The 72,089-nt window shown below is 46.1% G+C and overlaps 3 protein-coding genes across 3 annotated transcripts in view; all 3 read right to left on the reverse strand.

The window, feature by feature from the left end:
- Positions 1 to 6,200: 6,200 nt before the first annotated feature.
- LOC142184832 (cytochrome P450 2G1-like) lies at positions 6,201 to 14,914 on the reverse strand. Its single transcript, XM_075259931.1, has 9 exons — positions 14,747 to 14,914; positions 13,459 to 13,621; positions 12,231 to 12,371; positions 11,398 to 11,558; positions 10,382 to 10,558; positions 9,991 to 10,132; positions 8,613 to 8,800; positions 7,950 to 8,091; positions 6,201 to 6,382 (listed from the first exon to the last, which is right to left on the reverse strand). The coding sequence occupies exons 1-9, from the start codon at positions 14,912 to 14,914 to the stop codon at positions 6,201 to 6,203; spliced, it is 1,464 nt and encodes a 487-aa protein (XP_075116032.1).
- Positions 14,915 to 25,532: 10,618 nt separating this feature from the next.
- Positions 25,533 to 49,736, reverse strand: EGLN2 (egl-9 family hypoxia inducible factor 2). Its single transcript, XM_075260638.1, has 6 exons — positions 49,409 to 49,736; positions 48,131 to 49,287; positions 33,847 to 33,966; positions 29,636 to 29,772; positions 29,476 to 29,543; positions 25,533 to 26,363 (listed from the first exon to the last, which is right to left on the reverse strand). The coding sequence occupies exons 2-6, from the start codon at positions 49,109 to 49,111 to the stop codon at positions 26,311 to 26,313; spliced, it is 1,359 nt and encodes a 452-aa protein (XP_075116739.1). The 5' UTR covers positions 49,112 to 49,287; positions 49,409 to 49,736; the 3' UTR covers positions 25,533 to 26,310.
- Positions 49,737 to 64,667: 14,931 nt separating this feature from the next.
- RAB4B (RAB4B, member RAS oncogene family) overlaps positions 64,668 to 72,089 on the reverse strand; it is a 15,861-nt gene continuing 8,439 nt past the window's right edge. The window contains exons 5-8 of the mRNA XM_075260450.1: positions 68,814 to 68,968; positions 68,303 to 68,398; positions 66,543 to 66,666; positions 64,668 to 66,137 (exon numbers count right to left, since the gene is read on the reverse strand). Of these exons, the coding sequence (XP_075116551.1) occupies positions 66,551 to 66,666; positions 68,303 to 68,398; positions 68,814 to 68,968 (367 nt within the window). The 3' untranslated portion in view covers positions 64,668 to 66,137; positions 66,543 to 66,550. The remainder of the gene's footprint in view (positions 66,138 to 66,542; positions 66,667 to 68,302; positions 68,399 to 68,813; positions 68,969 to 72,089) is intronic.

The following is a 72,089-nucleotide window of genomic DNA, read 5'->3' on the forward strand; positions in this document are numbered from 1 at the left end:
TTCGGAAAAGATCGGATTCCGATCGGTGATCGAGAAAATTTCGTAATTCCGAACACAATCTTTTTAGGCGGGATCGAAATCGGTGATTATTTCCCACAATGCTTCGCTACTGGCCAAGCATTGTGGGAAAAGCTAAGAATGTTAGCCTTCACACTGAATATACACTCCGCTCATTCTGAGCGGAGTGTATACTCAGTGTGAAGGCTCTGCTGCGGTTCCATAGGAATGGATGGAAGCAGCTGGCACACAGCCTTAACCCCCTGTGCGCTGGCTGCGTCCATTCATTCTAATGGGAGACTAGCTAACATCTCTAGTAGCTACTTACCTGCAGAGAGGGCTTGTCCGGTGCCTGGTGTTCTCGGTCTTCTTCGCCTCGCTGCCCCCGCCTCCCAGGTTAGTGTTAAAGAGCTAGAAAGAAGGAGGGGCTTGTGGCTTAGGAGAGTGACGTCTCCCCTCCCAGTATCCGCCCACACTCTCCTAACCCGCCCACACTCTCCTAATCTGGGAAGCGGGGGCAGCGAGGCGAAGAAGAACGAGAACACCAGGAACCAGACCAGCCATCTCTGCAGGTAAGTGGACACCAGGGGGGACTAAGTAGCCAGAGGATTAAAAAAAAAATCACTACACAGCGTGGATTCTAACAATTAAAGGGTTCAATTGTTAGATTCCATGCTGTATAGTGAATAGGATTGTTTTTAAAATCCGATCTCCGGTTAGTAAAAAAAATCCCATTGACTTGCATTGGGATCAGATTTGGGATCGAGATCAGGTTCGAATGAAAAATGATCGGAAATCGGATTTCAAAATCAATCCTGAAAAGTCAAGATCGGCTCAACCCTAGTCCTGTCCTGTAGGGATTTCTTTGCAGCAGTCACCTCATTGTCAGCATAGGCGGGTTTACAAAGACAAGTAGCAACTATATACAGAAACATGGGTATAACATTCACAGGAGGTGATGTCACATCTTATCTATCCCCCACCCCCACACAGATCACAGAGCAATCCTACATACCTGTCTCTTAAACTTCAATTAACTCACTATTCAGACTATTGTCTTTGGTTTATATGACTGCTGTAAAGAAGATCTATAACTAGCTGTAAACAGCTCAGATAAGAAAAAATAAAAACAAAATTTTGTAATATCTATAATGAGAATAAATATTTTTATTTTATAAAAATAAAAAAAATTAAAAGCATCTGGTTAAAGGGATTTTACCATTAAAATACTTTTTTTTTCTCGATCACACGTAGGAACAGACTTAAGAAAGGCTATTCGTCTCCTACCTTTAGATGTCTTCTCTGCGCCGCCGTTCAGTAGAAATCCCAGTATGCAAATGAGTTCTCTCGCAGCACTGGGGGCGGTCCCCAGCGCTCAAACTCATTCCCAATGCTGTGAGAGAACTCTTAAGCGCCGCCTCCATCTTCTTTTCAGGAACCCGCCTCTCTGCACATCTTCTCCTGGAGCTGGGTTTCGATCTTCAATGCCTCGGGCAGTTCAGACTGCGCATGCCTGTGGCCACAATAAAAAAATGGCCGCTTAGGCTTGCTGTGTATCTACAGGTGTTATGGTCTGGGGATCCTTGACCACGGACTGGCCCCTGACTGATAACTTCTCAGTACAGTACAGGAAAAACACACCAAAAGAAAACAAAATCGGAAGTATGAGCAGTTTGGACTTCTAGTGTGGATCCTCCTACACCCTGCCTCGCACAACTAGAAGTAGCCGTGGGCCCGACTAACTTGCCTGAATGGGCACGAGCACAGCTGGAGAAGTAGCTATCCTACCAAGGGAAATAGAGCCCCTGTCTAGCTTCACGTTTACGAAGGAGAGGCAGATACAGAACAAGCCCCCCACGGATGTCCAGACGCGGACTAACGGTGAACATGAGAACACAAAAGCATAGGAAGAGAATAAACATGAAACACAGAATCACTGAACTAAGCAAGGGATAGGAAAAAACAGAACTTAGGATCACACACAAAAAAACCCTACCAAAATTCCAAACTTCCAAACAGAAAAATACCTAGGGCTCGCTGCGCCCGGAACACTATGTCAGGATACAAGCTCAATACTTAACGAACCAGTCCTGTGTGAACAGGAGCAAGAAACCGGATGGGCTAGGATGCAGATGGTAGCAGCTTCAGACAACAGACCATTACTGGAGACAGGAACAGACGTTTAAGACCGGCATCAGGTAGCATGTGCAACAGCCTTATATAGTAAAGAGAAGGCCTAGCCCATGGCCTGTAAAGTATTCAGCACTGTAGAGAACTTAACCCCTTCAGAGGCCAAGACACACCAGGCACTGATCCACCAGGCCACTCACCACGTGATCCACGCCCGAGTGCCAGAGCAGAAACAGCATGTCTGGTGTGAACATTCCCCTGCCGTGCATCAGGTGATTCACGCGCTGAATGCCGTCCGGACACTCTGCGCCTGAACCTAACAGGCCGAGACTGCTGAGACCGGGTCATAACAACAGGGCTGGGGTGATATGCTGGTTTTGGTGACAGTAACCTATCTATCTGCAGGGCTGGGGTGATATGCTGGTTTTGGTGACACTAACCTATCTATCTACAGGGCTGGGGTGATATGCTGGTTCTGGTGACACTAACCTATCTATCTGCAGGGCTGGGGTGATATGCTGGTTCTGGTGACACTAACCTACCTATCTGCAGGGCTGGAGTGATATGCTGGTTCTGGTGACACTAATCTATCTATCTGCAGGACTGGGGTGATATGCTGGTTCTGGTGACACTAACGTATCTATCTGCAGGGCTGGGGTGATATGCTGGTTCTGGTGACAATAATCTATCTATCTGCAGGGCTGGGGTGATATGCTGGTTCTGGTAACAGTAACCTATCTATCTGCAGGGCTGGGGTGATATGCTGGGTCTGGTGACAGTAACCTATCTATCTGCAGGTCTGGGGTGATATGCTGGTTCTGGTGACACTAACCTACCTATCTGCAGGTCTGGGGTGATATACTGGTTGGTTCTGGTGACAGTAACCTATCTATCTGCAGGGCTGGAGTGATATGCTGGTTCTGGTGACAGTAACCTATCTATCTGCAGGGCTGGGGTGATATGCTGGTTCTGGTGACTGTAACCTATCTATCTGCAGGTCTGGGGTGATATACTGGTTCTGGTGACGGTAACCTATCTATCTGCAGGTCTGGGGTGATATACTGGTTCTGGTGACTGTAACCTATCTATCTGCAGGGCTGGGGTAATGTGCTGGTTCTGGTGACAGTAACCTATCTATCTGCTGGTCTGGGGTGATATACTGGTTCTGGTGACAGTAACCTATCTATCTGCAGGGCTGGGGTGATATGCTGGTTCTGGTGACACTAACCTATCTATCTGCAGGGCTGGGATGATATGCTGGTTCTGGTGACAGTAACCTATCTATCTGCAGGGCTGGGGTGATATGCTGGTTCTGGTGACAGTAACCTATCTATCTGCAGGACTGGGGTGATATGCTGGTTCTGGTGACAGTAACCTATCTATCTGCAGGGCTGGGGTGATATGCTGGGTCTGGTGACAGTAACCTATCTATCTGCAGGGCTGGGGTGATATGCTGGTTCTGGTGACAGTAACCTATCTATCTGCAGGGCTGGGGTGATATGCTGGGTCTGGTGACAGTAACCTATCTATCTGCAGGGCTGGGGTGATATGCTGGTTCTGGTGACTGTAACCTATCTATCTGCAGGGCTGGGATGATATGCTGGTTCTGGTGACAGTAACCTATCTATCTGCAGGACTGGGGTGATATGCTGGGTCTGGTGACAGTAACCTATCTATCTGCAGGGCTGGGGTGATATTTTGGGACACACTCCCTTTAAGTTCGATACATTTTGTCTTTCTGTAGCTCATTCTGTCTTATCTTTCTGTTATCTGTTGTGCACTTGAGTATGAATGTCTTATTCACTCTCTTGCATGACAGAATCTTTATTAGCCCTCGTTACATCTAAGGATATAAACGTCTTCAAACATCTTAAACTCACCAAACATATTTATGGTGTAGATTTATCTTCTCCTCAAACATCTGATTGTTCAGAGACTCCACCCCCGGACGTCTCCGTCTACTTAGATATTATCACCTGAGGTATGTAAAGAAAGACGTGACATATAGATATCGAAGGAATGAGGAATAGTAAAGAGTTTATAGGATGGAATTCACATTCATCTCACAGAGGATTTTATATCTGTATTTTACATAACGACTACTACAATAAGTCACATGAAGTGCGAGGAGTCTCCTTGGAGAGTCACAGATACAATATGGCAGTGATACAATGTCAGACTGGCCACCAAAGTAACAGAGGATCCTCCAGGGCCCAACTTGTAACATAATAACCAAGAAGAAGACACTGGAGTTTGCAGGGTGCTGTGGTCCTGGGGGTTGTTGGAGGTCACACTTTGGGTTTACTCCAACTTGGATAAAGATTCAGTATGTAACTATATAAATATACTGGCCAACGCAGAGCGGCTCATCGGGGTCTCCCCATCCCCCATCTACATGTACTCAGAGACTCTCGATAATCCAGATTTCATGTTTTCTGCACATCACAAGGAGTTTTTGGAGGCTTCTAACTTGAGTTTCGGCTTTCAGCAAGAAATCAAAAAAACGTGCAGTGACCAGCGGGTTATTCCTTATGATCTATAGACGTACGTGCTGTATAACAATAATCCGCCCCTTATAGAGAGGTAGATTAGTGCTCCACGATGGTAACCATTTTTTGTAATATACTTTATTAACCTATCTAACTTCCTTTTTAATCCCTTCCCACCACTAGCATTTTTTGAATTTTGTTTTCGGCTCCCCACCAAAATATATACACACACACATATAAATATACAGTATATACAGATACTGTATATTATCAACAAAATGCTAAAGATTCAGGAAGCCTCTCCTATCTTTGTTTTATATCCTTCATTTGGTGTAAGGTAGACCCCAGGAGCTGATATACACAAAGCTGTTACCCCACTGACTGAGCCACAAGCTCCATTAGCATCAATGGCATTTTTTTGTCTATTCCCAGTTTCACCTGTCTCTCTCCATATTCTATTTATTCCCTTGCGTGTATTTCATCATACAATGCACAGGTACATCCAGCTTTCTATATGTTCCAATACAGTATATAGGAAATACAGTATATAGGGAAAGAAATGTGAGAGAGAAGAGTGAAAGAGGTGAGAGAGAAAAACTGCTAGCAAAGCTAATAGAGTTCACTGGCTCAGTCAGGGAGGTGACAGGTTTGTTCGTCAGGTGCTGAGTTCATGTCCTGCCTTATGGTGGATAGAGGAATCTGTTCAGTATGTGTGTACTGTGTGTGTATAGGGAAGACAATACGTTTGTAGGGACCGTGTTGGGGGTTCAATCCCAATCTTACAAATTAAATTGTAAGTTGGTGGAGGGATCTCTGGGAATCTTCCACATTAGTATTCACTTGTCAAGAGCCAACTTATTGACTACAATATTTTACTTAGTCATCCACTTCTTGGCTTCTGAATGGATGGACAAGTATTTTGTATTCTTCTCACTGTCCTGTCACTCACGTGATGCAGTTTTACAATTTTCTTGGCCCAGAGACCGCTATCAGTGAGCTGGATGAGGCAGATTCTCTTTTCTTGGGGAAGCTTCTTCATGACTGATCCTTGATACGCTCCAGTGACCTTTCACTTGGAAATCCTCCTAATAACACTCTGAGCTATTGGGGAATGTGAGGACAGAATGTCAGTTGTAGGATACAAGAAGAAGATTCTACCACCACCAAGAGCAAAACAGTGAGAGGAATCCGCAGAACTGATCATATGCTAAATAGTTACATGAGAGGAATCCGCAGAACTGATCATATGCTAAGCTACAGAGGAGTCAGAGGTCAGAGGTGGGAAATTTTAGGACACAAGGGGTTGAAGACAGGCAGCAGAAAGGTTCCCAAGGGTTTCTAAATTTTTATGAGCTATACAATCTAAACAGAGAAGGTTACATATACCTGCTACAGTGTATACAACTTATTACAAGTTATACACAGAGCACATTATAGCCGTAACGTATGTACATATGTAGCAGAACTGATGTTGTCCAGCGCTGTGATATAATGGTGGTCATACACGGCGCAGTCCCTTCATCGTGTGATATCAAGTTATGGGATATAAACTGTGATGAGACATGTTGCCTCAATAGATCGGCTTTATCGAGGTACAAACGACAGGTTAAAGCTAATGGGGGCGTTGAGGAATCCCATCAATTTTGGAGCAACATCGTTCTCGGTGAATTCAGTCTGAGACGTCAGCTTAAAGTTTTGTAGGATGTTGGTGAAAAAAATAAAAAGTTCCATCCGGGCCAAACTCTCTCCTGGACAGATTCTCTTTCCTGGAAAGAATGGAGAGATTTTAGAAAAGATATTACTTTACTTATATATCGCCATCATATGATGCAGCGCTGTACAGACATTGTCACCAGTCACTGTCCAATATATTGTTACTTCTATTACAGGCTGCACAGAGAACCGGAAAACCTTCTTAATATGGCGGTGCCCATAGACCACAAGGAAAACGGCTGAACAAGGCGCTGGGGGCTGCAATCAGTGCCGTATAATACAGCAAAGGACCGTCAGTTCAAGACACCATGTTTAAGTATCCAACATCCACCATATTATTACAGCAGATGTTGGGAAGGGATTAAACACCGCAGGTCCACATGGCCACCGTCCTGGAAGGAGACACATTCTGGCTCTCACAAATGAATGAACTTTAGTGTGAAAATCAAAATAAACCAATAAAAATGGATTCACCAGTGGGGAACCACAGTGGTCAGTATTGGAGGGGTCACTTAAAGGGGTCTCCTATGTACATAATCACATCTATATTTGTAGAGAATTAAAAGTTCAACATTTTTTGCATATATAAGTAGTTAAAAATTCTGCAGCGTTTTAAAGATTTTGTCTATCCATCTTAGTGGTGACGTCTGTTGTCTTGATCGGTTGCCAATGGATACGACCACGAATACAGATATTTTCTATGGTCTGGGAGTTGTCAGGAGACAGCTATGATTTTCTTATTGTAGCAGGGTCATAAGACAGGGACACTACATGTATGAGAAGATAATCCGATCACAATAAGGACATCATGGCTGGTTATCAGGAGGACACTACATGTATGAGAAGATAACCCGACCACAATAAGGACATCATGGCTGGTTATCAGGAGGACACTACATGTATGAGAAGATAACCCGACCACAATAAGGACATCACGGCTGGTTATCAGGAGGACACTACATGTATGAGAAGATAACCTGACCACAATAAGGACATCATGGCTGGTTATAAGGAGAGGACACTACATGTATGAGAAGATAACCTGACCACAATAAGGACATCATGGCTGGTTATCAGGAGGACACTACATGTATGAGAAGATAACCCGACCACAATAAGGATATCATGGCTGGTTATAAGGAGAGGACACTACATGTATGAGAAGATAACCTGACCACAATAAGGACATCATGGCTGGTTATCAGGAGGACACTACATGTATGAGAAGTTAACCCGGCCACAATAAGGACATCATGGCTGGTTATCAGGAGGACACTACATGTATGAGAAGATAACCCGACCACAATAAGGACATCACGGCTGGTTATCAGGAGGACACTACATGTATGAGAAGATAACCTGACCACAATAAGGACATCATGGCTGGTTATAAGGAGAGGACACTACATGTATGAGAAGATAACCTGACCACAATAAGGACATCATGGCTGGTTATCAGGAGGACACTACATGTATGAGAAGATAACCCGACCACAATAAGGATATCATGGCTGGTTATAAGGAGAGGACACTACATGTATGAGAAGATAACCTGACCACAATAAGGACATCATGGCTGGTTATCAGGAGGACACTACATGTATGAGTATGGACAAATACCTGCTGAAAAAGCCATCAGGGCTTCGTTCTTCATAAAGTGGCCGCTCTCATCCAAGAAGTGGTTTGGATTAAACTCCCAGGAAGAAGAAAATTGTTTGGGGTCTCGATGAACGGTGGAGAGTAAAGGGTAAACTTGTGTGCCCTAAGAAGACAAAACAGACCTGTCAATATTACTGTGATCCTCCATATTGGGTTTGAAGTTAAGATGCTTTGCTTGCTTTTCTTAGTCTGTGAGGGCTAATTCTGGATATTCTGTATTATTACCACCATGTGAGGCTCTTCTTCTACATACAATGAAAAAAAAACATGGAAATAAAGATCATAACTCCAGAATTTGTGAACCTTGGAAACATGGCAACATTGGATGAGGATGAAGATATTATTTGTTATTACTGGTAGGAAGGTCCTTTGCTGGGACACGGACTGCCTACAGTGGAAGTATCACATAGGGTTGTCTTCTCCTTGACCTTTGGGGCCATGCTGTAATAAGGTCTCATTATTTTCGGTTGAATGTTTTTGCTGTTTCGTAGCTAAGCTTTTCCTCACTTGTGTCAAAGATTCACTTTTTTTTTAACTAAACCATCCATGTAAAATACCTGGCCGAGGCAGATTGGCTCGTTACCTACACCGCCCCCATGTTAGGCCCAGCTCCCTTATACCTACCTTCGGAATCTGATAACCTCTAAACTGGACATCTCTTGTCACCATACGTGGGACACCCAAAGGAGCAATGTCACAGAATCTCTGGACCTCATGGATAACCGCCTGCGTATAATGCATTTGCATCCTGTCCTCAAAATCTGGGGCCCGATCTCGCCCAATCACTTTATCAATCTCCTCATGGAGCTTCGCTGTAATTAAAGGGACATATATTATAACCAAATCAATCTGTCACATTTGTCGCTGCTAATATTCCTCTTGCACGCGCAGGCAATCACAGCAGTACTGCGCATGCACTGAGAATACGAGCGGCATGATCATATACACTGTGATATATAGACATGGTATGGCCCTGTCAATCTGAGGAAGGGGGCAATAGTAGGACAGCACAGGACAGTGGGGGCAATGACATGACCATTAGACAGATCCTTAGAATAGAACGTCAATATTTGATCAGCAGGTTAAAGAGGCTTCAGGAGTGGACAGGTCGTAAGCATGGAGGACACAGGGATGTGGAAGAATTGTGGGAGTAGAGAGGGAAGGGTGGACATAGCAGAGCTGTGTGTATAAGGAATGTGGATGTAGCAAAGCTGTGTGTGGAAAGGACACATTCTAAATGTATTGAAGAATTGAATCAATGTAACAGAACAACTTGGACCTGTTAACAACTTGGATATGGATGACCTGGTCTTAAAGAGGACCTTTCACCACCTCAACCAATTCAGGCTCTTTACATCATTTAATAGGCTTTGCTCCTTCATTTTGGGTACAGTTGAATTTTTTCTCAAGCTCCCTCCCTTCCTGAGCAATCAGTGCTCTCGGTTTTGGTGCCTCATATCCTGTTTAAACTCTGCACTTTAAAGTGGGTGGTGTCAGGCAGGAGCTGGCAATGGGGTGGGATTCTGAGTTCTGACAGTCTTCCGTTATTATTGGAGCCCTGAATTGTGGCCATCTGACAGTATAGAGACAATACACCAAAACTAGCTGCACTGATTGAATAGGAATGTTGGGAGCTACAGAAAATAAATTCCCCCAAAAAATTGCAAGTGTATCTTGTCCCAATCTCTAGCAGATACCTGTGTGTAATAGGGTAAAGACAAATCATCATTCTTATCACTTTTGCATTCAGGTGGCAGAAATTTATACTCCGTTTCCCTTTAAGGCCAGGGCCGCTGCTACTTTTTGCAAAAATACCAATTGAAATTAACTATTTAGTGACCGGTGCAGCCATAAGAGTGCAGACAACTCTGTGCATGCATGTGACTTGCAGTCGTAGCCTAGTAGTTAAAGCCAATTAGTAGCGCTACAAAGAGTTGCAGTGTAGGCCTGGCCCAAGCATCCATGAATGTGCCACCTCAGGCTCCATGTATTACATTGTCACCTTGTATTTCGGGATATTTCAGTAAGATAAGCAGCCCATGTCTCAAGCTTGTGCTCATAATTTCTGTCCCCGATATGAACAAGTCGCGAGAGGTCACCAGGAGATTTTTTAAAATGAATTCAGTGTTGGGATTATTCTTCTCCTGTGGAGACATTATTGAGAAATCCTGATATAATAAAGGGCAGAAAAGATAAGATCTGCTATCCTCTAATACAGCGATCCCCCAAAACGTGAGCCACAAATCCTTTGATAACGCGTGAAGATTGGCGGGGGTCACGAGCGATCAGTGGTAGCGAGGCTGTACAGTAAATTCTCATCGAAAAGCGCCTCGCACCTTCAGAAAGTTTGGGACCCCGTGCTCTAATGCAGACACCGTGTAGGGTCTTATTACCTGGTCCATTTTGATGAGGAAGCTGTCAATGAAACATCTGGGTGAGTTGGGGTCCAGGGTCTCCCGATTGGCCTTCACCCTCTCGTGTATAAAGTCGATCATTTCCTCTGAAAGTCGGTTTATCCTCTGGAAAGGTCCAGGAATGTAGTTTATAAATGTCGGGAGAAAGGTCAGAAGCTGGAGAGGTGCAAAAAACACAAAAATAAAATTGGAAGAGATTCCTAAATCCTTGTCAAGTAGATTTGAGGAATGTTTTGTATAGGCTTCACCTGATCCACAATAACTCACTTTCTAATACACTTACATGTCAGCGTTCACATTGGTCTCCAATTTCACGGACAACAGGTCCACTGTGTCAATTTACCAGTTTGGCTTTGGGCTACTCCTGAGTGTGACGTCACCATTTAACCCCTAAACAGGGATCTGGTCTTCACTGCAGGGAACCACCAGTTCCCTCCTCTAGGGGTAGGTGTCCTGGTGTAGGTGACAGCTGACTTGGCTAGACATATAATATATAACTAATGGGACAGGCAAGAGAGTAGTCAGAGTACGGGCTGAGGTCAGGACTAGCAAAGTAAGGGCAGGGTCAGTGATCCAGGGAAGAGGTCAGGACAGGCAGCACAAGTTCAGAGGTCAGGAACAAGCTGGGGTCAGACACAGGTAATCAGCAAATACAGGAAACAGAATGCTATACACACACCTTTGAAGGAAATGGTCAACTAGGAACCTGAATTGCTCAGGCATCTTTCTGTAATTGAGGATGGAGAAGAATGAGACATGCACACTCTATGTGTGGCCAGAACAGGAGATGTAGAGAAAGCTGGGACATTATGAGGCCTATAAGTTAGCAACGGCCATGACTGGTGGGGAAAGTGGGAAGCCATCAGCCCGGACCGCAGACGTTATATCTACCAGGTCCACCACAAGCAGCAAGGCATTTTTATTTCTTATCTTGTCTGTAGTCCATTCCTAGATGATTTCAGCACACTGTAAATAACATTACTCGAAATAGTTACCTGTCCCCAGGTAGAACTAGCAAAATGTAAACTTTCTTCCAGATTTGCAAGCAGTCTGGTAAACCTCTCATCTTCATACTCAAAACGTTCTCCAAATATTATGGAACAGAGAACATTAGAAAAAGCGTCCATGAGCTTCTTGGCCGGATCTACGGGGAGGCCTGGGATGGAAGGAGACAATTCATTGTACAACGCACATCACTGTTTAGCTGTAAGCCCCTCCTGATATATTCTGGGATAGTATGGTGGATATAGGGTGTTAGACATGGCGCCAGCCCAAAGGCTGAGAGTGGCCGTTTAGAGGGGGTCTCTAGGAAAATAGTATTAATGATCAACTCTTAGGATAGGTCATGAGTGTTAAATTAACAGGGGTTCAACATCTGGAACCCCTGCCGATCAGCGGCCACTATATGGAGAACAGAGCTAGAAGCAGATAGTTCTGTCCGGTGTGTAGTGGTTATGTTGGGTTACCGCAGCTCTGCTCCTACAATAACTATCTGAGAAGGGCTGATCGGTGGAGGTCCCTGGCTTTGGAACTTGAAATTATAGCGCTGCTCACTCGCTGTACTTCTAGAGGCGCTGGGTTTGGGTACTAAAGCCGTGTCCCATTCAAGTCTATGCAGTCCCCATACATGCCACTACTAATAGTAGCACAGTGACTGGCGTGTAGACAATGCCAGGACCTGAAGGATTCCAAGAAACAGCTGATCTGCTGAGGTCCTGACAGTCAGACCCCCGCCGATCTACATTTGATGGTCTATCTCAAAGACAGGCCATCAATGTTATAAAGTTGGATAACCTTGTGCTTTAGACCATCCTGCACCGTGTCTTACCTTTAAGCTTTCTAAATTCATCCACAACACATTGGGCTTCTTTTTGGATTTTCCATTCCGTGTTTTTCTTTCCAAATCCGAAGCTCTTCAGAGTGAAGGCTCGCAAGATTTTCCATCGTTCACCATTACTCAGGATAAATCCTACAAATATTAAGTAAAACTCCGTCTTACTCGATAGATTGCCGTTGGTGGATCCCATTGGTTGCAGAGAGAAGACTCTGCATGATATTGGCAGAGCAGAAACGTAACAAGATTCTTACGAGTATCAATGTTTCCCAATCAAAATCATGTTTGACAATAAGACATTGGGATGGATTTAGTTATGGAACGTTATGGGGAATATTAGTAATAGCTGAAGATGGATAAAAAGGGAGGAAAAGGGACAAATTCCGCAGGGTCTCCACAAGTAATGGTCCATGAACGAGTCAGACCTATGCAAAATTTTAGGTTTATCTCATACAAATTCATCTGTCTGTTTAAGGAGGCAGCGAAGGTGTGTAACCATAGAACTCACCTTCTTGGCATCCTCCAGCGCTCCATCATCATTGGGCCAACAATGGTCTCCTGTTTGACAACAAAGCCTGTAAACAGGACCTTAGTACCAGAGGCCTCCTGATTCTGCCGATAGGATCACAGAAGTGGGGAGAAGCGGTGGCATTCACTTACTGATCCCCATTCCTACCTCCAGGCTCCTCCACTTCCCCTTCAGCCTTCAAGGAGGCCCTGTGCACCAAATATTATGTTATGACACAATGTGCTAATATCTGGGGGCCTGGAGGCTGAAGAGGAAGTGGAGAAGGATGGGGGCAGGAACGGGCATCGTTGGATTAAACCGGCTGGTAATGGCCTATAAAAAAGCAGCAGAGGGCCAGTACGGCTCCCTGAAGGTGCGGGGCTCGCTGGGGGATTGCTTGTAGAGATATGAGCAGGCTATTGCTAAAGTGGCTCATCCTTGACTGGGGTAAGTTTTGGGGAGTCTGTGGTGAGACGTATGTCTGGGTAGGACAAGTGCCCAGTGTTTAGCAGAAGTACGGCTGACCTGAGGCCTGGTTGGTTTGGTCCTTTGGTTCAGTGCAGTGAACTGACTTATAGAAGGGTCATCTGAAAAAGACCCCCGGGACAGAGTTGGGGGTAGTAGAAGGCTACACAGGTTTAAAGTACAAAAAATTGTGTTTGAGGGTTTAATAGCGAGTTGCCATTTTGACAGATAACTAGACATCTCCCTTACCGTAGCCCTGGGTAAATCTCTCCAGCACAGGGATGGGGCCTCTGGCACCAAATTCTTCCCCTCGACTCACAAGGGCTTCCTTAACTACTTCATATCCACAGAGAAAAACCACCGGGCTCGAGCCAAAGTAAAGGGTAAATACCGGCCCATACTGACCCCAAAGCTGAAAAACAGATCAGAATCATTAAGTTACGATTTTCCTTCAATATAAAACATTTTACCATCGGCTCTAGGAAGTTATTTGTAATATCTATACTGCGCTCCAGTAAAGATGGTAAAACCGATGAATCTGTAAAATAAGATTCAAGAAGATTCTCATATCGAGAGCAAAACTTTTATAAAATAAAATTAAAAAGGTGCCATAAAATCCTGAGTGACAACCTCCCTCCCTCCTCCAGGACCTTAATAATGGGCCGTGGCCGGGTCTCCCAGCAGGACAATGACCCAATACATACAGCCAAGGCCACAAACGAGCGGCCCATTAAGGTTATGGAGAGGCCCAGCCAGTGTCCAGACCTCAATCCCATAGACAACTTATGGAGGAGCTGAAGGTCTGAGTTGCCAAGTGACAACCTCAAAATCTTGAGTGTGGATGCGGCGTTCCCATTCATGATTGCACCACGGACCCCCCCCCCCCTCATACAGACTTGGTAAGCAGTGAGTGGAGGTATCTGGGGTGTGAGACCCCAATTCCTGACACATTGCAGATATTTAGCCACGGCCACACAGACACAGGTGTAGAAACCAATCCAATATATATATTGGATTCTCTTTGTTTTGCTTCTTACTAGAACCTACTAACTCTGTGTAATAGATTCCTTTGATAAAGGTCCTTAGTAAATCTGATGTAACATTAGCCAAGCCGTCCTTATTGCTTAAGAAGTTACTCCAAGACTTGTTGTACAGGATGAAATTGCAAAATTGCTGTTAATTAATGTTGTGAAATTAGAGTCTCTAGTGAGTAGGGAGGGATCGGTCACATCAGGATCTGCGTGAGTTTATATTATTACAGTGGTGGGGGCGACCTATAGAGGTGATAGATACATTAGATATTAGAGGGATCTCCCCCGCGGGCAAGGTCTGCAAGTCATGACAAAGGATCCACTGAGTTACAAAGGGTTAATCTGCGCCCCAATAGCTGGAAAGTGTCTCGGCAAAATCTACGGCCGCATTAAAACCAATGAATATCTGATCACATTTTATGTCAATCTTCTAATTAATCGCAGTTCTATAAACCCTAAATACAATTTATCCCCCCCCCCCCCTTATCATAGAATACGTAACTGACCTTAATAAAAGACGTCACGAGCTTCCCTCTATGGAGGTGCCACAAGGACCCAATCACAGGCAGGGGTGTAGGACCAGGGGGCAGGTCACGTCTTCTGGAGATTGTGCCCCAAGTCGAGTAGATAAAGATGCAGATCAGGATCAGAAGCGCAAACCACGTCGTGTCCATGGTGTGAACACAGACATACAATGTACAGAGGGATGTAAATGACAGGGTGGAGAGAAAGCAAAGGACCAGAGCTCAGGCTGCGCCCTGTTTACAGAGGCAGTGATTATATATAGATATACACACACTATATAGATTATATATTACTCATCCATCTGCCTACTGCCAAATGTGACAAGAGGAACAGCAGATCCCAGGACAGCAGCGAAATAAAAGCTTCTCTAATGACAAACGGCTTTAAAGGGTTAAAATCATTGCAGTAATTAATGTATAATAGATGGTAGTGATTGTAACAGGTTATACGTTGTCACCGCCAGAATCTCAGTATGTTCTATTTAATACTTACTGACCAGGACAACTTTTTTAGCTAAATCTTATTTTGGGGTGAAGTATTAGCGGCTCACTGGCCAACTGGAAATAATAGAGCTCATCAAAACAAAGAGTTCATCAAATGAAGATCCTGACAGACAGCAGGCTACTGTCATGCCAACCACCAGTGCAAGTTCTAACACTAAAAATGTGTGTGAAAACAGCAACACTACTTCTGTGCTGGTCTTGCCAGTAGCTGAGGGTTGTGGTACCTTCTAAGAGTAAAGATGGATTTTTTCATTACTTTTCTCATTCACCTGAATTACAGCAGGACATGACATCTGACAGCAGTGAAACACAAATGGTGAGTCAGGGTTTTGTCTGTTTCTCCTCCTACTCTGTAATGTGACAGACACACATCCCATTCCCTAGTAGTCATGTGGCATCTGCTGAGAGATATTCCTCCTAGTCCAAGTCATCCTCTTCTGGATGAGTTGGATAAGAACAGACAGTGGTTTTGGAAGTTGAGGAGGCCGAGATGGAAGATATAACTGTTGTGGTGGAGGTGAGATAATGGTATTTGTGCTGTTAGAGGCACTAGGGTGAAATCTGGAGGTGGGAATTGTGAAGGTATAGAGGAATCCCATAGCTATTATGAGCCAAAAAAAAAAAAGTGGCAAATTGGTCAGGGTGACAGCGACATCAGAAGAAGATGCCTGGGGTAGGTCTAAGCCAAGCTTGGGTGGTGGAGGTGCCTGTGGTTCTGGCAGACACATTTCCACTGCTTCTAGTGTCATCTTCTTTATGGAAATTTTTTTTGCATATTACCAAATGTCCAATCCACAGCAGGATGCGAGATCTACAAGCAGAAAATTCGTCATGCCACACGAGTAGAAACCAGATCTCTCCGTACTCACATAAGCATCACCAGCCCATATGGTAACATGGAATTGGCAGTGACAGCAACTCAGCGCTGATCAGTGACGTAACTAGTAATGGCAGGTCCCCGTGGCGAACTTTTGACATGTCCCCCCTCCCGACCGACACCGATGCCGAAGACCTCGACTGACCCCCTCCTCCGCATTTCTGCGCGCTCTATTGTGCCCCTAGTGGCCCCTGCACACAGTATTATGTCCCTTAGTGGCCCTTGCACACAGTATTATGTCCCTTAGTGGCCCTTGCACACAGTATTATGTCCTTTAGTGGCCCCTGAACACAGTATTATGTCCCTTAGTGGCCCCTGAACACAGTATTATGTCCCTTAGTGGCCCCTGAACACAGTATTATGTCCCTTAGTGGCCCCTGCACACAGTATTATGTCCCTTAGTGGCCCCTGCACACAGTATTATGTCCCATAGTAGCCCCTGCACATAGTATTGTGGCCCCTAAACACAGTATTATGTCCCTTAGTGGCCCCTGAACACAGTATTATGTCCCTTAGTGGCCCCTGCACACAGTATTATGTCCCTTAGTGGCCCCTGCACACAGTATTATGTCCCTTAGTGGCCCCTGCACACAGTATTATGTCCCATAGTAGCCCCTGCACACAGTATTATGCCCCATAGTGGCCCCTGCACACAGTATTATCCCCCATAGTAGCCCCTGCACACAGTATTATGTCCCTTAGTGGCCCCTGCACACAGTATTATGTCCCATAGTAGCCCCTGCACACAGTATTATGTCCCTTAGTGGCCCCTGCACACAGTATTATCCCCCATAGTGGCCCCTGCACACAGTATTATGTCCCTTAGTGGCTCCTGTGCATAGTATTGTGGCCCCTGAACACAGTATTATGTCCCTTAGTGGCCCCTGCACACAGTATTATCCCCCATAGTGGCCCCTGCACACAGTATTATGTCCCATAGTGGCCCCTGCGCACAGTATTATGCCCCATAGTGGCCCCTGCATACAGTATTATGTCCCATAGTGGCCCCTGAACATAGTATTGTGGCCCCTGAACACAGTATTATGTCCCTTAGTGGCCCCTGAACACAGTATTATGTCCCTTAGTGGCCCCTGCACACAGTATTATGTCCCTTAGTGGCCCCTGCACACAGTATTATGTCCCTTAGTGGCCCCTGCACACAGTATTATGTCCCATAGTAGCCCCTGCACACTGTATTATGCCCCATAGTGGCCCCTGCACACAGTATTATCCCCCATAGTGGCCCCTGCACACAGTATTATGTCCCTTAGTGGCCCCTGCACACAGTATTATGTCCCTTAGTGGCCCCTGCACACAGTATTATGTCCCTTAGTGGCCCCTGCGCATAGTATTGTGGCCCCTGCACACAGTATTATGTCCCTTAGTGGCCCCTGCACACAGTATTATACCCCATAGTGGCCCCTGCGCACAGTATTATGCCCCATAGTGGCCCCTGCACACAGTATTATGTCCCATAGTGGCCCCTGCACATAGTATTATGTCCCATAGAGGCCCCTGCGCACAGTATTATGCCCCATAGTGGCCCCTGCGCACAGTATTATCCCCCATAGTGGCCTCTGCACACATTATTAGGCCCCATAGTGGCCCCTGCACACAGTATTATGTCCCATTTTGGACACACTTTTTCAGACCCCAGAGTATAATAATCGGAGACCCAAGGGGAATAAAAACATTTAAAAAAAACACTGTTACTTACTTGTCCCCTGTCTCTGCCGCAGTCCTCCGTTGTCGTCCTTCTTCAATGACATCGGCTGTCATATGACCCGGGACGCAGGCCGGGTTCATGTGATATCAGAGATGTCAGACAACTAGGCCTGAGGCCTGCCCGGATCGTGGAGAGGTAAGTAACAGTGTTTTTTATGTTTCTTACCTCTCTCCCGGGCCTCGAATCATTATACTTGATTGTCTGCAAAGACCCCCCGAGTATAATGATAGTCTTTGTGGGGCCTGCAGTGTCACTTACCGATCCCGGCCCAGCCAGGATCGGTAAGTAAATAGGGCCCCTTACCGGCTGGAATAACTCCAGCCGGTAACGGCCTATTAAGAAAAAAGAAGAAAAAAACGCAGCGATAGCGGCTGTCACCAGGCCCCCTAATGTCCTGGGCCCTGTGCCGCTACCACTGCTACCATGGTAGTTACACCCCTGGCGCTGATGTAACATTAGCCAAGAAGTCATTCACCTAATTTCCTTCTTCTGGATATAAAACTTTATTAAGAAGCAACTTCAAGATTTATTGTACAAGATGAAATTCCAAAATTACATCTGTGAAATGAGTAGGGAGCGATCAGTCGCCATCAGGATCCGTGCAGTCACTGTGGGGATGAAGTAGGTATATATTACTACAGTGGTTGGGGTGACCTATAGAGGCGATGGATACAGTACGTGTATAGATACATTAGATATTAGAGGGATCTCCCCCGCAGGCAAGGTCTCCAAGTCAAGAAAAAGAAACTACTGGGTTACAAAGGGTTAATCTGTAGATTTAATAAATATTTCAGCTCAAGAATAATAAAATATAATCAAATATGCATTGTAGATCATCTTTACTGGAATCTCTGCATTGGGCTTATTCAGACATTCAGATTTTTAACAGATTGATGTAATTTTATAATTCTACTAGCATCTGCCCACGACTTCGTCCGCGGGTTGGCAGTGGCGCTGAGCCGCGTAGAGGCAACCCGTCTCCTGTGCTCCCCCTGCCTCGCGTGGCCGGACCCCCCTTTGTATCCCCCAAAGTGGGGCCTGAGCACCATCCTCCCGTGCGCTACCCAGGGTCACAAAAGCTTTGTCCGCGGGCCAACCATGACCGTACCCGCACCCTACAGTCTCTCGGGGCTCCCCAGGGCCCCACACACCTTGCCCGCGGCACAATGTTTCACTCACCTTACCCACACCCTACTGTGTCCCGGTGTACTTATTCCGCTGGCAGAGCCGATGGATGTGTTGCCCCTTGCAGAATGCCGCTGTGCAGCCGCATCTGGAGGTTGCACACTCGCTGCTGCTGTCGATAGAGTCATCTGGCCACGCAGAGCAGGTGGCCGGAGCCGCGAGTAGCCACCATGTTGGCCGGGTCACACAGCGGAAACCGGCCCGCCCACATACTGCCTTGGATGTATCGGGCTGCGCCGCTTCTCCACAGGTCCGCCCAGAGCCTGCCGCGCACCAATGGGAGCGCTGCTGACAGACCTGTGATGACGTCATCTCAGGTCCCACAGCGGAGCCGGAGTATCGTTTTGCCGGTCCCAGTGGGGCTGTCGGGGGAGTGCGCGTCTTGTGAAGTGGCCTATGTTTCTTCCGGCTAAATATCTAGGTATGTGCGAAATCTCAGCCAAATCCATTCAGCAGTTTGGCTGTGATAGTGGAACAAACATCCGAACATCCAAACACATAAACTTTCACCTTTATAATATTAGTAGGATTCAGACATCAATATTTTTGGGTCTATGGAAAATAACAGAGATAAGTTCCATGGTGGTCCATTTACAGACCAATCACCCCCCCCCCCCCCCCCCCATTCATTATAGTTAATGGGTCCCTGAAAATATCAGACAGTAAGAGTTTCCGTGTTCTGTCCGTTCTTCTCAAATCCACAACAATACCAAGGATTGGAATTTAGCTTCAAAATGGTTCATGTCAGTGAATAACGGAACAGTTTTGGATTGGACAAATCCATCAATTGACGGGACCGTGGGCTGTCCGGGGACATCAGACCAACAAGGACCCCCATAGCAGGGGATGGATCGAGTTATGGAATTTACTACTTTATGGCCTTTTGATCATCTCACAAACCCCTTTAGGCCCCACATTGTTTGGAACCAAACCCAGAAGTGGCCACAGAAATAATAGGAAATCAAAAAACTGCAGTAAAATCTTCAACAAAAATGTGGATTTCTTCAATGTGGGACCCCGGCTGTAGCTGAAGAGAATTCAGAGTATAATACATACCAGTGCACATGCAGGATTAGAACAAACTCCGTGCATGCACAGTAATAATCGTATGCGCGCCGATATAGGCAGAGGTTTTTATGGGGCTGACAGTCCTGCCGTGTCTTTACTCCTCAGACATGACTTCATATATTGCACAGGTATCCACCAATGATTCATTACAGGTCTTATATTTCATACACTGATACAGATATTTGGTCTCTGTTTAGGAATCTATATTGTGAAGATCATGAATGTTAGAATAAGGATCGTGCGCATTACTTGTATGTAAGAAGATGGCGGATTATTGTATCTAACTGATATTTGGCACTTTTTATGTAACTTTTGCTCGGACAATTTGCTGAATCTCGTTACATCCTGGAATAAATCTCAGCCCTTGGGTTTGTAGTGACCGAAGGAGCTCGGACCCATCTCGGATTATTATTTCAGTTTCGGAGAGAAGTCACTCTGTTCTCTACGTTAGATTTTTTGGGGTCTCCATCAAATTTTCAAAAAGGTGAAGGTCTAAGGTGAAGGTTTCTCCTTCTGGATCTCTCTAGTTCTCAGTTTCATAATTACCATGAGTTCATTACATGCAGTTTTAATTGTTTGACTTATATTCACTATCCTCAGTCTCTCTTCACATTTATATGGTATAAAAGGAATTAGATTATTATCTTCTTACGGGTGAATATAAAGATTCTGGATAAGTGCAGATATTTTCCTAACAATCATTCCCAGTTTCAGCTCATCATGTGCAATACCTAAAGATGACCAGAAGGTGGCGGGATATCCAAATGTCTGATGTTTTCTGATGGTTATTCCCAGTTTGTGTCCATTATGGGAACAATAACTCAAAGTGACCAGCAGGTGGTGCTATAATACTAACCTGTAAGAATTACAAATCCTACTAATATTATACTGTAAATGTGAAAGTGTGTGTTTGGATGTTTGTTCCTCAATCACGCAAAAATGGCTGCATGGATTCTGCTCAGATTTAGCACATACCTTGGAACTTGGAATGAAACATAGGCTACGTATTCTGCCGGTACATGCCTGCACATCACGACTGCTAGCCCCGAATATGCCGTACCGCAAGGCTAACAGAGCCGTGATGACGTCATCCACTCTGCTTCAGCCACTTTCAATTGGGGCACAGGATTGTGTGGGTGGTGATACCGGAGTGTTCGGAGCGTCTGGACCACGTGCCTGTGGTGTGGGGCTGCGAGAACTGGTTCGCCTGCGCCTGCTGTGTGCACACGCCAAGGGACTGCAGTGTTCGGTCAGAGCGTGGGGGGTGCCACGGACGAAGTCGCGGGAAATGGGGTGATATGCTGGTTCTGGTGACACTAACCTATCTATCTGCAGGGCTGGGGTGATATGCCGGTTCTGGTGACAGTAACCTATCTATATGCAGGGCTGGGGTATTATCCTGGTTATGGTGACACTAACCTATCTATCTGCAGGACTGGGGTGATATGCCGGTTCTGGTGACAGTAACCTATCTATCTGCAGGACTGGGGTGATATGCTGGTTCTGGTGACACTAACCTATCTATCTGCAGGGCTGGGGTGATATGCCGGTTCTGGTGACAGTAACCTATCTATCTGCAGGGCTGGGGTGATATGCTGGGTCTGGTGACAGTAACCTATCTATCTGCAGGGCTGGGGTGATATGCTGGTTCTGGTGACAGTAACCTATCTATATGCAGGGCTGGGGTGATATGCTGGTTCTGGTGAGAGTAACCTATCTATCTGCAGGGCTGGGGTGATATGCTGGTTCTGGTGTCAGTAACCTATCTATCTGAAGGGCTGGGGTGATATGCTGGGTCTGGTGACAGTAACCTATCTATCTGCAGGGCTGGGGTGATATGCTGGGTCTGGTGACAGTAACCTATCTATCTGCAGGACTGGGGTGATATGCTGTTTCTGGTGACAGTAACCTATCTATCTGCAGGGCTGGGGTGATATGCTGGTTCTGGTGACAGTAACCTATCTATCTGCAGGACTGGGGTGATATGCTGGTTCTGGTGACAGTAACCTATCTATTTGCAGGGCTGGGGTGATATGCTGGTTCTGATGACACTAACCTATCTATCTGCAGGGCTGGGTGATATGCTGGTTCTGGTGATACTAACCTATCTATCTGCAGGGCTGGGGTGATATGCTGGTTCTGGTGACAGTAACCTATCTATTTGCAGGGCTGGGGTGATATGCTGGTTCTGATGACACTAACCTATCTATCTGCAGGGCTGGGGTGATATGCTGGGTCTGGTGACAGTAACCTATCTATCTGCAGGGCTGGGGTGATATGCTGGTTCTGGTGACACTAACCTATCTATCTGCAGGACTGGGGTGATATGCTGGTTCTGGTGACACTAACCTATCTATCTGCAGGGCTGGGGGGATATGCTAGTTCTGGTGACAGTAACCTATCTATCTGCAGTACTGGGGTGATATACTGGTTCTGGTGACAGTAACCTATCTATCTGCAGTACTGGGGTGATATGCTGGTTCTGGTGACAGTAACCTATCTATCTGCAGGACTGTGGTGATATGCTGGGTCTGGTGACAGTAACCTATCTATCTGCAGGGCTGGGGTGATATGCTGGTTCTGGTGACACTAACCTATCTATCTGCAGGACTGTGGTGATATGCTGGGTCTGGTGACAGTAACCTATCTATCTGCAGGGCTGGGGTGATATGCTGGGTCTGGTGACACTAACCTATCTATCTGCAGGGCTGGGGTGATATGCTGGTTCTGGTGACAGTAACCTATCTATCTGCAGGGCTGTGGTGATATGCTGGGTCTGGTGACAGTAACCTATCTATCTGCAGGGCTGGGGTGATATGCTGGGTCTGGTGACACTAACCTATCTATCTGCAGGACTGAGGTGATATGCTGGTTCTGGTGACAGTAACCTATCTATCTGCAGGGCTGGGGTGATATGCTGGTTCTGGTGACAGTAACCTATCTATCTGCAGGGCTGGGGTGATATGCTGGTTCTGGTGACACTAACCTATCTATCTGCAGGGGTGGGGTGATATGCTGGCTCTGGTGACAGTAACCTATCTATCTGCAGAGCTGGGGTGATATGCTGGTTCTGGTGACAGTAACCTATCTATCTGCAGGGTTGGGGTGATATGCTGGTTCCGGTGACACTAACCTATCTATCTGCAGGGTTGGGGTGATATGCTGGTTCTGGTGACTGGCTCTCTTTAAAGGGGTGTCTTGTTTATACACTCCATTTTCTATATACACACTTGGTAGATTCGGAGTTCTTACAGGAGGATCACACATTTAGGACGATTATCTCGGAGTCAGATCAGAGGACATCACTCACTATAGAGGATCGGCCATCTCTGCACCTTACATGGACAGCCCATTGATTTCTATAGAACCTGTGTAATGCTTTGTATAACCTGTGATGGCGCTGCACGGAAATTGAACACTTTCAGTGAGGTTTTCCTTTAGATTCCTGCTTATTGCCGCTGTCAGTTCCGTCACAGGACTATTAATGATCTACTTCTGGTCCGTGGTGATGGTCCGTGGTTAAATGATGTGATGTAACATAATTAGGATTTTCTGATGTTGGGGGGCAGAGGATCTCCCTTATTTTATCGATATTTGCACCATTCGCTGGCTTGTCTTTATTCCCAGATCTTGCCACTAGGTTGCTGGACAATCAGGCATTGATCTGTAAGGAGTTTCCTTCCATAAGGTGGTGCTAGAGTAAGTTTTGCAGCAAGAAGGTCTTATTTGCATGTTCTTTTCCAAGAACCCTGAGTGTTTGGTCTTTATCCCGTCTGATTCGCTCCAAATGTATCAGCTAAATGGACAAGTCTACAGTTGTGCCCCAATTTGTGCCACAGACTCCCCCACAGAATCCCTCCTTAACTATTTGCTGACCAGCTGACACTGGTTGGCATTAGAAGGTTAATGTTCTCCTTTCTGGAAGGTGTTGTCCTATAAATCTCACTCCAGTGCACAAGAGGACGGGGAAGAGATTTACACAGACTGACATCAAAGGGAATCAGAAAGGGGGAATGTAATGGCCTTAGTGTGGTGAGGGGACTGATGGGCACTCCGGGCTTATTGGCCCTAATGGCCGCTACCCCTATTTCCTGCTGAAATTTCCCAGTGGCAAATCTGCTCCGAACCCTGTGAATTTCATAGCGGTTCTGTTGAATCTCCAAACGCTGATCGTATCTAGGAATGTTACAGGAGTTTTCTGAAGAAGATCACAAATCAGTACATATGGATGTCATAGAGGGAGGAACCCAATCAGCCCCCCCCCCCCTTCATGGTCTAGCACCTTCATCCTCTAGACCAGGAAACCGGTGAGATGACAAACAGGGCTCTTCCATATTCAGCAGAACATCTTTCAGACGACCACTCATTAGATGTGGCCTTCTATGGGGTGGTCTCCTCAGAGATATTGGCCAGTATGGCGAAGCTGAAAATTCGGCACAGAAAATGTGGTGTGGGTGCGGCAGTGGTTTCCTGAAACAGGAAGTCATGTGGATGAAGACCAACCATGTAATACATTGAAACCTCTCCAAATGACTACTGCTTTGGGAAGACCACTCCGTACCCTGACCATATTTTCTGTGACAAATTTTTAGTTTCACCATATAGGCCATCATCTTTGAGAAGACCACCTTCTTACCGAGAACCAATCTCACCAGACTGACCATCTTCTTTGAGAAGACCACCTCCTTACCTAGACCACATCTCAAAAAAACCAGGCCATGTTCTTTGAGAAGACCACCTCCTTACCTAGACCAGATCTCACCAGACTGACCATCTTCTGTGAGACCAACTCTTTACCAAGACCCAATATCACCAGATTTACCATCTTCTTTGAGAAGACTACCTCCTTACCTAGACCCAATCTCACCAGACTGACCATCTTCTTTGAGAAGACCACCTGCTTACCTAGACCAGATCTCACCAGACTGACCATCTTCTGTGAGACCAACTCTTTACCAAGACCCAATATCACCAGATTTACCATCTTCTTTGAGAAGACTACCTCCTTACCTAGACCCAATCTCACCAGACTGACCATCTTCTTTGAGAAGACCACCTGCTTACCGAGATCAGATCTCACCAGACCGACCATCTTCTTTGAGAGACCACCTCCTTACCCAGACCAGATCCCACCAGGTATTATATTCCTCCAGCGGTGACAGCTGAACATGGAGATTTATTATCTCATAGTCTTTCTTCTGTGCCTTGGAGAGCAGTCTATTGTTCTCTGTTATCAGCCAGGGCAGGGTCTCACTTCCAGAGGTCACCACACATCCCTGCCCCCTAATCCCTACTGTACCCCCCCCCCTGTATCTGTAGACCTAGATATGGGGGTCAGTCTAGTGATGGCCGCCGGACAGCAGGTACAGGCTATGCGTGTTACATACATATATCGGGCACACGACATGTCATGAGGTAATTTTTTTATTGCAGATCTTACAATATAAATCAGTTTTTCTTTCTTTCATACAAACATCTGATCTCGCCTCCATCGGTCAGAGGCGGACATGAAAAAAAAATTATTAGAAAAAAAAAAATGTGAATTTTCTGAACATTAACTCTTTAAGTGACAGAACGTATAGCAGCAGGGAGCAGGATCCTCCCTCACCGTCCTATGGAGGGCGCCATCTCCAGCCCTTTGATCCCTCCCTGCTCCCTATCATCATTTTATACTGTTTTGTTTGTCCCTTATGACCACATCTGTTGTCCTCACCCTCAGGGGCCGTCTATACCTACGTCACAAGATGTCTCTGACATCTATGGTTTACCATCCCCCTCTCCCTGAGCTTATCCCCTCTCAGCATCTTGCCCCATCCCCCCTTCCATCGCCGTCATTATGACGTCATAACATGTCAGGCCCCGGCTAGACCGCCTGGGCCCTCAGCTATGTGCAAGGTCTGATCGAACATTCAACAAGCGTCTGACCACGTGCAATGGTCTGCAGATGTCATTCTGGTGTCGTGCTCTGCTGGTCATGTGACCCATCTGCAGGGTTTAGATTCACATTTCAGGAAAGAGGTTGATCGTGTGATCCCAATGCAGACCAAGAGGAGGTGAAATCACCAAAACCTCTGCCCAGGGGTAGGAAAGTTCCCGTTCTGCTTGGCGTCTGGAGTCCGACCCATGCCAGGATGATAGCAGCTTCGAGGCTCCTACACAACGACCGCTAGGAGGTTCCGGACCCCGTCACACCGATCCAGGGTGGGATACTGGAACATGGATTCCCTTCTGTCCACTGGCTGAGGGGACAAGAAACGGACAAGACAAATGTTAGTACAATCAAAACCCCATCTATGGCTGAACCAGTCACATCACATCAGGACAGAAATCTGATAGAAATCTACATTATATTGGGAACTTTAAGGCCGATACGTAACGTGTAATATTTTCTTTATTCATCTACATTTAGGTAAAACCAAAAACATCTAACAGTCACCGATGTATTACCAGCTTTGGCCACTAGGTGGTACCAGGTGCGGCGGCCGACAGAGCAGAGACTAAAGCCCAATACTAAACGTGACCCCGGGACGTCAGAAATATACCGGGGAGTTGTAGTAAGTCCTAGCCCAGACAATACTTCCCCCCGCACACACACACACACACACACCATCCATATACATACACACACCATCCACATACACACACACCAACCATATACACACACACCATCCATTTACACACACACACACACACACCATCCATATACACACACACACACCATCCACATACACACACACACACACCATCCACATACACACACACACACCATCCACATACACACACACACACACACACCATCCACATACACACACACACACACCATCCACACACACACACACCATCCACACACACACACACACACCATCCACATACACCATCCACACACACACACACACACACCATCCACATACACACACACACACCATCCACATACACACACACACACACCATCCACATACACACACACACACACCATCCACATACACACACACACACCATCCACATACACACACACACCATCCACATACACACACACACCATCCACATACACACACACACACACCATCCACATACACACACACACACCATCCACACACACACCATCCACATACACACACACCATCCACATACACACACACCATCCACATACGCACACACCATCCACATACACACACACACCATCCACACACACACACACACACCATCCACACACACACACACACACACACACACACCATCCACATACATACACACACACACACCATCCACATACACACACACACACCATCCACATACACACACACACACACACACCATCCACATACACACACACACACACACACCATCCACATACACACACACACACACACACCATCCACATACACACACACACACACACACACACACACCATCCACATACACACACACACACACACACCATCCACATACACACACACACACACCATCCACATACACACACACACACACCATCCACATACACACACACACACACCATCCACATACACACACACACACCATCCACATACACACACACACCATCCACATACACACACACACCATCCACATACACACACACACACCATCCACATACACACACACACACCATCCACACACACACCATCCACATACACACACACCATCCACATACACACACACCATCCACATACACACACACCATCCACATACACACACACACCATCCACATACACACACACACCATCCACACACACACACACACCATCCACACACACACACACACCATCCACATACACACACACCATCCACATACACACACACCATCCACATACACACACACCATCCACATACACACACACACACCATCCACATACACACACACACACCATCCACATACACACACACACACCATCCACATACACACACACACCATCCACATACATACATACACACACAGGCCCACTATTTGCCACTGTATTAGGCCACGTTGACATGCAGCATTTTTCGGTGCGGTGTCATAAGACACACAAGGAGACATCTTGAGTCGTCTCATTACAAGCTCCTCTGTGTGACAGATTCCGGCCACATTGCTCTCACCGATGACAACTAACATTCCTCCCCGCGGCAGCCGTGACGTTCGCCCTCCCCCCGTCTGTACATTCAGCTGTCACTTTCCATGTGCTCAGTTTTACCATCACACGCCAAGAGGCCAAGACCAGGGACAGTCCGGAGCGAGCGACAACCATGAGAGGAGTCATTACCATGAGCAACCAATCATGGCTCACCCATCACCATGACAGCAGACTACACAGGGGGTGTTTGTAGTCTGTAACCATGGAGATACAGAAGAGGTTGCTGTGTGGGAGCTGCGTACACATATACTAATATTCTGTATTTCTGAAGCTTCTTTCACCCCAGTGCTAAAATAACATTTTCTTTCAAAAATAGTGACCTGTTGTCCAGGGGCTGTGCCCGGTATTACAGCGAGGCCTCTACAATGTGAATGGGGCTGGGCTGTAATACCACACACAACCTGTAGGTGGCACCTGGAGGGAAGGGGGACTAAAAAAAGATTGAGATCCCCTTTCCATAGATCACAAAAAAAAATTACCAAAACCAAATATAAGCCCCTTAGGCATCGCAACGTCCCACAACGCCCGAACTAGAAAAATCTAAAAATAGAAGGCAAAATATCGGAGGGGAAAATCTAAATAAGAGAATTTCCATTTTAGCTCCCTAATAAAAATTAATAAAAAGTGATCAAAACTTCGGATATTTCCCAAGAGACCCCGCACACAGACAGACCCCGCACACGGACCCTGCACACAGACAGACCCCGCACACGGACCCTGCACACAGACAGACCCCGCACACGGACCCTGCACACAGACAGAACCTGCACACGGACCCTGCACACAGACAGACCCTGCACACAGACAGACCCTGCACACAGACAGACCCTGCACACAGACAGACCCTGCACACAGACAGACCCTGCACACAGACTCATGGAGGTCTATGGGAGAGTTTTCTATACATGCTCTGTGCAGGGAGAGGGAGCAGCTAAGCTGTGACATCATCTATTTTTGGTAGTGATGTAATGATGGGTCAGTGGTGTTACCTATAGAGGTGTTATCTTCTATTGTAATGCTATGTATGATGTAAATGAGGTGACTGCTGTAAAAAGAATCCCTAGAGAATTGGCAAGTCTCAATCTCTTCTTAGGCTTAGTGGTCAGAGTGATTATTTTTATAGATAGGTAGAGGCATGCAAAATGAAAAATAGAATCATGAAAAATTATTTTACATAAAAACGTGGTTTATAAAATAATATGTATTCATCGGCCCCTCTCACCTAGTCTGTATTTGTCTTTGGCCTCTGATCGTTCCTTTGCGTCAAAATACCAGACGGTGATAGCATACCTGCGTATGGAGAGAAGAGCGGAGTAATGTTAGGCCGGAATAAGGCACTGCTGCCAGGACTTGTAACAATACATGGAGGCGGGGACACTTACCGCGTGGCGTAGGCCGGTTTTACTTCATGAGGATTGCGGCGATCAGACCAGAATATCAATAACCGGTCAAATAACGGCTCAATGTTAGCTACAACGGAACGGCCTTCTGGGAAGATTTGTAGAAGCCCCCCATGGACCTAGGTATAGAGAAGAGGAGAATATCATGGGTAAGTACTGAGTATGTCAGGGGGTATTGTATAAGGATAACAGGCAAGTACTGAGTATGTCAGGGAGGTATTGTATAGGGATAATAGGTAAGTACTGAGTACGTCAGGGGGGTACTGTATAGGGATATTAGATAAGTAGTGAGTATATTACATGAGTAGAAATTCTCCATTACAAGGCCTATAAATGAGATTTGCACAAATATCTTATTCAGAACCTGATAGAATAATACAGAGATAAGCGGCAATATGCGGGGGGCTGCTTATCTCTATCTACTGTAGATTGTAGGAAGTTTCTTTTCCTGTGCCAATCACAGACTGACAGGTTACGATCCCTCGCTTGTCATAAAAAGAGGTTGTGCAGCAGCTGATGTGTGAATATCCCTGCTCAGCTCCATGACCTGCGTACAGTAAATATTCTTGTCATAAAGGGCGACGTATAATATTCTTATAATTTACAGTAAGCGGGCAGGGGGCTTATTGTGATCTCCAACCTAGGACTCGCACATTACCATGACAACAGAGGCTGTGACTACTGTCCATGGTATACGTTATGGGTCCTTTAAGATAGGCCGAGGCCTAGCCATAGTGAGAGCCTACAAAATAAGTCACCGGCAACGTACACGTACTGTATGGGGGCCAATGTGTGATCACTGGTTTTAGGGATGGTGGGTGTGGCTTGTGGTGGGCGGGGCTCCCACAATATTCAATTTTTAGGGAGTAAAGGACCCGATCCTCTCTAGTCTGCCGCCATGAGAAGGACGTCAGGAAGTGACTTATTTTGGAGGAAATTTATTAAGTCTGGGGTTACCGACAGAATAATTAGGAGACTCCGACCATTTCTGTGTGCCAGAATGAAAACCTGAACCTGGTGTTGGTATCTTGTGTAACCTGCACCAGTTTTATGACGCAAGTTGCAGTAAATCTGTTGGGCCGAGTCGCCCTTCGCCCACCTTGGTCTCCGCCAACCCTTCATCCGTTTTCATACAATGGCCTGTCTGCCAAAGATACGCCACAAGTCTCCGGATTTATACCTGATATGTGGGGTAAATTCCCTCCAATGTGCGGTGTTGGTTGCCTGAAACGGCAAGGGGGCGGGGCTGTGGAGGATCAAAGATGGCAGACTAGAATAATCCAAACAGGACGCCACCGTATTCTGGCCAGGACAAACATATTTGCTAGGACTTTCTTTAAACAATTGGGACCTTCTAAGCGAAATTCGAACCCCCTACAGATGGCCTATTGTCTCAGTGCGTCCCGTATACGTATAGGATACAGCCACATGTACCGACAACCACGTGCGGCCAATGAGGATAAACACTGGGGTTTGTCCCACTTGTGCGGTCAATGTCCACCATGGATGACTGGAGATTTGGCACCATCACCTCAGAAGAAAACTTGTTCACCCCATCGCCTGCGGAAAACAGTCCAAAATGGACAGACCCCACACACAGACAGACCCTGCACATGGACCCCGTACATGGACCCCACACACAGACAGACCCTGCACACGGACGCCACACATGGACAGACCCCGCACACGGACCCTGCACAATTGTGCAAATTTTGGTTCGGATTTTTTCCTGCCAAAACGGAAAATACAATCAGTAATAAAAACCGCAGCAACGTATTCTCCCGGAGATCTGCAGATAATCCAGAACCAAACGCTCAACAACTTCACTTGTCCATTACAGATTTTCTTTCAAGAAGTTTTTTGGATTAACATTTTTGCAGATTTTAAAAGGCTCTAAAATTCTGCGCAGAAAATATCGTCATCGTGTGGAGGAGATTTACTGAATTCTCATCTCTTTGCCTTGGACTGTATTCACATGCAGATTTTACCGCCATAAATCTGCAGCGATTTTGTATCCTCTTATTAAAAAGAAAAAAAAAAAACTTAAAATTTTTAGAAATTAGCAAAATGAGCGCCTTTCCCATTCAGATGTTATGTCAGTCCAGGTAGCTGCAACGGGGCTAAGGGACAGCAGTAGGGAATCTCGCCCTGCACTACTCCCACTAGCTATCCCGGTCCCTGCCTCACGGGTGTGGGTCGGCTGTACTCAGGCTAAGCCTGACCCCGACAGCTCCTCTCTCACTGATTCCGTAGGCCTAGAGGGAAGGGGGAGAAGGAATGCCCTATAAGACCTCTAGGGACTGGAGACTAAAGGGGGTCACCCCTAACGAACAAGTGAAGCTGCTACTGACAGGGACTGACAAGGGTGTGCGCTGACTAACAACACAAGCAGCACACAGGAAAAATGTGGGAAAGGATTCCCCCAAACCAATATGGGAAGGAACCTTACACTAGGAAACAAACACAGGGAAACTGAGTAGAAATCAAAGGATAAGGCAATTCACTCACACAGTCAATTATACACAGAGGGAGGATTGGTGAACACAGAAGGGAAAACACACAAACCAACTCGTTCACCCAAACCTCCCAAAAAACCAACCACGGAACTTCCTCTATCCCAGAACACCACCTACTCCTCCTGCTAAGGCCTAGCTCTGTAAAAGCGACACTCAGCACAGAACCATGGGAGGCATGGGTTTAAATACAGAGTAGAGACCACTCCTCCCAGGTGCAAATGGGAGGACAGACTAATCAACCAGGAGATAAAGCTGCCTACCATCAGTGCGCACGTGCAAGTCAGAAGGTGTGCACCAATACTCACGACAGGACAACCCCGCAGCGCCAGGATGCCACCCCAGACACTGCGCAGCCAAAAACTCCCCAGGTAAGAAAAATAGAAAGTAAAGAACCTAAATACTCCTAACATCAGAGTAGCGACGAGAGTCGGAGTTGTCGGCACAATGAGATGATTTGTAGTCTGCGGAGGGCGAGGAGGGTCATTCATGACTTGCCAGTCTGTGCCCGCGGCTTTATAAATAAACTCCAGTGATCAGATGGAGGAAGTGGCGGAGCGAGCAAGCGGCGTGATGGATGGTCGGACAGGACACGGACATTAAGAATCAACTGTCTGTCTAGAGGAATTTAATGGAAAACTCCTCCCGAAAATGTGACGCCTTGTCCTGTATTCCAGGAGGGGGCAGAATTCCTGTAACTAGGGCTAATAAGAACACTGACCACGTGCACAGTCTGAATATGCCCCAGATCCATCTACATTATAAAGTCTAAGTTTCCACCACCTACGAGTCACCTTAGTAGGAGAGGATTTTAACACAAATTGGTACAAATAAGCCACGCCCCTTTCTTGACATAACGACATTTTTGAACTATTTGGAAATATTTGGCCTGAATTCTTAAACTGTGCCAGATTGTGGTGCTCGGGGAACCCTTCAGACTCCCTAATGAAGACCCTCTGCCCGCTCTGACCTGCGGAGGATTAGGGAAGGATTCCTAGAAGCACGCAGTTTCGAAGTTGGGGTAGATGGGATACCTCACCCGGCAGAGCGTTACATCACAAGGGTTGTCCAAGGTAATAACAGTCGGCTGCATTTACATCTTATAGTTATAGAGAACTTGTCTTCTAAAAACTTCCCATACAATAGCGTCAATGAGACGTCTTCCCAGATTTACTGTGGATGTCTACAGCTGTCGACAACTAACTCGCTCAACTATCCCCACACACATGCATACTCGGCTCGTGCACAGAACTCCAAGAGGGAGAAAGCTGCAGTAAGAATACTCAGGCGACATCTTATCTGCCCGAGAGCAAAAGTAATAAGTGAGAAGTTACATCATCCATACACCTAAAGATCTTGTCTGATACCCCAAAGATATCTGCTCCAACACACCCAACACATGCATGCTTGGCTTAACCGCTGCCTATGTCGTCATGGAGTAGTAGAGGACAGTGACTTATCCCCCCCGAGAATAGAAGGATCAGGCAGGTCAGGACAGGCGGGAGGTCGACCTATACATTATCCCAATACCAATCTGTTGTGTATGGCCATCTTTCTAAATCTCCCCTGACCTGAGCAGATCACTACTGGCATCCTCGGCTCCCCCCATATTATGAGGACATGACTGCACCGCCCTGCTGAGAGACAATAAGTGCTGTCTGGATTGTGGTCAGGACTTACCTTGGTGTCCCAGTTTTGATTTAGGTAGTAAATGCAAGTTAAGCAGCGTCCATCCCGATTAGGATTATCTACATGTCGTACGTATCCCATCCCATTGCCCGGATAACAAGCGACCATCGCCTGGAAGAAACGGAGATCAGTTAGTAGATAATACTGGGAGATCAGAACACACATCATACACCAAGAGAGGCCGAAACAGAGCGAAACTCCAACTCACACTCCACCCCTACACTACAGCACTAAAGACAACCCCTGGAGAGGTGTAACGTACATTGAGAAGGTACCGGCGGCTACCAGAGGTCCACAAACACCAGCGGACAACCCTCTGAGATTTCTGTAAAGTTGTCACAGACCATTCCCATTGGACAGTCATTCTAGCTGGATGGGTCGCCGGAGTCTCCCGACTGCCCGATGGCAAATGTTGGGGTATAGAAGGATTTTCTTTGTCTCTATGGGAGATACGTTGTATACTCGGTTAAGCCGAGTTTGCATGTGTACGGGGATGTCGGGACTAAGCAAGAGACCATTCAAATCAATTGCAGGCTGTTTAATATGAGGCAGAGACAAAAAATCGCCAAAAAGTTCAGACAATTTGCAGGGACTTGTTCATTAGGGACATGACAAGAGGTCACCAGTACGATCTAGTCCCTACAAATCCCATCATGTCTTCTGGAAACCATTCAGCGAAGTCTGTTATGTATCATGAGACGTCCATTAGTCTGCGACTACTCAATGGCTTCTCTATTTCCGGGACAGTCTCATGTATAAAAGGATCAATTGCAATTGCTGAGGAATATTAGGACGTTGGCGCCAGGACCTCGAAAGATGTGACCCTATAGCAGGCCATATACAGAATCCTACATGTAGGGAGATCGTCCCATATAGAGTCCAAGAACATGACCAGGACTTACATGTGGAAAATCTGCACGAAAATCCACCTGAAGATCCTGCACCATTTGGCTCAGATTGGCGGGGATTGTCACATACACAGGAGGATTTCACGGCAGATTTTCTCACGTGGAGTTAGATTTTTTTTTTTTTTAATCTGGGTTAGAAAAATAAATTGGAAGATGGTGGATTTTAGGGCACAAGTGGTGCAGATTTTGGTGCAAATTTTTAAGCCTTGAATATCCATGCAAAAATTAAACATCAACATAAAAACCTCGATCATCTCTATTATGTGTAGGAGAAATAGGATGTATTAGTAGTGGGTTACGGTTTGGATTTTCCGCATTAAATTCCGCACAGATGCTCCTGACGGTTTGCAGGCACCCAAACAGATCAGACATGAGAGGATGGAGGTTACTCTACAAGCATTGCCTGATGGGGGATCTGCTCCTGCTCGGCAGATAATCTTCGCTTCCAGCTATTCTAGGACATTTGGCGGATAAGACGACCCTCCGCACATTCCCGTCTATCCGAGTCTACAGGCTCAGCGTTACTATAAAATAAATTGTCCTAAACTTTCCCAACTCCGGCCCCACCTGCGTCACCACTGTAGGAACCCTCACAATATCCCGAAGATAAATCACCTCGTGTCAGGGGCCACCACATTCCTCTAGGCTAGTCTTAAAGGGGCAACGACACCGAGCAGAACAAGCAGTTAATGTTCCCACTTAAGGGCTGAGGACCAGAGAAGACGTGGCCACTTATGTCAGAGGTCAGGCCACGAAACGCCATCGGCCCAAAAAAGGATCGGTGGAACTGAATGGACACGAAATTCACTTCAGGCCCAACCGAGGCAAAAGAACAAGGTTTCGGGGCCAAGGTCAGCGCGTGACACCGGCCTTATAGATTCTGTACTGGGCCCAAGAAGCTTTACAATATACATACAATTCATTACATAAAAATACATGAACTTCATATATACAATCCATACATAACATAAAATATATACATGACAATGGGTTTCATTACGCCATGACAGGTCCTATCACATCCATGACTTGTTCGTTCTCCATTGGAGCCCACTGAGATCTCTACTGGAGGGCGCTCGACATTTATGAAGACCACCTAGGCTATGGAGAGGTCAGGCCAAACCACCAACTCCGACCCCTCTACCCTTCTATAACCCGACTCCGACATCTATGGCTGACGCAATAAATATACAATGAACCAGTCATCGAATTCATTCCAATAAATTCACAATCTCAATAATTCTACAGAAGAAGTAAAAATAATTAATCATTTAGAAGCCGGGTCACTTGGTGACTTCTTTCTGACCCCATAGGCCTGATGCCCCCTCAGCTGGGTATGGCGGGGCACATACGACAGTGAACGAGATGGATCCTAAGTGACTACAAAGAGTGGTTTATAGGGGCGACCTGCAGAGAACTAGATCATCTTATAGGTCCATACTGTATGGTCGCCATCGCTGGACGTCCCCTCGATGAAGAGGTGTTAGGGGATTTCTGTGTCCTATGTGCCATAGAAACGTAGCGAGCAGTAGCGTCGCCTGGAGAACAGGCATGCCAGGGGTTAACAGAGAACGTTCCGGCCCACACATTATGTCCTGCCTGTATATAAGGTTTCCTGTAACCACAGGACCTACGCAGCTAAAGATAACACCAACGTCACAGCGCGGGATAAGAACCTCTGACCCTATGACTCAGTATCTGCGGCTGAGATCCTAATCTACACACTAGGAGGACATATAGATCTATAGGCTCACACTATATAATGGATGGATTGTTCCATACATTAACAACTTCTACACATCTATACAGCGCTGGGGAAACATCACAAACCCCACTAATGCGCCGCCCACAACATGGCAGGTGTGACCAGAGCCTTAGTGAGACCCCAGAGCCTGCCAAGGAGGATGCTGAATAAAACCATACAAACCATAAGGACACTTGTGGGGCAGGTCATTGGCTCATGATAGTGTGAACAAAGCCTTACCTACTGTAGACTGCGCCATGATATAAATAAGGTCTGTTCGCTTCATCACTAACCCTATAAACTGCCCCTTTGTCACTAACCCTACAACCGCCCCTTTGTCACTAACCCTACAACCGCCCCTTTATCACTAACCCTAAACCGCCCCTTTATCACTAACCCTAAACCGCCCCTTTATCACTAACCCTACAAGCGCCCCTTTATCACTAACCCTACAAGCGCCCCTTTATCACTAACCCTACAAGCGCCCCTTTATCACTAACCCTACAAGCGCCCCTTTATCACTAACCCTACAACCGCCCCTTTATCACTAACCCTACAACCGCCCCTTTGTCACTAACCCTAAACCGCCCCTTTGTCACAAACCCTAAACCGCCCCTTTGTCACTAACCTTACAAATCGCCCCTACAACAGTAGGTTTTAGAGGTTTACAGACGATAAGACACAACTAAGGGATGGTAGGACATTATGGACATTCGCGTCACACATTCATCAGCCTCAGTATAAAAATTTATAAATATCCAAAGACCTCAAAATATAAAACACTTAGATTAAAAAAAAATTACAAAAAAAAATAAATAATCATAATAATTGTAAAATAAGACTATAAACAGAAGGAGGGGTCCTGGAGGGCACAACCCATGAACGATACCCCTACAAACATCCACAGACCTCCAATATTTACCCCTAACCTGACAAAGGGGCACCGGAGACCCAATTCTATCCTGCCCATAGGAGATCCAAACCAGGCTCCAAATACCAGGGTGGCCGTGCCCCGTTACTCCTCCACTTCATGGTGCGCCATTTACACCACATGGGGCCCGGCATTAATAGGGCCGGTGGGTAGGCAACTTTGATTTTCTCCTGGAACTCAAGAAACCCCAACCTGGATCTTCCCTCTCTTAAATCGTCTGCTCCCCTCCCCTGCATGTCGATACTTAACCCCTTAACTCCTCTATCTAATGCTCCAGATCCTCCTCCGGTCATATGCCCCCTCTGCCATCTTGCAGTTCACTCCGTGGACCCTCTTATATCCTAGGACTGGATTTGGTGGGTAGTTGGGTTGGGGGGGGGGGGGGGATTGTGTCCGAATACAAGGAATAGCACCATAAACTCTACAGCACAGACCGTGATATGATGCCCTCAACAACCCCGAAACGTGGCCATAAACCCTACACAGATAAAGGGTCCAACGTGGCTGAAAATTTCTTCTCGTATCGGTTTATTTTTTATGCAGATCAGTCCCAGGGAATTTGTGTTAGAATTTGCTGTTCTCAGCCGCAGATCATTGCCCATAGTGTCTGAGTGCTCAGCCCCATCATCCGAGAGTCTCGCAGACGTGGATTTGTACGGATAATCTGCAGGGGATCATTCAGACTATACAATATCTGTAACATCAATGTTAATAAACTCAATTGAGTCAGAAAAATTTTAAGTGAATAGAATTTTCTGAAACAGAGATTATAAATGTCCGGACTTGTCACCAGTATCCGATTGGTGGGGGTCTGACACCCGACACCCCCAGGATCAGCTGTAGGCACCCCCTACAAGATCAAGCACAGAGCTGTACAATGTGTTGAGCCTGTGCTTGATCTTGTAGTTCAGCCTCACTCACTTGCATGGGACTGAGCTGCACACAGGCTATGTGACAAATAAACATGAAATAATGCTCATCCGAGCCTTGAGCCACTGATCTGTGCGGGTCCTCCAATCCCATACCGATGATCAATCCCAAGTACAAAACTTCTATGGTTAAGCACAGGACTATAAACCACATACAGCAGCAATGGAGGATGAGCCCCCTCCCGGCCCAAACAAGGCGACTACAAAGCATGGCTTTTACGCAAAATATCTACAGATGTGATTTGTAAGAGACGACTCACAATCTGTCAAGAAAAATTCGGTAGAGGCAAAGCCGAAGGTAAAACTGAGAGCTGGTATTTATGTCTACAGAAATGTCCCCGATGCCCTTGTGCAGTGTTAGGCGAAATTCAGCTAAAACAGGGGTTACCCACAGACACCCTCCGACCCTATAAAGTCATAGACTATAATTGTCAGGGGTCGTGGCTGCGTGTCCATCGAGTGTGTCATGGCTGGGGGTTCATGGTCGAGTGTCATGGCTGGGGTCCATCGAGTGTCATGGTTGGGTGTCATGGCTTGGTGTCTATCGAGTGTCATGGGTGGGGGTCCGTCGAGTAGGTTATGGCTGGGGGTCCATCAAGTATCATGGTCGGGTGTTTGTCGAGTGTGTCATGGCCGTGTGTCCGTCGAGTGTCATGGCCGGGTGTCTGTTGAGTGTCATGGCCGGGTGTCTGTTGAGTGTCATGGCCGTGTGTCCGTTGAGTGTCATGGCTGGGGGTCCATGGCTTGGTGTCTATCGAGTGTCATGGGCGGGGGTCCGTCGAGTGTGTCATGGCTGGGGGTCCATCAAGTGTCATGGTCGGGTGTTTGTCGAGTGTGTCACGGGCGGGGGTTCGTCAAGTGTGTCATGGCTGAATGTCCATCGAGTGTCATGGCTGGGGGTTCATGGCTTGGTGTCTATCAAGTGTCATGGCTGGGGGTCCGTCGAGTGTGTCATGGCTGGGTGTCCGTCGAGTGTCATGGCCGAGCGTCTATCGAGTGTCATGGCCGAGCGTATATCGAGTGTCATGGCCGGGTGCCCATTGCATTTCTGCCATTTTTATACTGAAACCAGTGGGAGAAAAGACTTTTCTCTTGGATGATTTTCGGCAGAGTCTGTGAAGGAGTCTCCTATGGAGGACGCAGCCTTACCTGTTCTTCTAGCTCTAGTAGTGAATGGGTTACTGAGGGCCACGCGGTGGGGACGGGCCGAAGCACAGGCTGCATTTTAGTCATTTTTGGAATTGTTCTGGGGCTGCTCTGTGTGTGTGTGTGTGTGTGTGTGTGTGTTTGGGATTCCTGAGCTAAACTCCTAACACACATAGGGGAACTGCGGCCAATGAAATGCAGGGCCCCACTGACACCAGTCCAAGGAATGTCTCTCAGAATGCAGCCCGGCCGGTCACTGGGCCCAATCCAGCAATATACATAGCGCGCAGGGCCAGACAGAGGCCAGACTGACTGTATAGACTATATAGCCCAGACTGTACAGGACGGGAACGTCACCTGCCGTATACAACTACAGAGGAGGCCAAGGTGATTAAGTTTCACATCTGCGTCCAGGTGTCCGTTGCACTGACCCATTGGAGGACCAGAACAACAGACATGCAAATCGCTGAAACAGCAGTCAGTGCCGGTGCCCGACAACTCCATAAAGATCCCAAAAAGGTGCGATTTACACCAAAAAACCTGCACAAAGTTGCTCTAAAGCCTGGCTCTGATGTTTGTGTGACTAAGGCCTTAATCCTGAGGGCTGAGGATTACTCCGTGTGGTGCGACACCTCCACAAGCTGCCAAGTCTTCCCCGCGTTTCTTCTTACTCACCGTTCCCTGCTTCTGCGTTTCACATCCTGACAATATAACAGGGTGCGGCTCTTTTTTTTCCTCACATGCCTATAACGGTTTTCAACACGACAGGAGGCAGAATAATAAACCCCCCGCGCCCCGGCCCACGCACCCGGGAAGGTCAATGGCCGGCTAGGAAGGGAACCTGAAGGCCGAGGCCCCACGTTGCAAAAACGCAGCTTTTTTGGTTGCAGATTTTGCTGCATCTTTTGAAGCCAGAGTCAGAAGTGTATTGAGCAGAAGGGTCACTCCTGGGTTTGGCTCAAATAAACGCAGCAAAATCTGCAATGAAAGAAGCCGCGTTTCTACAATGAGGGGCCTCAGCCTAAAGGTTTTTAGTATAAGAAGTTTCATGGACTGACAAGACAGATCTGGAGGTAGAAACCGGGGTGGACAAGAGCACGAGACGGCTGACAGGCCGAGCTGTGACCCCCACGGCAGGGGCATGAAATATGACAATCGAGAAAACTGGCGCAAACACTGCGGGGTCTTCCTTTCTGGACTCCCTCAGCAGAACACTAAGAAATACGAATGTGAGCCATAGACATCACTGACCTAAGAGCCCACGAACGGCCGCAATGGAGGCTACGGTAATAGTCAGGGTTGATAGAGATCGGGGAGACTGAGTCCACATGTCCGATCCTCTTGTTCTCACGAAAGATGTGACACAGTCAAGGAGAGAGAGTGCATGTGTACAGGGAGATGGAGGGAATAGCTGTAGGACAACAGATAGAATGACATAGTAAGGTGATCATGGCGTACTACATGTCCCAGCAACTCACCAGGAGGAATATGTAGTATTAAAATATTAGGACAGTCCCAAATACTACAACACCGTGTAATGTATACAGCTCCATATACTACTACACCATGTAATGTATACAGCCTCATATGCTACTACACAGTGCAATGTATACAGCCCCATATACTACTACACCGTGTAATGTATACAGCCCCATATACTACTACACCGTGTAATGTATACAGTCCCATATACTACTACACCATGCAATGTATACAGCCCCATATACTACTACACCGTGTAATGCATACAGCCCCATATACTACTACACCATGTAATGTATACAGCCTCATATACTACTATACCATGTAATGTATACAGCCTCATATACTACTACACCATGTAATGTATATAGGGCCATATACTACAACACCATGTAATGTATACAGCCTCATATGCTACTACACAGTGCAATGTATACAGCCCCATATACTACTACACCGTGTAATGTATACAGCCCCATATACTACTACACCGTGTAATGTATACAGTCCCATATACTACTACACCATGCAATGTATACAGCCCCATATACTACTACACCGTGTAATGCATACAGCCCCATATACTACTACACCATGTAATGTATACAGCCTCATATACTACTATACCATGTAATGTATACAGCCTCATATACTACTACACCATGTAATGTATATAGGGCCATATACTACAACACCATGTAATGTATACAGCCCCATATACTACAACACCATGTCATGTATACAGCCCCATATACTACTACACCGTGTAATGTATACAGCCCCATATACTACTACACCGTGTGATGTATACAGCCCCATATACTACTACACCATGTAATGTATACAGCCTCATATACTACTACACCGTGTAATGTATATAGGGCCATATACTACAACACCATGTAATGTATACAGCCCCATATACTACTACACCGTGTAATTTATACAGCCCCATATACTACTACACCGTGTGATGTATACAGCCCCATATACTACTACACCATGTAATGTATACAGCCTCATATACTACTACACCGTGTAATGTATATAGGGCCATATACTACAACACCATGTAATGTATACAGCCCCATATACTACTACACCGTGTAATTTATACAGCCCCATATACTACTACACCGTGTGATGTATACAGCCCCATATACTACTACACCATGTAATGTATACAGCCTCATATACTACTACACCGTGTAATGTATATAGGGCCATATACTACAACACCATGTAATGTATACAGCCCCATATACTACTACACCGTGTAATGTATACAGCCCCATATACTACTATACCGTGTAATGTATACAGCCCCATATACTACTACACCGTGTAATGTATACAGCCCCATATACTACTACACCGTGTAATGTATACAGCCCCATATACTACTACACCATGTAATGTATACAGCCCCATATACTACTACACCGTGTAATGTATATAGGGCCATATACTACAACACCATGTAATGTATACAGCCCCATATACTACTACACCATGTAATGTATACAGCCCCATATACTACTACACCGTGTAATGTATATAGGGCCATATACTACAACACCATGTAATGTATACAGCCCCATATACTACTACACCGTGTAATGTATACAGCCCCATATACTACTACACCGTGTAATGTATATAGGGCCATATACTACTACACCGTGTAATGTATACAGCCCCATATACTACTACACCATGTAATGTATACAGCCCCATATACTACTACACCGTGTAATGTATACAGCCCCATATACTACTACACCGTGTAATGTATATAGGGCCATATACTACAACACCATGTAATGTATACAGTCCCATATACTACTACACCATGTAATGTATACAGCCCCATATACTACTACACCGTGTAATGTATATAGGGCCATATACTACTACACCATGTAATGTATACAGCCCCATATACTACTACACCATGTAATGTATACAGCCCCATATACTACTACACCATGTAATGTATACAGCCCCATATACTACTACACCGTGTAATGTATACAGCCCCATATACTACTACACCATGTAATGTATACAGCCCCATATACTACTACACCGTGTAATGTATACAGCCCCATATACTACTACACCATGTAATGTATACAGCCCCATATACTACTACACCGTGTAATGTATACAGCCCCATATACTACTTCACCATGTAATGTATACAGCCCCATATACTACTACACCGTGTAATGTATACAGCCCCATATACTACTACACCATGTAATGTATACAGCCCCATATACTGCTACACCGTGTAATGTATACAGCCCCATATACTACTACACCATGTAATGTATACAGCCCCATATACTACTACACAGTGTAATGTATACAGCCCCATATACTACTACACCATGTAATGTATACAGCCCCATATACTGCTACACCATGTAATGTATACAGCCCCATATACTACTTCACCATGTATTGTATACAGCCCCATATACTACTACACCGTGTAATGTATACAGCCCCATATACTACTACACCATGTAATGTATACAGCCCCATATACTACTACACCGTGTAATGTATATAGGGCCATATACTACAACACCATGTAATGTATACAGCCCCATAAACTACTACACCATGTAATGTATACAGCCCCATATACTACTACACCGTGTAATGTATACAGCCCCATATACTACTACACCATGTAATGTATACAGCCCCATATACTACTACACCATGTAATGTATACAGCCCCATATACTACTACACCGTGTAATGTATACAGCCCCATATACTACTACACCATGTAATGTATACAGCCCCATATACTACTACACCGTGTAATGTATATAGGGCCATATACTACAACACCATGTAATGTATACAGCCCCATATACTACTACACCATGTAATGTATACAGCCCCATATACTACTACACCGTGTAATGTATATAGGGCCATATACTACAACACCATGTAATGTATACAGCCCCATATACTACTACACCGTGTAATGTATACAGCCCCATATACTACTACACCGTGTAATGTATATAGGGCCATATACTACTACACCGTGTAATGTATACAGCCCCATATACTACTACACCATGTAATGTATACAGCCCCATATACTACTACACCGTGTAATGTATACAGCCCCATATACTACTACACCGTGTAATGTATATAGGGCCATATACTACAACACCATGTAATGTATACAGTCCCATATACTACTACACCATGTAATGTATACAGCCGCATATACTACTACACCGTGTAATGTATATAGGGCCATATACTACTACACCATGTAATGTATACAGCCCCATATACTACTACACCGTGTAATGTATACAGCCCCATATACTACTACACCATGTAATGTATACAGCCCCATATACTACTACACCGTGTAATGTATACAGCCCCATATACTACTACACCATGTAATGTATACAGCCCCATATACTACTACACCGTGTAATGTATATAGGGCCATATACTACAACACCATGTAATGTATACAGCCCCATAAACTACTACACCATGTAATGTATACAGCCCCATATACTACTACACCGTGTAATGTATATAGGGCCATATACTACAACACCATGTAATGTATACAGCCCCATATACTACTACACCATGTAATGTATACAGCCCCATATACTACTACACCATGTAATGTATACAGCCCCATATACTACTACACCGTGTAATGTATATAGGGCCATATACTACAACACCGTGTAATGTATACAGCCCCATATACAACTACACCATGTAATGTATACAGAGCCAGATACCATTACACGATATAATATATACAGCCTCATATACTACAACACTGTGTACAAGCCATGACTGACATGTCATGTACTAAACAGATATATACACACACACACAATAGAATACTCATCCCAACAGCAGGTATACAGCTACTGTACATGATGGTATACACGGCTCCACAGTATTTCGCTATCATTGCGGTACTTCACGATGGCCTGATCTTATTTTATACCACTTTTTGCGGCCCCCTAGGCCACAGACATTTCAGCACGTTGGGTCATTATGGGTTAATACGGTGTAACGTGACTCAGTATCTGGCGCTGTCTTATAATCATTAACCAGGCGCCGCTTATCTCAGGCCTCAGGTTGACTAATACAGGCCCAAGGAGCAAATGTTTTTCCTCAGAAACCGAGATGAGATTTCACTTTTTTTGTGTCACAGAAGGTTATTTCAGTTCTATGACCCAAAATCTCGGGGGGTTTAATGTAGTAACTGGGAAAATTTCTTTGGAATAAAGAAAAACAGCGAAAGTAAACAGTAAAAAATACAACGCATTTCTCCTACAGCGTTCACTACGTGCGACCGTAGCCAAGATCTGATAAAGTGCCTATAGCTGCCCCTGCACAATACATTTGTATCAGAGGAACAGGTTGGGGCGAGCGGGTGTACGGGGCTTTCTGACTCCCCAACAAGGGACATCTAAGGATTTCGGGTTCAGCCGCCCGGGCCGTTTGTTGCTTTCTCCTTTCTGCTTGAGCCAAGTGTACATGTGTATGGAGCGGTCAGACCAGATAGCAACGGCCAACTGAAGGCCCAGAGCTGCAGAGACGCAGCAGATAAAACACCGCACTTTATAGGACCAGCAGAGTGAATGGGATTTTGTGTCGTCTCACCCCCGAGCTGCAGAGACGACGCATTGCTTTGATATAGGTCACGTAAGAAACGCGGCGTATTCCTTGTCCCATAGATTTATATGACAAATAGGTATAGCAGCGACAAGTGCGAGGGATTTTGCTGCGTTACTTTAGTATTGTGTGGCCTTAGACTAAAAGGATTTTCTATCGTCTTGATAGGTTATCAATCGAAGATCAGCCCAACCCTTGGGATCCCCATGGAGAAGTTGGACAGCACCCTGTCAGCCCCACTTCGGCTTCACAGGCCATGTGACGTCACCTTCATCAGTCACACGACCGATGCAAAGCTCAATCCCATGCAAGGGAGTGGGACTGAGCTGTGATACCAAGTACAGCCACTGTACAATGTATGGCGCTGTGCTAGGCGAGAGGCCACAGCGATCACCGGAACGCTCTTCAGGAGGGAAATCATCGACCAAACTACAAGTGATGACCTGGGAGACTCCTTTAACTTGTCAAGAGTCCATTGGCTGGGGATCAGTCTGTCCATGAAGTGATACTGGGGCCCAAGAGCACAACTAGACAGACTCAGGCCGGCTGCAGAGGACTGTGGCCGAACAGTCGGCCGTGAATTAAAGGTGCGGGCGGTGCACAGGGGACACATCTCAGGTTTTGCACCGGTCTCTCTGCCCATGGACCCAAACGACTGAGTGACGGGGCGAACAAGACCGAAACTAAAACCAGCAGTGAGACGGGACCTCCGTGCAGGGTTTATGTCTGCGCCGCCGATTTTCGGTAGTTTCTCCAATGGATGTAACCCCCGCCTGAGCAGGATGAGCACAGGGGTACAACAAGGTGTAAGGTATAACACTACGACCCCCAACAGATACTTGCCTCTCATGGTGAGTAGGTGACACATTCACCATTCATCCCTGCATAGAGGGATCCAGTCGGGGGAGGGGGAGGTCACCGCAGATATTGAATATCTGGAATATCCTGTTAGACCATATGGCACTTACTGTCATTGCACTTATATAAAAATTTCTGACATGTCGGATGTTTCGATCAGTGGGGTCCGGGTGTGGAGACCACCAATTACTAAAGAAGGGGCAGAAGGTCAAGCAGTCGTGACTTCTCCGCCCCTTAGTCTCAGTGATTGGTCGGGGGGCCGAGAATGTACCCAAAACATGTGACGTATCAAAGCGCAGAGTGAAAATCTCCAAGTCTTACCCTTATCTGTTGCTGGAAAAGCTGGGTGACAACCAAAAGAGTGTTAAATAATAAATATGCATGATCATATAATGATCCATTGGATGATGACGAGCTACACGCAGGCTGTAATGGCCTATGCACTGGTTGTCACCCAGCTTTCCCAGGCCTGGGGAAAAAAAAAAACAATCAGTGCGTTTTTATTGTCTGTTTTCCGTCGACGTCACATATTGTTTATCGGACTGTTTCTAACATCCATTTGTCATCCAGTTTAGCCCAACTTGTAGCTGGGAAAGCTGGGTGACCACCACAATGGAGGCCATTACACTACTGAAAGACAAATCAATGAGCGTTCCCTCTGGAAAGCTGGGTGACAATCTATGAAAAGGCATTGGTTACCACCCAGCTTTCCCAGAGGCAGATACTGTGTGAATGACAACACTAATTTTTCTGTTTCTTATCTCGGCTCAGTTGGTCACTCGTAGTCTCGTGAAATCCCAGACAGATTAATAACATTTCAGTCTTATCGGACATGGCCGTACCCTATAACGTACACGTTTCGTAATTCGGTCTCCCGGTCACCACTCGGGTTCACAAGCTTCTTACACCAAACCCAGGTCAGGCCATGCTGGGACTTGTGGTGCCTCACAGCACAGATGGCGTCTACTCTATGAACATCTGATGATACATTTTTGCACCTTAAGGATTTCGGCTTCTATGCCAGATTACACATTGGCGTAAAGCCGGGATCTTCTAGGAAAGCTTTGGACAAACATCACCCATGACTAGCTGTGGATGCAGCATGTCAGGGTGTCAGAGCCCAGTCTCAGGGTCTGCAGATAGACGCTACGTGTAGGCAAAAAAATATCTCACAAGCCTGACACCCGGCCATTGCACACAAAATGTTTTGGAGACACAAAGAGGAGACATAAAATCCAAGGTCCTGCCCGTCCTCCTCCAGACACGACTAGAGATTTGCAGCACAGCTGCCTGCTCAGAGACGTGACACTGCAGACAGTAAGCTTTGCTCTCCGTTACAGTGACACTGACCCATCGGCCCTCTGCCCCAGCGGGCATTGCATCTAGAGAAGATGAACAAACAAGCTGGATGATGTGTCGGCTCATCCCTACCCTGCGTGACACAGCAAACAACTATGAGGCCCAGCCCTCCCCTCGCCAAGGGCTGCAAGCTCTACAATATAGACTGACATATTAAGAAGGTTCGGTTTTTCGTATAAGTTTGTGTCGGATATTTTTGGTTGCCGTCACTCACCTTGGTTCTGCCATTGATGACATAGCTGCCGAGTTTCCCGCTACAGTGCATGATGACCTCGTCTATCCTGGACATGAGGGTCCCGATGTTTTCGCAGCCGGGCTCTTTACCTTCCACCCAAGCAATCTGATCTCCCCGAATATTTTTGGAAGGTATGGTTCTCTGGCTAACAAGTTGTCCATCTCTAAACTTTCCACTGCGGTTCAGAGACTCCACCTCATCCAGGACACGGGAACCCAAAGATTCTCCTAAAAAGTGGTCCTTGACACAAATACCATAGTACGTCATACAAGGGACGATGTAGTCAAAGGCCATTTTTTGGGCAGACACGACCACACTGTTGTTCCAAATTGCTTTAGTACTATGATGTCCCTCTCTTCTGCAGCTATGATCCTGCTGAGCCTGGGGATCAGGATGTACCTCAGATTTCCATCGCTTGCCCTCCATGGGAGGGAATACAGAAGGTCCACTGTCTGATGCCACAACCACATTCTCCATCACCCCATTCGCAGTCCATTTTCGTTTAAGGGGCAGTCCATCTCTTCGACCGTTCATGGTCACCAACCCATCCGGACAGGAGCTGCCACCTTCAGCATCCCTAGAAAAGCAGCCGGTCATCTCCCTGCTCACGACCGGCCCAGTCCTCACCATTGGCATCTCCCCATGAGTTAGAACACGTGGCCTTACAGGCGCAGCGGAGCAGATCAACAGGGGGTCTGGCTCTGCCTCGGAAGACAAACCCTCGGCATTGGGATTCTCCTGCTGCGGCTGATAATGGCAGCGATTACCTGCGTTCAATGAGTTGATGGAGGGGTGGACGTCGCTCGGGGGGTGGGATGCAGTCACTGGGAGTTGGGGAAAGCCTTGGACCCCCATCCTGACACCCGGTAAGGCGGTTACCACTCTGGACTGACCCTGTTCCTGGCTGGATTTCTTGACTTCACTCCTTATGGACTTCCCCAGCTGATGCCCTCTATCCATGTCAGTGTCAGCATGTCCCTTGCACGTAGCGCACGTCCAGGCTCCATCATCATTCAGCTCTTACTGTAGGTCACGGCAGCAGTCAGCAGAGGTAGGGCGCTCATTCTACGCCCGCTCGCTCGCTCTCCTCTGACAGCAGTGTCAGTGACGTCGGCTGCAACACACACAACTTTGTCCTAAAGAAGAGAGCAGAGTTATGAGTAAGCACTAAATCCCCCTCCCCTCCATAGACTGCATAAGACAAGGATGCCGCCTCAGCCCTCACCAGACATACAGAACATATAACAAGACCCTTACCCAGGCAGGACCCTCCGCAATGCTCAGACCCTGCACTGCAGTCTGGGGGAGACCCCCAGGAGGCCGGGCCTGGAGACACCCCCAAAGCAGGACAGGGCAGTGATGCAGAGGACTGAGGTCTCCCCTCCTCAGCCCCACCAGGAGGCAATGTCAATAGTTCCTTCCAAGTGCAGAGATGTGAAACGCTGCGATAGTATCAGGGCTGATCTCCTGCTCTGAGCATATTCAGACGAGCAGAACTCCCCTCCCGGGGCAGCAGGGCAGACAGGTAGCGGCTGCAGGGCAAACACCAGTGATCTGCCCCCTCCTACTGGACCAAGTCTCCCCCTCCATAAGGCTTTGTGTCATCTACACGTGCACCAAGATCATGTGACAGCAGCTGCAGAGCCGAGACTGGCCACTAGAGGGAGACGGCTACAGTGCACACTGCACATCTCCTGCTCTGCGGTATCTCATCCGGCTTCTTACTGTTATTAATATTATTACTGATATTATCTACACAGTGACGTCACAGTACAGGATAATACACAGAGTGATGTCACAGTACAGAGATAATACACACAGTGATGTCACAGTACAGAGATAATACACACAGTGATGTCACAGTACAGGGATAATCCACACAGTGATGTCACAGTACAGGATAATACACAGAGTGATGTCACAGTACAGAGATAATACACACAGTGACGTCACAGTACAGAGATAATACACACAGTGATGTCAGTACAGAGATAATACACACAGTGATGTCACAGTACAGAGATAATACACACAGTGATGTCACAGTACAGGGATAATACACACAGCGATGTCACAGTACAGGGATAATACACACAGTGATGTCACAGTACAGGGATAATACACACAGTGATGTCACAGTACAGGATAATACACAATGATGTCACAGTACAGGGATAATACACACAGTGATGTCACAGTACAGAGATAATACACACAGTGACGTCACAGTACAGGGATAATACACACAGTGATGTCACAGTACAGGGATAATACACACAGTGATGTCACAGTACAGGGATAATACACACAGTGATGTCACAGTACAGGGATAATACACACAGTGATGTCACAGTACAGGGATAATACACACAGTGATGTCACAGTACAGAGATAATACACACAGTGATGTCACAGTACAGGGATAATACACACAGTGATGTCACAGTACAGAGATAATACACACAGTGATGTCACAGTACAGAGATAATACACACAGTGATGTCACAGTACAGAGATAATACACACAGTGATGTCACAGTACAGAGATAATACACACAGTGATGTCACAGTACAGAGATAATACACACAGTGATGTCACAGTACAGGATAATACACACAGTGACGTCACAGTACAGAGATAATACACACAGTGGCGTCACAGTACAGAGATAATACACACAGTGATGTCAGTACAGAGATAATACACACAGTGATGTCACAGTACAGGGATAATACACACAGCGATGTCACAGTACAGGGATAATACACACAGTGATGTCACAGTACAGGGATAATACACACAGTGATGTCACAGTACAGGATAATACACAATGATGTCACAGTACAGGGATAATACACACAGTGATGTCACAGTACAGAGATAATACACACAGTGACGTCACAGTACAGGGATAATACACACAGTGATGTCACAGTACAGGGATAATACACACAGTGATGTCACAGTACAGGGATAATACACACAGTGATGTCACAGTACAGGGATAATACACACAGTGATGTCACAGTACAGGGATAATACACACAGTGATGTCACAGTACAGAGATAATACACACAGTGATGTCACAGTACAGGGATAATACACACAGTGATGTCACAGTACAGAGATAATACACACAGTGATGTCACAGTACAGAGATAATACACACAGTGACATCACAGTACAGGATAATACACACAGTGATGTCACAGTACAGAGATAATACACACAGTGATATCACAGTACAGAGATAATACACACAGTGATGTCACAGTACAGAGATAATACACACAGTGACGTCACAGTACAGGATAATACACACAGTGATGTCACAGTACAGAGATAATACACACAGTGATGTCACAGTACAGAGATAATACACACAGTGATGTCACAGTACAGGGATAATACACACAGTGACGTCACAGTACAGGATAATACACACAGTGATGTCACAGTACAGGGATAATACACACAGCGATGTCACAGTACAGGGATAATACACACAGTGATGTCACAGTACAGGGATAATACACAGTGATGTCACAGTACAGGGATAATACACAGTGATGTCACAGTACAGGGATAATACACACAGTGATGTCACAGTACAGGATAATACACAATGATGTCACAGTACAGGGATAATACACACAGTGATGTCACAGTACAGAGATAATACACACAGTGACGTCACAGTACAGGGATAATACACACAGTGATGTCACAGTACAGGGATAATACACACAGTGATGTCACAGTACAGGGATAATACACACAGTGATGTCACAGTACAGGGATAATACACACAGTGATGTCACAGTACAGAGATAATACACACAGTGATGTCACAGTACAGGGATAATACACACAGTGATGTCACAGTACAGAGATAATACACACAGTGATGTCACAGTACAGAGATAATACACACAGTGACATCACAGTACAGGATAGTACACACAGTGATGTCACAGTACAGAGATAATACACACAGTGATGTCACAGTACAGAGATAATACACACAGTGATGTCACAGTACAGAGATAATACACACAGTGACGTCACAGTACAGGATAATACACACAGTGATGTCACAGTACAGGGATAATACACACAGTGATGTCACAGTACAGAGATAATACACACAGTGACGTCACAGTACAGGATAATACACACAGTGATGTCACAGTACAGAGATAATGCACACAGTGATGTCACAGTACAGAGATAATACACACAGTGATGTCACAGTACAGAGATAATACACACAGTGACGTCACAGTACAGGATAATACACACAGTGATGTCACAGTACAGAGATAATGCACACAGTGATGTCACAGTACAGAGATAATACACACAGTGATGTCACAGTACAGAGATAATGCACACAGTGATGTCACAGTACAGGAATAATACACACAGTGATGTTACAGTACAGGGATAATCCACACAGTGATGTTACAGTACAGGGATAATCCACACAGTGATGTTACAGTACAGGGATAATACACACAGTGATGTCACAGTACAGAGATAATACACACAGTGATGTCACAGTTCAGGATAATACACACAGTGATGTCACAATACAGAATAATACACACAGTGATGTCACAGTACAGAGATAATACACACAGTGATGTCACAGTACAGGATAATACACACAGTGATGTCACAGTACAGGGATAATACACACAGTGATGTCACAGTACAGGATAATACACACAGTGATGTCACAGTACAGGATAATACACACAGTGATGTCACAGTACAGGGATAATACACAGTGATGTCACAGTACAGGGATAATACACACAGTGATGTCACAGTACAGAGATAACACACACAGTGATGTCACAGTACAGGGATAATACACACAGTGATGTCACAGTAGAGAGATAATACACACAGTGATGTCACAGTACAGAGATAATACACACAGTGATGTCACAGTACAGAGATAATACACACAGTGATGTCACAGTACAGAGATAATACACACAGTGATGTCACAGTACAGGGATAATACACACAGTGATGTCACAGTACAGAGATAATATACACAGTGATGTCACAGTACAGGATAATACACACAGTGATGTCACAGTACAGGATAATACACACAGTGATGTCACAGTACAGGATAATACACACAGTGATGTCACAGTACAGGGATAATACACACAGTGATGTCACAGTAGAGAGATAATACACACAGTGATGTTACAGTACAGGGATAATACACACAGTGATGTCACAGTACAGGGATAATACACATAGTGATGTCACAGTACAGGATAATACACACAGTGATGTCACAGTACAGGATAATACACACAGTGATGTCACAGTACAGGGATAATACACACAGTGATGTCACAGTACAGAGATAATACACACAGTGATGACGTTACGATTACGGTGATACCAGATTTATATTAGTTTTATTACGTTTTGAGGTTTTTATAAATAAAATGTCATGTTTTGTACAGGGGTCTCCGTATTCTGACACCTATAACTTATATACGGTAGGTGGACAGTTGTCAAGGCTTTGCAGATCAGGTTGTACTTTTAATTGGTGCTAGTGTTTGGTATTGATGACTTTCTGATACATTTTTATTTTTATTTTTGGGGAAAGCATAGTGACTAGAGTTGAGCGAGTACTGTTCGGATCAGCCGATCCGAACAGCACGCACGCATTGAAATGAATGGAAGCACCTGGTGCTTCCGGTTTGACGGCAGCCGGCCGCTTAACCCCCCGCGTGCCGGCTGCGTGCATTGATTTCAATGCGTGCGTGCTGTTCGTATCGGCTGATCCGAACAGTACTCGCTCAACTCTAATAGTGACCATAAAACATTAATTTGCGGTATTTTTTTTTTTTTTATGGCTTTCACTGTATGGGATAAACAATGCTGTTTTTGGATAGTGGGGACCTATTCGCACGTAGGGACATCTAAGGGTATGTTCACATGGAGTTTTTTGCCAGTAGATTTTAATGTGGAATCCACCTCAAAATCCGCCAGCAAAAACAGACTTCAGTGGGAGCCGCTCGCTTTTTTTTTCTGCTAGCTAGTAACGGAAAAAAGAAGCGCGATGACTTGCCACAAGATTCTTGCCACAGATTCCACGGCTCGAGACACACTCCTGTGCAGACCCATTTATTCGGGCTAGCCAGGCGGAAGTCATTTTCCCCTGTGCCACCATACCCTAACATGTTTCTGTGGGTGGGTGGGGGGGGTTTACATCATATATTTTTGAAACTTTTTATTATTTGCTCATTTTTTTATTTTGCACTTTTTCCCTGTCCCACATGGGGATTTGATCCTGCAACCACAGTGTAATACATAGCACATCACTCACTATGTGTAAGGGGCTTAGGCAGTCAGGAGGACATTGCTCGGCAACCTCAGATCCCGCAGTCTTATCATGGGGGAACCAAGGGGTGGGGGATGTTGGGTAAACAATAGTGATCACGGCATCCATGGAGTTAATGACGCCTTTACCCCCTTTTCGCCGGAGGATTTTTTTTTTATTTTATTTTTTGACTCCCCTCCTTCCGAACCCCATAACTTTCTTATTTCTCCATTCACAGAGCCATATGAGGTCTTAATATCTTTGCGGGACAAATTATTCTTCCTAATGCCACCATTATTTATTCTGTACAATGTCCTGGGAGGCTGCAAAATAATTCAGAATGGGGGGATTTGAAGAAAAACTGCATTTGTGCGACTTTCTTATGGGCTTTGTTTTTACGGCGTTCACTGCGCAGACACAATGACATGTCCCCTGTATTCTGTGTTTCGGTACGATTTCTGGGACACCTCATTTCTATGGTTTTATTTACATTTTAACCCCTTAACAAAAATCCAAAACTGTTTTTTTTTTCTAAAAGTCGCCATATTCTGACACCCATAACTTTTTTATACTTCCGTGTACAGGGATATATAGGGTGTCTTTTTTAGCAGGGCCGGGTGTACTTTGTAGTTCTACCATTTTGGGGAATTGCTTTTGCTTTGATCACTTTTTAGTAAAATTTTTATCAGAGGCAAAACAGTGGAAAAAATGGCGGTTTGGCACTTTTGATTTTTTTTTCCCCGCTACGGCGTTTACCATATGGCAAAAATATTTTTATAGATTTGCGGAGCGGGGGTTTTCGGACACAGGGAGACCTAATGTGTAGGTGTTTCACAGTAGTTATGTACTTTCATATGGGTTCTAGGAAAAGGAGAGGGATTTGAATTTTTAATATTTTTTTTACATTTTTTTTTTGCATTTATTAGACCCCCTAGGGGGTCTTGAACCCCAGGGGGTCTATTCACTAATGCAATGCATTACAAAAAAAAAACGGCTCTTCTATTGCAGGCTACTCTATGTAGCCTGCAATACAATATAATCAAAGACAGGCCTGGGAGCATTCACAAGGCTCCCGGGCTGTCATAGCAACAGGACGCTGGCCCCAGAGCTTGCTCCGGGTGCCGACAATCCCAGGCATAATGGCGGTATCCATGTGCCGCCGCTAAAATGGAACCTTGGTTAGCTTTGATCAAGGCACCAGAGGAATTAATGCCTGCGATCAGTGTGGACACCGTTCGCAGGCATTAGCGCCGGGTCTCTGCTGTATAAAACAGCAACGACTCAGCGGCTATAGTGGCTGCCCAACTCCCGAGGCCGCCATCTTTAAACACCCGGCATCTGCCCTACTAGTACGGCGGGTATTGGGAAGGAATTAAATTAATATTATACCTCTACCACACAGTATATTGCCCCCAGTGACCCATCAAACATTACGCTGCCCCCCAGTGACCCATCAAACATTACGCTGCCCCCCAGTGGCCCATCACACAGTAACCTACCCCCCAGTGGCTTATCACACATTAAGGCACCATGTTCCACCATTGTATTCAGCCATATTGATATCCTAAGACCACAGACAGAGTTATAATCGGGACCTGTCGCCCAGAACAGCAGGACAAGACCCTAAATGCAGGAGGGTCCCATTGTCCAGGACGCCGCCACTGCCAGTGCAATTGCACAGTTTGCCCTATGGTTACCATAGCCCCTGCTGATGGTATAGCTTGTGGGTAGGTCATCGGTATGTAAACTCAATTTGGGGCTGGAAACCCCTTTAATCCCGGGAGCGCTGTCACAGAACTATTCATGGATGTCACATAATCACTAGGAAAAGCAAAACCGCCGTCTCAATGAGATTCGTGCACACAGAGATTGAAAAGGCGAAAGCGGTGAAACCCGGGGGGGTGGGGGTTATTATGATTTGGGGTACAATAGTCTTTGGGGTCTCATCTTCCACTACTAGTCTATAATTCATCCATCTGTAGCTGGACGAATAGCGAATGCCGCACAGTGTTATGTCATTGGGGACCTTATGTGGCCCCTATAGGCTCCCTACGCTTTTTCCAGCCCTGCCATTGGATACAACGGTGGAATATCAGGGGCTTCACATTGCAGAAATGCAAAGAGAAGTTTGAGAACAGGACCCCATATAACATCTATAGGCGTCTATAACATACGGAAACCTAAATAGATGCAGACAGCGCTAATTCTATAGGGACAGAGCAGAGCCTATATCTCCAGCCAATACGCCGCGCGGTATAAATAGTTCCTGACACACTGGACATGCTGTGGGCATATTTTGGTGCATAGACAGTAGAGAAGGGACAAGTTCCCTCTTTTCCTCCCCCACCCCACCCCCTGCTGGGTCCTCTCTCCCAATCCCCCTCCCTCCCTCCTCATTACCACTAGTGAGACGTGCAAGACAGCACACACATAGACGTGCAAAGAACTCTGGGAAAGGGATAGCCCTCAGCATATGGGCCTGACCTTGGCTGCCAGCACCGGATACATAGTCAGATAGCTGGGGGTGGCCGTATACACTCAGTGCACTATAGTATATAACAATCGGCTGCAGGGGCTGCATTTGATATTTTTAGCACTGAAGTTTTGCTGTATAACATACAGGTCACGGGTGAGCACACACCAGACTTCGACACCGACACAGATGAATGATAGGATCCTGCAAATATCCGAATCACATTTATCTATTTACAGGACAAAGTCTGCTTTTATTCGGAAACAGCGCCACTCTTGTGCGGAGGCTGTGCCTGGTATTGCATCTCCGTCCTGCGCACTATAATGTGGTTGAACTTTCCCTAAAAGCAAAAAATCTGATCCTTTATGTTAACCATTTACTTACATGTGACGTCATGGGACCGCAAAGCAGAAACGACACTCATTTTGAGCAGCAGATTGGTGGGGGTCCGGATGTAAGACCCCCCTCCGGCGAGAGGTCATCAATCTGTAACTCCCTTGTATAGGCACCTTTAGTCTTTGGTAATATCACATACCACCATGTCACAATAGTTGCCCTGTAGTGCTCAGTCGTGACCCCCATATTTACTTACACCCATACAGCCACTTACCAGGGATTTGTCGCTCCTTCCAGCGATTTAGGTGACTCCGAACAGGAAACTCGGACTAAAATAGAGACGGCAGGAAATTCCCCTTCTTTGGGTGATTTATCTCCTGAGATTTCACTGCCAAGGTTACAAAATCTGCCGTTAATTCTTAATAGGACAGCAAAGTTTATGAGAAATGAATCGCCTTTTAACATGGAAGTATAAAATCCGTCTGGGCGGGTCCTTTACACTTTACAACCCAACAAAAACTTACCTGATCATGGTCTGTGGTCTGGGAGGGAACCCAGAAGCAAATGCTCCCTACAGCACCTCCGCAGGAGAAGTGAAGTATTACACATTGTCCATATAATGGACCTATAGAGAGTGGTTGTATGTAGCTGATCTTCACAGAGGCCCTTATATAAGGATACTGAATGGAGAGGACTCCTGTTAACCCAAACCTAGCAGCAAGCTCTCCCTACAGCACCCCCGCAGGAGAAATGAAGTATTACACATTGCCCATATAATGGGCCATAGAGGGTGGTGTTTGTAGCTGATCTTCACAGGGGCCCTTATATAAGGATACTGAATGGAGAGGACTCCTGTTAACCCAAACCTAGCAGCAAGCTCTCCCTACAGCACCCCCGCAGGAGAAATGAAGTATTACACATTGCCCATATAATGGGCCATAGAGGGTGGTTGTTTGTAGCTGATCTTCACAGGGGCCCTTATATAAAGATACCGAATGGAGAGGACTCCTGTTAACTCAAACCTAGTAGCAAGCTTTCCCTACAGCACCCCTGCAGGAGAAATGAAGTATTACACAATGTCCATATAATGGGCGAAGGTTCCAGGTCCTCCAGGTAGTGTTTTTAGTACACAATTTCCACATTGGCCCATAGATGAGGATAGTGAATGGAGGACTTCTGTTTGCTCAAACAGCCCCCCCCCCCCAGTAATTGACACTTGGCAAACCCTATAAAAATTCCTAATAAGCAGGGCATCCTAATTAGAGGCACATGGATCTTGTGCAGAACCACAGGAATGTAGCATGTGGCTATATAGGGTCTGTAGGTGGCTCAGCCACATATATAGTCACTTAGGGAAATGTCTAAGAATAAGGTTTTCCTAGAAGTGTTGGCACGTGTAGGTGACGTTTCCCCATGATCTACTGAGTCAACAAACAAGGATTAGAAGCATCCAGGAATCTCAAGATCTAATGAGGACTTTTCTGGAAAAACAAGTCTTGAGCGTCTTTCTACAGCTGACTTGCTCATTTGGCCAACGGCAATTCCTAACATTTCCCCCTCGTAGACCTGCATGTTCATTGGCCTGAGCGTTCTCAGTGGGAGGGGGCGCCATTTACAGTTATCTCCCCCATGAACTAAAGGACTCCCGAACCAATAATAGCGTTATGTAGGGGATTTCATAGGAGCAGAAACTTATCTGTGCGGCCACAAACTGAAGAAGCAACGAGGAGATCATTTTATGGATATGCCAAGAGTCAGAGGCAAGTGCTCGGCCCGGAGATCACAGACTGGCCACGCCCTGTAAGCAGATCAGGCACCGCCCCTGGAGCACTTTCAAGCTGTTGTGTAACCATAAAGTGATTATCTCGCATTCCTGCTCCATTTCTGGTCCTATTAAAGGGATTCTACCATTAAAACACTTTATTTCTGGTTGACACATAGGAATAACCTTAAAAAAGACTATTCTTCTCCTATCTTTAGATGTCTTCTCAGCGTTGCCGTTCCGTAGAAATCCCAGTTTTCATCGGTATGCAAATCAGTTCTCTCGCAGCAGTGGGGGCAGTCCCAATGCTGCAAGAGAACTCGCCTCCATCTTCTTCAGGAACGGGCTCTTCACACGTCTTCTTTTGGCGCAGGCGGTGAAACTTGTAGGCCGACTGTGCATGCCCACAGGCCACGAGAAAATGGCCACAAGAAAATACTGTGTAAGCAGCCATTTTTCTTGTGGCCGCGGGAATGCACAGTCAGCTGTGCCCGAGACCTACAAGTTTCACCGCCTGTGCCGGAAGAAGAGGCATGAAGAGGACGTTCCAGACAAAGATGGAGGCGGCGCTGGAGAGTTCTCTCACAGCATTGGGGAATGGGGACGTCCCCGGTGCTGCAAGACAACTCATATGCATACTGACGAAAAACGGGATTTCTACGGAACGGTGGTAGGTCCAATGTTAAAGGGGTAAGATCAGGAAACTGATGACCTATCCCTAGGAGGGGGGGGATCCAACTCCACCACAATGTTTACACGTCTCCGTATACGCACGTAGTAGCTGTGCAGGAAATTACAGCTTTGTCCCATTAAGAGTGGCCCATGGTTGTATTTCCCTGCAGGGCAGATACTGTGAGGATGGCGAGGGTGTAAATCATGGAGAGACTACGGACCTCGCACGTGTACAGCGGCCTCTTCCAACAACTCAATAGCAGGGGCACCAAGGTCCGGACCACCACTGATCTGATATCGATGGCCTATCCTGGAGACCCGGACAAACCCTTTCATCTAATGTACGTGGGCACCTTAATAACTCTTCTGATCAAAGGAGGGCGAGTCAAAGTCTTACTATTTTAGGGGTGATATTTTTTAAAGGGATCCTGCCAAAAATATATTTAGCGGACTCTTATTCCTGGTCACATCCGTGAAGGATTGCAGATTTTTTTTCCCATGTGCCCAGAGGTTTCCTCCGAGCGAGCGGCTGGATAGTTCTGGACTGTACAGTGATATTTCTAATAATCACACAGTAACAGGAAGCTCTGGCAGAGAACATGTACACTATGAGATAGCGAGAGGTCATGTTACACAGCCGGAGTAATGTCAAATCTCAGGACTGAATCTACCCCCATCATCCCCAGGAAAACAAGCAGTGGCGCTCCACACATACACACAACCCCACGTCCCTCCTTTACTCCACAGCTTCTTGTTTTGGAAGATGCAGACAGGGCCAGAGGAAACATAAACTTCTCACCAAAACTTCCTGGCCTATTTTTCTCCTCCGCACCCCTCCCGCTTCCTCCCAGGAAGACCAGAAGGAGCTGTCACGCGAAAGCCCCATTATGGAATTCTTAGGAAAACACATGCGTGTGTGTGTACGTGTGAGATTAATGGCAGTGACCTGGCCGTGGGGCTAGGAGCGAGGTATCAGTGCTAGCCCAGGGGCAATGTTATGTCTATCTGATGTCCCATCAACATCGTCTCGTTGTGGTCTCAATTTGTAGATAATTGAAAGTTAAAACAACTTTGTAAATATAAAAGATTAAAATTTTATGCCGAGTTTCATAGATTTTCTTTAACCATCACAGTGGTGACATATGTTGTCTCGATCGGTTTCCAATGGATACGACCATGAAAATGTTCTATTGTCTGAGACTTGTCAGAAACCCAACCATGATGTCCTTATTGTGGCCAGGTTATCTTCTCATACATGTAGTGTCCCCTCCTGATAACTGGCCATGATGTCCTTATTGTGGTCGGGTTATCTTCTCATACATGTAGTGTCCTCCTGATAACCAGCCATGATGTCCTTATTGTGGCCAGGTTATCTTCTCATACATGTAGTGTCCTCCTGATAACCAGCCATGATGTCCTTATTGTGGCCAGGTTATCTTCTCATACATGTAGTGTCCTCCTGATAACCAGCCATGATGTCCTTATTGTGGTCAGGTTATCTTCTCATACATGTAGTGTCCTCCTGATAACCAGCCATGATGTCCTTATTGTGGTCAGGTTATCTTCTCATACATGTAGTGTCCTCCTGATAACCAGCCATGATGTCCTTATTGTGGCCAGGTTATCTTCTCATACATGTAGTGTCCTCCTGATAACCAGCCATGATGTCCTTATTGTGGCCAGGTTATCTTCTCATACATGTAGTGTACTCCTGATAACCAGCCATGATGTCCTTATTGTGGTCGGTTATCTTCTCATACGTGTAGTGTCCTGAACATCATGGCTGGATTTCTGACAAGTCCCAGACAGTAGAAAGTTCCTGCATCCATGATCGTATCCATTGGAAGCCAAACAAGACAATAGATGTCGCCACTAAGATGGTTAGAGAAAATGTATAAAATTCTGCAATTTTTAAAAATTATTATATTTACCTTTTAATAGTCTACAATTGTAAGTCTGGTTGTGTTCTTGGGAACCCCTTTAATCGATGAGGCTACACATTTGCATTTCTCTCCTTTCCTGTTCTCCTTCCTCCCACACAAGGGAATGGCTGCTGTCACCGCCCAGGACTCATAGACAAGTGCATATCTTGACTCTCCTGGGCCTCAATGAAAATTATGTAATGGGGTCTCACTTACTATGTACTATATATAATACTATTGTCTTATCATGTTGAGAGGGCCCAGTAATATCTGCTACCATTACACCCCCTAAGGCTACGCCCCTGGTCTGAGGTGCTGGTCACAGAGGTGGTGCCCATATCTCGCAGACATTTCTAGCTGGTCCTGTGGTTAGGCCATGAATGTCTGTGAGGAGGAGACCCCTTTAATTCAGTTACTTCCTCTATCTGTACATGAATATACATCCCACAGCGTAAATATCTGCTCAAAGACACAATAATGTACAATGGAGGCTGCCACTGACAGTGCAGAACATATGGTGGGGCCGAGAGGGCTTCCTGCCATAGTACAAATACTCACTTCCACTCTGTGTGTCCCTGCACAATAAGAGGCCTGCGGTGGCGGCTCAGCTGCGCCCACACTCGGCACCTATAGAAATATACAATACAGAAAGCCATAGAAATATACATTATAGAAATATTCTGAACGGCTCCATAAAGGACAATGTATAGGTCGCATTTGGTATATACGGTCAGCGCTTTAGCCTTCTGATGATTGTAATTTATGGAGAATTTTAATATTCACACTTTAATACCAAATCATTATTAGATCCAACATTCTCTACAGATTGGGGTTGAGCGATCGGGATCGTAAAAGATCAGATTCTGAGTAAATTTCACGAACGCGATTGGAATTCCGATCCCGATCTCTTCCGGCGGGATCGAGGTCGGAGGTTATCTCAAGATCGGCTCAACCCTATTCATGTATATATCATTGGGATCGGGAAAGATCAGATCCCGATCGGCGATGGAGCAAATTTCAAGATCGCGATCGGCTGGGAAATGATCGAAAGTCGTATTATAAAAACGATCCTGAAATCTCAAGATCGGCTCAACCCTACTACAGATTCACTTCTTGGTATATCTATAGAGGTCGGAGCTCAATGATCCTGATCCAGAGCTCTAAAGGGTTAATGAGGGCATTCAGCATGTCCGATCCTTCAGTGCACGCCCGCACTAAGACCTCCTGTACATGACCCCATGTAAAGCACAATACACTCGGGGCGATAGCGGTTGTCCAGTCTAGATTCACATCTGATGCGACCTCCAATCCATTCAGCTCCAATGTCTTGATCATAAAGCAGCCGATCCTACTCCGGGTCAGTGTCACAGAATGGATTGGATCAGACTCCACTCCAAATATTTAAAGGGGTGCTCTATAATAGCAAGTTGTACCTTTCCACTGACTTGGCGGTGGTCCGACTGCTGTGACCCCAAAGTCTCATGTTTGAATGGAGCAGAGACCACACCTGTCCATGGGACCGCCGAGCAGACTGCAGGGGGCGCCATCTTCAGCCATCCCAGACACAGATTTATTTTTATGTTTTTATTTTTCCTGTTTTTTCTTTCTTTTAATATCCGAGAAGATGTAAAGAAAGTACGGAGGGGAAATCCATCATCATCATCATCATCATCATCATCCTCGTCATCGCTGTTCACATTTCATGTTTAGTTGTTTCTGAATAGCACAATGATGGTAATTTTTATATAGGAGACCCTTATGGTTGTGTCTCCAGGGGCGGAGCTAGAACCTGTGACATGGGTGTGACAGGCACAATGTTTTTTTCACACATTATACCACCCAAAAAGATTATAACCCATCCCTGCCTCCCCTATAGGAGGTCCGGCTCTCCACTACCTCCCATTCATATAACTGTGAAGAAGATTTCACCTCAAATTCAGTGTTAAATTTCTAAGTGTGAACACCCCCTAAGTGTGGGCCAGACGTGTATATATATATTCTAGAGCCGGTCTAGAACCAGTTCCCTACATAGCCTGTGTATATATGGAGACCGGTATGTTTGGGTCTTACGTACAGTCTTATAATAAAGGGTTATTTGTGACTACGACCCTGAGTGCCACATATTGTACAGTGACCTCATTTAAAGGGATCCTATCACTCAGACATGAATTTTTCTAAGTACCATGTTGGAATAGCCTTAAATAGCCTTGTCGTCTTCTCCGTGCCGCCGTTCGCCTTCAATCCCGGTTCTTGTCGATATGCAAATTAGCTCTCTCACAGCACTGGGGGCGGGCCCCATCGCTCAGACAGCACTGTGGGCGTCCCTAATGTTGCGATAGAACTCTCTCCAGCACCGCCTCCTTTTCTTCAGCAGCATCTTCAGCCTCTTCTTCCGGCGGTGGCTTGTAACTTCTAAGGTCTCGGACCTAGCAGACTGCGCATGCCCACAGGCCACGAAAAAATGGCCACTTCCAATACTGTGCAAGCAGCCATTTTCTCGTGGCCTGCGGGCATGCGCAATCTGCTCTGCCCAAGGCCTTAGAAGTAACAAGCCACCGCCAGAAGAAGAGGCTGAAGATGACGCTGCTGAAGAAGAGGAGGCGGCCCTGGAGAGTTCTCTCATTTGGGACACCCCCAGTGCTGCAAGAGAGCTAATTTGCATACCGACAAGAGCCAGGACTGTAGGTGAATGGCGGCGTGGAGAAGACGATGAAAGGTAGGAGACGAATAGCCTTTCTTAAGGCTATTCCGACGTAGTACTTAGAAAAAAAAACATGTCAGTGATAAAATCCCTTTAAATGGCCATGTGACCGATGGATGTGATGTCACTGCCGTGGGGCCACAATACACCTAAGTGACACTGCTATAGGAGGTGAAGCCCTAGGCCCTGAAAACGTTCATTGATACGATGATGATCAGGGGAATGAAGGTGACAATACCGGCAAGTAGAGGATTGTGGAGGACGCCACACACCGATCCAGCCCTAGATAAATAGGACATAGGTTTTATTTCATACATGTTGTATTTATAACACAGAGATAGATTTCTAGCAGTATCCTCGCGTCCTCCGTCCATCCCGGCATTGCTAGAGATAACGTCAATTGCATACAATGGGCCATTCAACTCTAGAATATTAAAGTAAAAACAAAAACTGGGGGGAACGTTCTGGAGACGCCATCACCGCTCCGTCACATACAGAAAAAATATAAAACAGCTCAACTAATAATTTACAGAAAACGGAGAAAAGACAAAGGCAAAAAACACACAGACATCGCCCTGGTGCCCGAATAACACAAGACTTATCCCCCCCATCCACAGGATATGTGACGGGAAACACCACTGGGACCCCCCAATCACAAGAACGGGGGTCCCAATACCTCCTGTGCAAGCCCCTGCCTCTATTCAAATTTACACAACCACTGCTCCGTTCAAGTGAGGAGACTCTGAACCCCCATTGTCATGATGGTAGAGCCCAAGCAATCCAACACTTGTCCCCCCCATCCTATGAATAGGGGTGTCTTGTTCCAGGAAAATCCCTTTAAAGATGACCTTTCACCACGTCACCAGTTGAACGCTCCACTGATTGCAGCATACTGGGAATTTTTTTTTCTCTCGCCCCCACCATTAGTGCAGTTAGTTTTGGTGTCTGATATTCTAACTAGACTCTCTAATGTCAAGTAGGCGGTGTCAGACAGGAGGCAAGGGAGCGTGACTCAGATCTCCAATCAGAGCAATACAACATACAGGGTTCAGAATCACACCCCTCTGTCAAATCACATCACCCACTTGACATATAAGCACCAAAACTCACTGCACTCCGGAATGGTGGGGGCTAGAGAAAAAATTCTAACTGCACCAAAATCAATGTAGGGGCACTTATTAAATAATGAAAAGAGGTGGACTTGGCGGAGGTGGGGACAGGTCCCCTTTAACCGTTCCTCATCCAGTGGTACATACAGCAGGTCTTCGCTCTTCTATGGCGACATTCTGCGGGCTCTCGTCTTCAGATCTATTCCTCAAAAATAACAACTGAATATGGCAGAAGAGGAGAATAATCACATTTCTTGAGCAGCAAAGCATTGTGGGATGAAACTATTGAAGGGCACCATGGACACTATAGCAAGGGGAGGGCCGCAGCCTACTATGGGGTCAGGTCATTCCTTCGGGTCTTTCAATATTCACACCACTCCCTTTTTTCATATTGTGGGCGGCTCCTCTTCTGTAGATGAGGTACATGGCGGACACAGAAGAGAAGTGATGTCTGTCAACGTATGGTCTGCGTTTAGGGAGCCATGTCAGGACACTGGCCGTCATAAGGGGCTTCTAAACACAAGGACGGAGACAAGGTAAGGGGCGATACTTTCATACAAGGTGAGTGCAATGAGGCCGGGCGCGTGCAGTCTAGTCCAGGGCGGGATGAAAGTGCTTCTCCTCAGGAAAGTATTCACAGGCAGACGGCTGTAGAGAGAAAACCACAAAGCCTGGATGACTCTCTGAACACCCACATTTACTCCCCATATCCAAAAACTTTCATCTAACCCATTTATTATAAATCCTCCAATAAACCTGCCCCTAATACCCCTACATGTCGCTCCATGATGTCACACAGACCTGTTTCTAGCATTAAATAAACTCTTTTCAGCACTTTTTAGGAGTAAAGTTTTGGGCTAAATCCATCTCCTTCCCCCTCTGGCAGCTGACTATACGTTCCCTACAGTTATACTGCCATGTACTGCACAGTCTGCCCCTCTCATAGAAGTAATTGCAGACATCAGTATCTACATCCTATCTTTCTTGACAAGATGGAGGACATCTGGGGGTCTTTACCACTCCCAGGGCCGATGTCCCACATGTGTCCTGTACCTTTCTCACTAGCAGTTGCACTGCTGTCTGTTCTGTATCTGAGTCCCATGCGTGTGCTTTGCGTGCCGCGGTGAGGCTTCCCCGTACTGGATCCCAGATCCCATCCTCTCCGGATCCAATTCTCCTAGATAACAAAAGACGACACAACTTTAGAGTCAAGTACAAGGAATATAACAGATGAGTCCTCAAAGGTATACATGGCAGGAATAGTAACAGGACGCAGCGGGATTACCGGGATTAGGAGGACATGGCCCCTGTGACTGACTGACCTGACTCCGAGGGATGATGGACGGAGCTTTATGGATTAAATCCCATAGATGTTCTACAGGACTGATCCCAGAAGTGCGCACCCCATAAGCCTGCGCTACAGAGTGTACCCCGGACACAAGACGTGTAGTATCCTACTGCACTCACTGAAAACCCAATTCTAATAGTTGTCCCTGCAGGCGCTCTCCTGCCTGACATGGGGTGTGTGCGGCGCGACACTCGCTGTACAGTGCAGGGTGCGCTTGTGTCTCTCCACACCCAATAATACATCATGTATGAGAAGACGCCTGCTAGGCACACGTTAAAGCAAAGCTCGAGTCTCACCTTAAGTATACGCCGCTCCTCGCTGCTTTATAGTGTTGTGCGATTCATCCTGATCATTGGTCACACACTGCCGGCCGGCCCTAATAGAGTTTGTATACCGATGACCTAGGTCACAGGACGGGCTGTCAGTATGTGATGTGTGGGGGTCTCACACCTGCACCCCACATAGATCAGCCTCAGGTGCTAGAATATGATGCAGTGGGTGGGGAGCGCTTAGAGACTCCTATATTGAAGTAATTCCCCAGTAGCATCGCTATACAGTGCACAGGGCGACCGCTCTGCTCCTACTGCCTGGCCGCACTGCCCGTCCACTGCACCGGTTTCCTGCAGCTGATCTGTAGGAGATCCTGGTGCCGAACCCTACAGATCCCATACTGAGGACTCATCCCATGTGTATTTGGGGCTGGAAACCCCTTCAATGTGCACAACTGGATTGGTGAAATAACATATCTATGGCCATGTGGAGAAAAGGGTAGAGGGCCACCGACACGATCACATGCATGGCTTGTAGCAAGTGTCGATACGGGAAGTCGATGGCACTTGTTTGCTTTCGCTTTCCACTTATCAGGTGGGTTTGAGCTAATGATGCTTCTTGAAACCCCTCCTCGCATAGACATACATGGCGTGTCCGCAGCACATTCTGACACATATGGGTTTCTTTGCTTTGTCGGGTTTACAATGGCGACCATCGGGAATGAAAGCTTCACCATCTGCTCAACCAACTAGGCCCTTAACTGACTGCCAGACATAGGACATGATGGACGGCACAAATGTCCTGAAGGAAATCATGGACATCCCTGGGTCCGTATCCAGGTTCATCAGTCACACGGCCAGATCGCAGCTCAGTCCGATTCCATTGAATAGGTTGAGCTGCGATACCAGGCACAACCACTATACAATGTGGGGCGCTGTGCTTGGTACGTAGTGAAGAGGCCGCAGCGCTTGCCCAAATACTGCAGCCATTTCTAGCAGCTGATCCCGGACCCCACCAGTCCTGAGCTATCTTATCCTATCTTAAGGATCGGTCACCTATTAACAAACCCTGAAAACCCCTCTAATATATTCTGGAGCAATAAACTAGGACAAAGGCGAAAAATGGGAGAGAATTCTTAGAAAGCACATCCACTCATATCATTTAACCCTCCACTCCCCGGAGAGCCCGCACCCACCTGAATCTATTTTATTGAGTATTGTCCGGGCACACTTCAGGAACGCTTCCTCCACGTTCTCCCCGGTCAGAGCACTGGTTTCTAAGAACATCAATTCTGCACAAAAAAAAAAATAAAAAATCAAAAGGTCTTGTCATGGAGTTGTTGGTGTTGTCTTATTTTATTTTATATATTTTATTCTCTAATGGTGACCACATCTGAAGATGACAGCGGGTCCAAGTAATGTGTATGGGAGCCCCAAGACTCCTCTGATGGCAGATGTTGGGGGATACAAGGCTCGGGCCTATTGGATTTCACCATGTCTGATCTTCTGTTCCCACAGGAGATACCCCCCCACACTCCCCCACACACACTATAGGGGTCTAGGGGTAGGCAGAGGCAAGTGTATGGGGAGCTGTAAGGCAAAGCTATAGCCAAAGGAGCTAGTCCAGTCTAGGGAGTATGGCAGAACGGCTGTAATGTCCACTATCCAGACCGCAGGGTACAGGTGCCCACCACAGCCCCATCTTACCATTTTCCTGAGCAAAGCGAGATGCCTCTAAAAATGTCACCTCTCGCTCCGCGTCCAAATCCTTCTTGTTCCCGCATAAAATAATGATAATGTTGGGGCTGGCCAGTGTCCGCGCATCAGTTAACCAGTTGGTCAAGGAGTTGTAAGTCTCCCGGCTGCAAGGAAGACAAACAGGTCAGAACCTAATAATACTGGAAAAACCGCAGCAAAAACAAATGTGCACAAGTAACATCAATATATTCTCTGTTATTTACTACCCATAAGTGTGAACCCGGCTCTAGAGCGCTGAATAAACCTCTAAAGCTGAGGAACGGAACACCTGCCCCGAAACAGGCGGAAGATTCCTGCAACAGCACAAGGAGGCCACCTAGTGGAAGAATGGGGACTGTGCGTATGTGTATGAGGCCTGGACATTACTTGGGACCCTTATAGATGTGTATGCGGTATGAGACCCTTATAGATGTGTATGTGGTACCAGGCCTGGACATTACTGGGGACCCTTATAGATGTGTATGCGGTAGGAGACCCTTATAGATGTGTATGTGCTACGAGACCCTTATAGATGTGTATGCGGTAGGAGACCCTTATAGATGTGTATGTGCTACGAGACCCTTATAGATGTGTATGTGCTACGAGACCCTTATAGATGTGTATGCGGTAGGAGACCCTTATAGATGTGTATGCGGTAGGAGACCCTTATAGATGTGTATGTGCTACGAGACCCTTATAGATGTGTATGCGGTAGGAGACCCTTATAGATGTGTATGTGCTACGAGACCCTTATAGATGTGTATGCGGTAGGAGACCCTTATAGATGTGTATGTGGTACCAGGCCTGGACATTACTGGGGACCCTTATAGATGTGTATGCGGTAGGAGACCCTTATAGATGTGTATGTGCTACGAGACCCTTATAGATGTGTATGCGGTAGGAGACCCTTATAGATGTGTATGTGCTACGAGACCCTTATAGATGTGTATGCGGTAGGAGACCCTTATAGATGTGTATGTGCTACGAGACCCTTATAGATGTGTATGCGGTAGGAGACCCTTATAGATGTGTATGTGCTACGAGACCCTTATAGATGTGTATGCGGTAGGAGACCCTTATAGATGTGTATGTGGTACCAGGCCTGGACATTACTGGGGACCCTTATAGATGTGTATGTGCTACGAGACCCTTATAGATGTGTATGTGCTATGAGCCCCTTATAGATGTGTATGCGGTAGGAGACCCTTATACATGTGTATGTGGTACCAGGCCTGGACATTACTGGGGACGCTTATAGATGTGTATGTGCTATGAAGTCCATTGCAGATTATCGCCCATCCATTGCCCTGGAATTTGCTGCCGGAAATCACTGGGGATGGATGGTTTGCCATAGAGTGAGCCCCTCCCCCGTTCACCATACATCACAATCACCAATCAGTGTAACTCGTGCCAATAGTCACTTGTCCCGGCCAGGATGGGCCGGAGTCAGAGTCTTTACTCTCTGCGCCTTCTTGTCTTGCAGAGATGGAGGTAACATTACAGTCATATCTAGTCTCATGATCACAGTTTCGGCAGGGTTGTAGATCCCGCCGCCTTCATCAACCTCAATGACCTTTAGATCAGTAAGAGGTGACGTAAGTAGATAAACCGCAGAGTGAATGGGAGGACGGCAGAGGTCATGGAGGACTTCTCAGAACTGGGGCTACAATAGTTGATGATTAACTTTGTTCTTGGCCATGGTCAAAGCCTGAACTGAGACTCCAAACTGGTCTGACGGGAGCCACGAGACAGAAATAACTGGTGATGTCAGGGCGCGCTGCCGCCGCATGTACAGTCAGCACGGGCCTTACCTATATGGATATAGTATTATTATATATTAGACCTATACTGAGGCTATATACTGTATACAAGCACTGGACGGTCAGCTGGAAAGTAAGACTTTAAGTGTTTCTCATTGTTATGGTCTATTCGTTATAAGGTAATAAAATTAACGGGAGTCCGTCAGATGCAAACGTCCCCCGAACCAATAACAGCGTCGTGGAGATCATTATCAGTGATTGATCCCTATCATAGTAAATAGGTAACAGACTAAACCTCTAATTCATTATAAGATATTAAAAACTGTATAATATAATTAACAATAATTAATCACTTGGTTTGTAGGTGTTGAGTCAGTAAGTTTTTTGACTCCAGCTAAAATTGGTCCTGATGCCACAGCCCTGGAAAGACCCCCTCAGAGGTAAGAGTTGTCTCCGCACAGTGTCTTTCCTTATCCTGCTTTCACACTGTTCAATCAATCATTTGATCCCGGTGATCTCAGTGTGATCTGTTTTTCTAGCATGTGTTGCTGTAACAACAGGAGGTCTCTCTCTGATGCCTGCAGATATCATGGACACCTAGCATGTCACCTTATATTCCTCTGTTCTTCTCCCATCACCATAAACCCCTCTCATCGTGGCCTCTCCTGGATCCTTCTCACTCATATTTTAGAATTTATGGGCCTCACCGGTCACTTTCAGAGAGCCCTTCAGGCCTTCTACTGTGAGCCTATAGCATAGGTCAAGCTGCCGACAGATTTCCGATCCCTATCCACATGCGCTGTGGCACCCGGCAAGGCTGCCCTCTAGCCTCTTTGCAGATGACAGGCTACGAACCATTGCAATCATTAGATGCCCATTTCAGATGGAACTCCGCTACACAGCTCCCAGTGCTCCGCTAAGACCTCCTCGCCTGGCACTGCCCCTACCCTCTCCTGCAGAGATACAGTCCGTTTGGTAAGATGGTCACCTTACCTTGCAGAGATTTTTAACTTCATCTGGGTTTGTAAGAAACCATATAATGTATAACCATAAGATAATGGCAGGGCTGTGGAGAGTCAGCACTGGTAGCCCCAGCTTCTCTACAGGCTTTACTCTGGGCCCCGAGATCAGACACCCGCACAATCCCTGCGCTGCCAAGTAACCCATGACATGTAATTGTGGCCAAGAATCCTCTTTAAATATAGGTTTCACACCCCATTATCGCCCTGAGCCCCATAGTTTTACACCCCCTTTTCCCTCAGGTGTTTATTTGGTAGAGACGCGCTCGGTTTTGCCATCTTAATGACATGTAATGCGACCAGCGGATCTTACCAAAAACTATTTGGCTACAACATTCTCCCCATTCCTTTCAGGGGTATTTGGACTGCTCAGGTTTTCCATTCTCTTCATTCTCCTGCCCACGTAACACCGAGATTTCCCCCCATATATCAAGCTGCGGACAGAAGCGATTTCTCATTTATATATA

This window comes from Leptodactylus fuscus, chromosome 11, assembly GCF_031893055.1.
Source record: "Leptodactylus fuscus isolate aLepFus1 chromosome 11, aLepFus1.hap2, whole genome shotgun sequence".
Lineage (NCBI taxonomy): Eukaryota > Metazoa > Chordata > Amphibia > Anura > Leptodactylidae > Leptodactylus > Leptodactylus fuscus.

Coding starts and splice junctions, on each gene's coding strand:
- LOC142184832 (XM_075259931.1), bottom strand. CDS start 14,914: ATGGACACGACGTGGTTTGCGCTTCTGATCCTGATCTGCATCTTTATC. Junction 12,372..13,458: donor GAGATTTACCCAGGGCTACG/GTAAGGGAGATG, acceptor TAATATTTGTAG/GATTTATCCTGAGTAATGGT. Junction 11,559..12,230: donor TGAATTTAGAAAGCTTAAAG/GTAAGACACGGT, acceptor CTTCCATCCCAG/GCCTCCCCGTAGATCCGGCC.
- EGLN2 (XM_075260638.1), bottom strand. CDS start 49,111: ATGGATAGAGGGCATCAGCTGGGGAAGTCCATAAGGAGTGAAGTCAAG. Junction 29,773..33,846: donor ATCAAAACTGGGACACCAAG/GTAAGTCCTGAC, acceptor CTCTATACCTAG/GTCCATGGGGGGCTTCTACA. Junction 26,364..29,475: donor CAAAGACAAATACAGACTAG/GTGAGAGGGGCC, acceptor TTGTCCCCTCAG/CCAGTGGACAGAAGGGAATC.